The sequence below is a fragment of the Coenobita brevimanus genome, chromosome 65, assembly GCF_032717465.1.
Source record: "Coenobita brevimanus isolate Jiangsu-jjx chromosome 65, ASM3271746v2, whole genome shotgun sequence".
NCBI classification, from domain to species: domain Eukaryota; kingdom Metazoa; phylum Arthropoda; class Malacostraca; order Decapoda; family Coenobitidae; genus Coenobita; species Coenobita brevimanus.
In genome coordinates, this window is record NC_137018.1 from 13,718,433 (window position 1) to 13,790,521 (window position 72,089).

Here is a 72,089-nt window from a genome sequence, read left to right on the forward strand (position 1 = left end):
TCCCTACCTGCCCTCCATTACCCTCTCCTCTCACCTCCCACGCTGCGCTGCGCTACGGAAATTTCCCCCTTCTCTTTCCACAGATTTCATCCATTGAAATAAGCCCTATGCCCTATATTTTTACCCAATAATATATACCAAAAAAAAAAAAGGTAAGTGATAGTGTTATACTCCAGAAATTGCCTAATTATCACCTGACAACACCTCACGTGCATTCATTCGCTACATTACCACGGTAATTTCCCCTTTGATTTATGCCTTGTAATCGATGTCTGTAATAAAAATATATATCAGAAAGGAAGGGAGAATCCTAATTGACATTTACATTCACCTGGAACTACCTATTTCTTTATTTATTACCGAGATTTTCTACCTATAAAAAATTATCCTGTAAGTTAGCAGCAGTCAGCCTAAAGTGTCATTGTCAACCCTTCCCTTCTCAGATAATTTACCCCCTTCCTGACTCCCCTCCCTACCTGCCCTCCATTACCCTCTCCTCTCACCTCCCACGCTGCGCTGCGCTACGGAAATTTTCCCCTTCTTTTTCCACAGATTTCATCCATTGAAATAAGCCCTATGCTCAATATTTTTACCCAATAATATACACCAAAAAAAAAACAGGTAAGTGATAGTGTTATACTCCAGAAATTGCCTAATTATCACCTGACAAAACCTCACGTGCATTCATTCGCTACATTACCACGGTAATTTCCCCTTTGATTTATGCCTTGTAATCGATGTCTGTAATAAAAATATATATCAGAAAGGAAGGGAGAATCCTAATTGACATTTACATTCACCTGGAACTACCTATTTCTTTATTTATTGCCGAGATTTTCTACCTATAAAAAATTATCCTGTAAGTTAGCAGCAGTCAGCCTAAAGTGTCATTGTCAACCCTTCCCTTCTCAGATAAGCCGCGGCATTTAGTTCGTTGTCCTCCACTGCAGAGACAACATGTCGCACTCGCGGCCCGCCATTCCTGCCGCTTCTGCGCCCATTGCAAAGGGCCCCGTGACCTCTACCCCCAAGAAAAGTGTTGAGGCAAGCAGGAAAGGACTCAGTGACTCTGCAGTGGCACGAGAACTTGCTGAATTGTCGATGATAATAATGGACAGCGATTTTGATGATTCCGGTGAATCGTGTGATGAGCCGGGTGAAGTTATCGCGCCAGAAACAGCGACAACAAGTGCTCCTACCAGTGAATCTGTGTCTAGCTCCAAGGGAAAGGAGCCTTTAGTGCAGGAAGGAAAAGAATTTGGGAAGGGAGTGAAAAGGCGGCGTGTTAGCCCCAGAACAATGCCCCCACGTGACCCAGCCCGCCATGAGTCACGAGAGCATTCACCTCCCCGTTCCCCAAGCCCCGCTTTACTCATCTCGTCATCATCGTCGGCTGAGTTATCTCCGGAGTCTTCGTCGTCGGAGTCACCACCAGCATCAACAGTGAAGGCCGGCCGTAGAGGTAGAGGTAGATCTAAGAGAGTGAGAAGTAGTGTAGCTAGTAGGGTAAGGGCTGCTAGTGCTGTACGGCAACCTAGGGTCAGTGCGAGTGACCTTGACCGAGATAAGCCTCCCTCTCAGCCAACCTCCACCACCACCACCACCACCATCCCTCCACCGCCACGCCAGGGAATCCTGGACGCCTTCGCGTGGACGGAAGGGTCAGATTTTGTCCCCGAAAACCTGGTTTTCGATGAGAGCTCGTCAGGAGTTCAGCCTGCCTTCACTATGGACGAAAATGCTGAGTGTGTCGACTACCTTTTGGCCTTCCTAGATGACGAAGTCATGCAGCACATATGTGATGAGACCAACAGGTTCGAATCACAACGTGCTGCTAGTGGTACAGGTGCAGCCAAGATGCAACAGTGGACCATGCTGGGAGTGCAGGAGCTGTATGTGTTCTTTGCCCTCATGCTTCTTATGCCACACTCCAAGAAGCATGAGTTGGAAGAATACTGGTCCATGGACCCCTTACTACCCTCACCGACCTTCAACAAGTACATGGCCAGAGATCGCTTCCGGAACATCATGGGAAACCTGCACTTTGCCGATAATGATGTACCTTCCCAAACCGACCCACTCTGGAAGATCCGGGAGATTCTGAACAGAATGAAGGATAAGTTCATGTCATTCTTCCACCCATTTCAGAAGGTTGTCATTGATGAGTCCTTGGTTCTGTTCAGAGGACGTCTTCGGTTTGTCCAGTACATTCCAAGCAAACGCCATCGCTTTGGAATTAAGTTCTTTGTACTGTGTGACTGTAAGACGGGGTACATCCTTGACTTCGTCATATATTCAGCCAGCACTGTCGATCTCGATAAAACACACCCCTTGGCTTCTCAGGCTGTGTAGTGAAAGTGCTCCTAGAAAAGTATTTTGGTGGGAATCATGTGCTGTATACAGACAACTACTATACAGCACCGAAACTTGCCAAATACCTTTCTGAGCACGGCATTGGCTCCTGCGGCACTGTGAAAAGTAATCGTGCCAACTTCCCCAAATTCCCAGAGGCAGGAAACTCGCAGCGAGGAGACGTGCACCTACGCAAGTCTGAGAAGATGCTGGCAATACGGTGGCATGACAAGAGAGTCGTGCACATGCTCACCACCGTACATAAGGGGGAGATGAGAGACAGTGGGAAGGTCGACCGTAGGACAGGCGAACCTGTGATGAAACCTGATGCTGTGTTGGACTATAATATAAACATGCGGCTGGTGGACAAGTCCGACATGATGATTGGTGAGATCGACTGCCTCAGGAAGAATACTAGGTGGTACAGGAAAGTTTTTCTGCATCTCATAGATATGACGATGCTGAACGCCTTCATCCTGTACAAGATGAAGGTAAAGCCACCCAAGTCCTTCTCCCTGAGGTTGTTCGCCAGGACTTGTGTCCAGCAGCTGCTGGAAAAATATGGTAAGGTGCAAGCAGCAACTCCAAGGCGCCATCCAGTTACACTTCCCGACCGACTTGAGCAGAGGGCGTATATGGATCGGCGCAGACTTGAGCTAATGCCTGCCACAGGGAAAAGGAAGGCTGCGATTCGCAGGTGTCAGGTATGTGCGCATACCACACGCCGCACACCTGAGCATAAACGCACCTCTTGGCAGTGCGCTGAATGCCAGGTTCCCCTCTGTGTAACCTGCTTCTTCGATTATCACAGCCAGAAGCAGTTCTAACAGTGCAAGTGTGGAAGCAGAATTATTTGGAAATAATGTGTAAATAATGTGTAAATAATGTGTAAATAGCAGGTGAAAGCAATGGATGTTCAGTTCATATGATTGAACAGTGTATTATAGTTTCATCTTACTGAAAGTGACAGTGAATAACATATTGTAAGTAAAATAGAAGGGTAAATATTGAAAATAGAATAGAAAATGTAAATAGTAATGTAAGTAATTAGTAATATAAGAATATGAGTACAAATAATTTATGTTATAACAGTGAGAGTGAATCCGTGGCTCTCTAGGTATTTTACTGACTGAAAAATAGAATGACTTCAGTGACAAGAAAATAATACGACTGAAGGAAACTTATGGAGAAAGACTCCAGATATATATAAGTGTGATATAGTAATAGAAATATAAAGTGTGAGGGGTTTTATGAATAATAAATGACAGAGTGCCTAGAGCGAACTAGCGCAAGTGCGGCGATCAGACGCGCTCGTAATTTCCATTGCTTTCACACTTTTTTTTTTTTAGTATGGATCCCAAACTACTTGAAAATGGTAGAATAGTGTTTATAGTGTTTGTATCTGGCTGTGGTAATCATATAACGGGTTGTCGGGAAGTGTAAAGTGGAGACTTAGTTACCCTAATTCAGAGGTCTCCACAAGTCCTACGGAAACTGACGAAGGCTCAACAATCATTCCAGGAGAAAGCTGAAGGTATGTGCTATAAGCATATATAATTTTATTATTCTAGGACTAATAACTGATTTTTAGCAAATATTTTTTGAGAGTCTGTCGGAGCCCAAATAACTCCGCGGGACACGCAAGTAATTGGTAAACAAGCCCGCGGTGTAGGAGTTAAGTAAAGTCTGGTCCACCATAAGAATATTAAATAATAAAGGCCCATACTTCCCCATTACCTCCTTGCAAGTAAATAATAATATCTATGACGAGCCCGTGGACGTTGCTAACATCCTCGCCAGGAGTTTTTCTCATGTAAGTAGCTCAGCCAATTATGATCCGCGTTTTCAACACCATAAACGCACGGCTGAGCTACAGATTATTGACTTTGCCACAGAAGACGTAGACTCCCCGTACAACCAAGAGTTTACGCTAGATGAACTGCTCTTTGCCTTTAAATCCTGTAAAGACACCAGCCCTGGACCAGACACCATCACGTACGGTATGATCCAGCATCTTAATCAGGACAATCTGATTAAGATGTTAGCATTGTACAATGAGATTTGGGCGTCTCAAACGTTCCCAAACTCATGGCACTTTGCGCACGTCATACCGATACCCAAAGAGGCTGATCGTCTTATGAATCCCATTTCATTTCGTCCTATTGTGTTGACTTCTTGTCTATGTAAGGTCATGGAACGTATGGTAAACAATAGACTTCTTTTTGTTTTAGAGTCGAAGAATTTGTTAAATGATCAACAATGTGGCTTCCGTAAATACAGAAGTTCACTAGATCATTTAATGAATTTGGAGCATTGTATTTCAGAGGCATTTGCCAATAAAGAATTCATGATAGGGGTGTTCTTGGACATCCATAAAGCCTATGACATGACATGGCGACACGGTATACTAATGAAGCTCTATGCTTATGGTTTAAGAGGAAATTTGCCTATTTTTATTTCAAATTTCTTAAGGGACAGACTTTCTCTGCCAAATTGCCCTGTAACGTAACATCGGATATATTTATCCAGGAAAACGGGGTGCCACAGGGAAGTGTGCTTAGTCCTACTTTATTTAGTATTATGATCAATGATATTGTGTCATCAGCTCCCATCCCGAGGAATCTTAAATACTCGCTCTACGCTGACGATTGTGCAATATGGCACTATTCCCGTAATGCACAATTTTCGGCTGGGCGGATTCAAGCAGCCCTTGACTCCGTCCATCAATGGGACTTGCAGTGGGGATTTAAGTTTTCCGTCCATAAGTGTGCCACTGTAGTCTTCACTAATCGTAACGTACCTAATTTGTGCTTAACTTTGGATAATCAGGCGGTACCTATTCAAAACTCTGTAAAGTTTTTAGGAATACATTTTGATAGTAGAATGAATTTTATACTTCAAGTTAATACTTTGCTTGCTCGTTGTGACAAACCGTTAAATGTCCTCAAGTACCTAGCGGGTACTACCTGGGGTGCTGACAGAAAATCTTTATTAATGGTGTATAAGTTCCTTATTCGATCGAAGCTAGACTATGGCACACAGGTGTATGGCTCGGCATCCGATGCCACGCTGAAAGGATTGGATGTGCTACAGAATAAATGTTTGTGAATGTGTCTTGGAGCCGTACGGTGTACCCGTGTAGCTCATATGGAAGTGGAGGCAAATGTGCCTCCCCTCCGTATTCACTGTGACCACCTGGCTTGGTCCTATGGCCTTCGGACGTATAGGAAAAGTAATATCGGCAATGTGGCCTGTACCCCCCTGCATCAATACCACCACCTTCTGCGGGGGGTGCATCGGCCACTTGCCGTTCACCTCCACTTACCGACTCAGGAGCTTGGTGTGGACCCCAGTGACTGTGACAAGTTGGTGTTAAAAAATATAGCGCCTTGGGAGCCACCCGGCTTTACTGTTGATGTTACATGGCTCCCAGCACCAAAGGCCAAGGCGCTGGAGGCGGAGGTCCACCACTCGTTTCGTAACATCATAATTCGTCACTTGGGGTCCCATCACTTTTCGTAATCAACAAAACCAAAGCACATTGGTTTATTATATTCTGTAGTTTTCCCAATTAGCTGATTCATTGTGTGTAGATGATCAATAGTCGAGTACCAGCTTCGGAATCCTGCTTGTTCACGAGGTTGGTTTCCTCCAAATTTGTAGTTATTATGTTTGTAAGGACTTTAGTGAGGAGTTTGTAAATGACTGATAGCAAGCTGATGGGTCGATAGTAACTAAGGTCTTTTGAGTCACCTTCTTTGTAAAGTAATATAACTATTGCATTACACTATGTTTGGGGAATTTTCTTCCTTTTTATACATTGAGTAAATAAGTGAGCAAGCCTAGTTTGTACTTCCACTCCTGCATCCAACAGTAAATCTGCTACTATTCCATCGTCTCCCGGAGCTTTCCCTCTTTTCATATTTTTGAGGGAATTATTTACTTCGTCTGGTGTTACCTCGGGTATTTCACTTGTGTCAACTGAAAAGTTAGCCATTGGTACTACTGTCTTTGATGCATACAGTTCTTTGTAAAGTTCTTCAACTCTCTTCAATATCTTATCTCTGCATTTAATGACTTCACCGTTTTTGTCTTTTAGTGATGTAATTTGTTGCTTTCCAAGTGCCATTTTACTTCGGACCTGTTTCAGACTTTTTCCTTTATTGATGGTTTCTTGGATTTGATCTATGTTTCTCTTACTTTTCTCTTCACTTTGTGTTTTGTTGATAAGCTTATTTATTTCCGCTCTTTCTATTTCATCGTTCGTTGTTTTTACTTTCATTTCCTTTCTTTTTCTCATCAGCTCAAGTGTCTTTTTAGAATACTTCTTGGCTTTGGTTGTATTAGGTTTTCCTGCTACATCTACTGATTCTTTTAGCACTTTTGTTAGTCTGTCATTCAGCTCATCAATCTCACATTCAGCATTACTGAGAGCCTGAAATCTGTTCCTTATTTCCAACTGAAAGGCTTTTTTTTTTTTTTTTAAATCCCAGGAAGAAGGAACCAAAGGCCATGAGGCCGCAATAACAGTTCCCTCCTAGAGAAAAACAAAATACAATAGAAAGCCAAATTCAAGATCCGATCATTTCAAGATGCCTGGACACACTGCGTTTGAAAGACTAGAGATCATAGCAAGTAGGAAATACCGACAGAAGGAGACAGTTCCAGAGTTGAGCTGTTGCATAAGTGAAAGACTGTGATTAACGGTTAACTCTTGCATTAGAGAGTTGGACAGAAAAGGGATGAGAGTTTGCTGCTAGACGGGTGCTACGCGCCCGTCGTAGAGCTGGAGGAATGCATGCAGACAGTTCAGAGGAGCAGTGACCATTAAAGTAGCGATTGAAAAGAGATAAAGATGCAACAGAGCGGCGAAGAGACAGACGTTGAAGGGAGTCAGTAAGAGGAGGAGAATTAATGAGACGAAAAGCCTTTGACTCCACCCTATTGAGAAGAGCTGTATGTGGGGAGCCTCCCCGCACACGAGAGTGGTACTGAACACAGGGACGGATAAAACCCCTGTATAGAGTCACCAATTGTGCAGAGGTAAAGAAAGAACGAAGTCAGCTTAGCATATCCAATCTCTTGGAAGCAGATTTTACAAGAGATGTAATATGATCTTTCCAAGATAAGTCCCGAGTAAATGAAACCCCAAGCATGTTCAAGGATGATGCAGGATTAAGCTGAATATTATTAAACATTAATGGGTATACCTGTGGAAGATTTTGTCGGGTTGATAGGTGTAAGAACTGAGTCTTACATGCATTAAAAACAACCAGATTATTTTTACCCCCGTCAGAGATACGAGCCAAGTCAGACATTAGGTGTGCCATAGCCTCATCCCTTGTTTGTTGAAGTAACTGCTGAGATGGGCGTTGCGGGAACTGAATGGAAAGGTGAAGGGTGGAGTCATCAGCGTATGAATGGATTGGGTTAGATGTACAGCTCAGAAGGTCATTGATGAATAAAAGGAAGAGAGTTGATGATAGGACAAAGCCCTGAGGAACACCACTGTTGATAGATCTAGGAGAACAATGATGGCCGTCTACATCAGCGGCTATAGAACGACCAGAAAGGAAGCTAGCGATGAAGGCACAGATAGAAGGATAGAAACTGTAAGAGGGCAGTTTGGAAATTAAAGATTTATGCCAGACTCGATCGAAACCTTAGAGATGTCAAGTGCAATGGCAAAGCTTTTGCGAAAGTCCCGAAAGGAGGATGACCAGGAGTCTGAAAGGAAGGTGAGAAGATCGCCAGTGGAGCGTCCCTGACGGAACCCGTACTGACGATCAGAAAGAAGGTTGTGACAGGAAATATGCCTTAAAATTTTCTATTGAGAATTGACTCAAAAACTTCTGAAATACAGGACGTTAAGGCAATTGGACGATAGTTGGAGGGTTGGGAGTGGTCACCCTTCTTTGGGACTGGCTGAATCAGAGCAAACTTCCAGCAAGAAGGAAAGGTACAAGTTGACAGACAAAGGTGAAAGAGTTTGCCTAGGCAGGGTGTAAGCACAGAAGCAAAGTTCTTGAGAACAACAGGAGAGACCCCATCAGGCCCATATGCCTTGTTAGTATTGAGGCCAGTGATGGCAGAAAATACATCACCTGAAGAAATTTTAATGTCAGCCATGAGGAAGTCAGAGAGGGGAAGTGATGGAGGAACAGCACCGGAATTGTCTAAGGTGGAATTAGAGGAGAAAGTCTGTGCGAAGAGATCTGCTTTATCAGTATAAGAAATAGCTACAGAACCATCAGAGTAGAAAAGAGGGAAGGATGATGAGGTAAAGCTGTTAAAAAGTTTTTTGGCAAGGTGCCAGAAGGAGCAGTAAGAATTCGAGTTGGAGCGTTGAGAGTATTTAGTACGGATGAAATTATTTTTGGCAGAGCGAAGAACAGACTTAGCATGATTCCGGGCAGAAACATAAAGATGATGTGATTCAGGGGTGGGTTGGCTCTGGTACCTTTTGTGGGCCCTCTCCTTGTTGCGTACAGCATTAGAACAAGCGTGGTTAAACCAAGGTTTTCTTGCGTTAGTCAAAGGATATGAGAAAGGAATGCATGCTTCCATGCCCAAGAGAATAACCTCCGTAATGTGCAAGGCACACTCAGATGGCTCCCGGCCATGGAAGCAATAATAATTCCAGGGAAAATCAAAGACGTACTGCCTGAGGGCCTCCCAATCCGCGGCTCGGAAATGCCACAGACAACGTTTCCCTGGAGGGTCCACAGGCCGTACCAGAGTGATAGGACAGGTTAAGGTGATAAGGTTGTGATCAGAAGAGCCCAACAGAGAGAAAAGATTAACAGTGTAAGCAGAAGGACTAGTTGTAAGGAAGAGGTCAAGTATGTTGGAGCTCTCTTCAAGGTGGTCTGGGATACGAGTAGGGTGCTGTACAAGCTGCTCTAGGTCATTAAGGATAGAAAAGATGTAGGCTTGTTCACCAGGTGGATCAGTGAAAGGAGAGGAGAGCCAAAGGTGGTGGTGAACATTGAAATCTCCTAGAATGGAGATTTCAGACAAAGGAGAAATGGACAGAATGTGTTCCATCGTAGAAGATATTAGAAGAATTTTTGATAGTCAGTAGAATTAGGGGATGAGTAAACACCGCAGATATATTTATTCAGAGAATGACAGGAAAGCTGAAGCCAGAGTGCAGAGAATTCAGAAGAATCGAGTTCAGGAACACGAGAGCAAGATAAGTCGTTGTGTATATATACACAACACCCACCTTTGGCTTTGAAATGAGTACAGGGAAAGTAGGAGGATACAGAAAAGGGTTTGCTGTCAGTTGCCTCAAACAGCTGAGTCTCAGTTAGAAAAAGAAGGTGAGATTTAGAGGAGGAGAGGTGATGCTCAATAGAGCGAAAGTTAGAGGAAAGGCCACGAATGTTGCAGAAATGAAGAAGAAGAGAGTCAGTCAGTGGTTCCAGGCACCTCGAATCGTCATCGGGAGAGGGGCGGAAGGTGGGGGCATTTATGGTCCCCCCCCTTGGTGACTCCGAGGCTGGGTGATGAGATGCCATAATTTTTTGAATTTTGGAAAAGGAAGTGCAGTGTGTACTGTGCATGTAGTTTGGTGTAGATAGAGAAATTTGTACTGGAGAGCATGCTGGCCTACTCTCTGTGTAACTGAGACACTGAAAAAGTTCAACACAGGGGGATGGTCAGGAACTAGTCCTGAGGGTTGATGAAACGGGAGCTCCAGCACTCCCTGTCATCAGCTTTCCATCCATCTCGTGAGTACTGCCCTGCTCGACTGGTGCTACAATCTTTTCGTTTACTTTTATTTGACATATCTTTTTATCTTTAATTACCTTTTTTCTTTCACTTTTGAAATTAAATCTTACTGTGCAACCCACCATTCTATGGTCACTTCCGATATTTCCTTTGTTCATAACTGTGACTTTTGTGATCGTGTTATTCTTGTTTGCTGTAATGAAGTCGATTACATTCTTTGTTTCTCCATTTGGCCTTCTCCAGGTCCACTTTCTTCCTGTTCTTTTGTGAAAGAATGTGTTCATTATTTTCATGTTAAACATTTCTGCAAAGATTACCAGCATTTCTCCTCTTCCGTTCCTTCCTCCTACTCCAATTTTTCCCATACATGCTTCTCCATTTTTCGATTTTCCAACTTTTGCATTGAAGTCTCCCATGAGTATAGTATAGGTGGTCTTTTCCTCTTCCATAATCTGGGAGATGTCATCACAGAATGTTTCAATTTCTTTATCTGCGCTCTGAGAAGTTGGTGCATAATATATATATATATATATATATATATATATATATATATATATATATATAGATAGATAGATAGATAGATAGAAGGACAAACAAACAAACAAATAACGCGGCTGGTTTACACACACACACACACACACACACACACACACACATATCTATATATATATATATATATATATATATATATATATATATATATATATATATATATATATATATATATGGACAGTCGCCAACAGAAGTTCGTTCCTCTCGCGTGCGTGATACTAGCCTGTTCATCTGGGAACACTATATATATATATATATATATATATATATATATATATATATATATATATATATATATATATATACTGTATATGTTTATACATATATATATACATTATATATAGGTATATATATATATATATATATATATATATATATATATTCTTGTTGCCAAGTGTACACCTTGGCGCCAGGGCTAAGTATACTATTCTGTGAAACAGGAGTACATCTTGACTCTTGGGCTACGTATACTTTGTGTCAAGCATACGCGGTCGATTTAGGTTCATGCACTACTGGTAAAAATGTAAGCCTAATGTCAATGCTTAGAAAAATATTCTAAAAACACTCTGCAGCGTATCTTCTTTTCGGAAAATAGTTTTATATACACTTTATGTAAAAACTTGAGCTGAACTTATTTCTAAAGTACATACCGCTTGGATGGCGGATTCTGTGTGTTAGTAGTGCATTTTCCTACACGATGACATATTCACTGGAAAAGAAGAAAAAAAAAAAAACAGAAAACCCTGGTTGAAGAACTTTAATAAAAATTGTTGTCACAACTAAACCCATAGCCCACGTACTGTATTTTGTTTGCCTTTAAAAACAAAAGCCTAATTATTAATCTAAAACCAATAAACGTTTCCGGTGAATGAAGTTTGTGAGAAACAGGTCATAACTCGGTTAAAACAGTACGGCCCCAGTCACACTGCAGGTACGACTTATCGCAAATCACCCACGACCTGCAAGTCGTGGGTGGTTTTGGACCGGTCTTCATATGTCTCGATCTAGTCGCAGGCCACCATGGTGACCAAAAAATCGTTTCAAGGTTTTTCCGCGACCACCGATATTGTGGCACAGAAGCTGCCTGTTGGGCGGCTGGACTATGGCTGGCCAGCTTATGGACTGTGACTAGTCAGCAACACATGATTTTTAAGCAGTGATTGCCATCCAGACGGAGGCCAGTCACTGCCCACTCTGTGAAGTGGCCTTTCGCACTCCATCAAGGCGATGACTGGACTGCGGCGGCCACTGTCCACAAGCCTCCTGTCTGGGGTGGCGGTTGAAGTCCAGCTGCTGTCCAGCCGGCGATTGGTCGGGCAACAGGTGGTGGGCTGCACCAAAACCAGCCGCCGGCCAATCCGCGGGCGGTGTCGGTCTAGTGTCGGCCTAGAGGTCGCGGTCTAAACTGTGACAGGATGCAGACCGGCCGCCATTTGTCGGCAGCCTGCTGACGACCGGCCGGCCACCCGTCGGTGTCTTGACTTGTATGTAACTGGCCATGGTCGCCGTTCGGCTGCCCACTGGACGGACGCTGGACAGACACTGGACGACCACCAGTAGCCGATCGGTGGGACGACTGCTTGGAGACCTCCATGGTCGGTGACTGGTTTTGCGATTTTCAGGTTTGCGACAAGTCATACCTGCAAAGTGACTGGGGCATACCTATGGAAATGATTTTATCATCGCAAGAAATAACGAAAAAACGAGCTTGACAATAAACGGTAAATGGTACACTCTTTATGCATCCAGCATGATGCACAAACCAATACAAGTACAAAAATAAATGAAATTATAGCAAAATAGACGCCTGACTTTCTGAATGAACATTCTGTTTTCGTCTACAAAGCCACCTTACTCCAGGTTTATACAGTATGTTACAGGGAATTTGTGTACCAGTGATTTCATGAAATCCCTAAGGATTTCGTGAAATGAATTTAAATTTGGATGGGTTGATTAAGGTCAGATTAATTTTGGCAGTGGTTAGCTTAGGCTGGGATAATCTAGGTAAGTTTAGGATATTTTAGGCTAGTGTAGGATAATTTAGGCTAGGTAAGTTAGGTGAGCTTAGGATAATTTCCATGAATGATAAGTTATGTTGAGCATTCATCTAAATTAACCCAACCTAAACTAACCTAACTGCCCTAGCCTAACCTCATCTAAACTTAGATTATCCCACCCTAACCTAATTATACCCTAACCTAATCGTAGCCTAAATTAACCTAACCTTAATTAACCCATCCTAATTTAACTTCATTTCACGAACTCCCTAGGGATTTCATGAAATCACTGGTTACACAAATTCCCCGTAACATATACACTTTATGTAAAAACTTAAGCCTAGCTTATTTCCCAACTAATCCTTTCTGCTAGGATGGCGGATTCTGTGTTAGTAAAAAAATTTCCACCAGTGATGATATACTCACCAGGATGAAAAAAAAAGAAGCATGTTTTAAGAACTTAAACCCGAATACTTATGACAGCTAAAACTTGGTTCATGTACTGTGCTTGAATAGTATTTAAAAATAAACTAATTACTAAACTAAAACCAATAAACGGTTCAGGTGAATGACATTTTTCGAGAAGCAGGTCACAACTCGGTTACAACATTACCTGTAAAATGATTTCTTCTTTGCAAAAAATATTAAAAACGAGAATGACAATAAGCGGAGAATGGTATACCTCTTGTGTCCGGCATTGGGTACAAAGGGACGCAAGTACAAAATCTAGGTAATTATAGCAAAACACAAGATTGACTGTCTGAATGAACATTTTGCTTCGTCTTCGATGTCACCCGATTCCAGGTTTGCTGTATATACATTAAGATGTGTCAACAAACTAAATAAATAAAAACCAATAAGAAATATGTCACAAACAAGTATATACTGTTTTCAAAGAGTTATTCTCTAACTTTGGTGTCAAGAGTTCACCTTTCCGCAAGGAAAACGAATAGTCTGTTTCGTATGCCACCCTGACACAAGAAGTAAGTATTCTTCGTGACAAGCATATACCTTGGCATATGGATGAAGCTTTCTCGGAAATTATATAAGCTTATGTCAAGCCTTCAAGGCGAAAAAGTCTCTGAGCTACACCTTGGCTGCAACATATGTTCGCGAAAAAGTCTTTGAGCTACACCTTGGCTGCAACGTATGTTCATCTCGAAAAATACCAATGCTCTCTGTAAAACAGATGTTGCTGAGTTTGAGGCCAAAATATATCTTGCGAGAAGCATGAAGCATTCTGGATGTCAGATGTAGATCTTTGCGCCAAATAATATATTATCAGAAAACTATATATATATATATATATATATATATATATATATATATATATATATATATATATATATATATATAATGCGTCTTATATTGGACAGACAAAGAGACAATTACGAGTAAGAATTGCAGAACATCGGGGACGGTCATATAGAACCGGTCTACCTATGGCTAAGCCACCTTTTTCTGCCATCCGAAATTGCTGTGAAGCCTTATGCCATCCCATAAGCGAATCTGATTTTTCTGTTGTCCACGCTTGTCGTGACGAGGTAACACGCCTCCTGGCTGAATCACTCCTCACTCACCACCTACAGCCCACACTGGGCACACAAGACTGCTCCACGCCCCTTCTCTGTTTTAAGGTTTGACTTATGTATTGTCTTATTACATGTATTTCTGTTTAAATTTTCCTTGTACTTAGTAGCATCCCACCAACGTTAGCTATGTATAATTCATTTCCTCATCTTATAATAATTCTTCACTTGTATTTTATTAGACATGGTGTTTTACTTTGGTTTTTTACTTAAGTTTTCGTTTTTTTATCATAGACATGGTGTTTACTTTGATTTTATTGTATTTTCTATAGGTTTGAAAATGACAAACGAGTTGTCGAAACGTCACCAATTTATTAAAGATGTTCCTGATAACGCTGGTGTTTATCTTCATATTGAGACTACGCTTCCCCCATGGTGAATCTATTGCATATATATATATATATATATATATATATATATATATATATATATATATATATATATATACTTTAAGAATTTGCAGCAGAATTATAGTCATTACTAGGCTTTGATCCAAGGAATTTATTTATTTTTTTAAAAGCCAGGGCTAAGAATACTTCGAATTAAGAGGAAGACCTGACCCTAGGGTAAAGTATATTCTGTGTCAAGGATACACCTTCGAGTTAGGGTCACGTTCTCTCGGTAAAAACTTTGGCCTAACTTGAAAGTGTAGGGTCGAATAAGATCTACTAATTGGCTGCAGCGTATCTCCTTTTCGGCAAATACGTTTATTAACACTTTATGTAAAAACATTTGCCGGAGTTATTCCCAGAGAACATCTTACCGCTAGGCTGGCTGATTCTGTGTGTTAGTAGTGCACTTTCCAATTTGATGACATTCACTGGAAAGGAGAGGGGAAAAAAAGCATGGTTGGAAAACTAAAACAAGAACAGTTGCCTGAACTACAGCTTGGCCCAAGTACTGTGCTATAACTGTCATAAGGAAAAATAAAAGCTTAATTACTAATCCAAAAACAATTAACGCTTCTGGAGAAAAACATTTGTCTAGAAGATGGCTATAACTCGGTCACAACATTACCTACGAAAAAGATTTTTTCTTCGCAAAAATATTAAATACAAGGTTTGCAATATACAGTTTATGGCATACCTGTTGTGCATCCAGCATGGAATTGCAAAGAGACCTAGGTATATATAAATATATATATATATATATATATATATATATATATATATATATATATATATATATATATATATATATATATATATATATATATATATATATATATATATATATATATATATAGTGAGGGCGCTTACCATCCACTCACTCGATGTAGTGCTGCTGTCGGGTGTCTGCCCTTTCCTCTCCTCCATCCTTCTTTCCTTCCATCCTCTTCTGTCTTCATTTACTTTATTCTTTCCGTGTCCTTCTGCCTACGGGTAACTTAACACTTCCTCTTCTGTCTTTCTTTCCTTCATTCTTTCCTCTTTCTTCTGCCTGTGGGTGACTCTACACTGAGTGACAAGCCAAATAGTTTCCTGTACACCAGGAAACCATTGACTACGCTGGGTGGTAACCATATAACCAAATTCTGGGGCCTGGTGGTTTAGTGAGTAATTATTGCGCTCCAATCGGATTGAGCCGGTGAAGGTTTATATCCAAGGGGTGGTTGGGGTTGATTGCTCATGTAATGCCACTCAGGGATGAATGAGGCTGGTCACTCTCATCTTAAATGTCGGGACCAACTACTTAGCCCCGGGCTCCTACACTCCTCATGTGGCAATGTAGGATTGGATTATATATATATATATATATATATATATATATATATATATATATATATAAAACACAAAACTGACATTCTGGATGAACATTCGGCTTTTGTCTTCAGAGCCACCTGACTCCAGGTTGATACACAGAATATGTGTTACAGGGACTTTGAATAACCAGTGACCTTATGCAGTCAAGAGGGAATTTGTAAAATGAGTTTAAATTAGTATGGGTTAATTAACCCCTACGTGCCGGCTGACATGCATAGCCATCATGATTCAGGGCGTGGAGCACTGCCGGCTGATGGGATATGTCGCAAGCACGTTCCCACCATCCTTTGAACTTGCAACCATATTCTATGACAACCATAGGGTAGGTAGGTACCCAAGGTACTCCACAGACGCATGGCTCAGTGTGTACACGGCACTGGTAGAGTTATACAGTGATGTCTTCCTTATCCTCCTCGTCCGATTACGTCCCTCCATGTGCAGGGCCGATTGCATCATGAACGCCCGCGAAAGTTCTGGCCTTACTTCCGGGGAAAGAGCTCAGTGGCAGAGCTGGTGTGCGGGAAGCTGTAAATAGTAAACAGATATGCACAAGTGTGTTAAGTGAAGCGTAAGATATATATAAGTTATATCTAGTAAGTTTTTAAAAATAAGTGGTTTATAATAAGTTTTACAGGTGCATTGTCGTAAGTGTTACTGTTTATAGTTATTTGTGAAACAATTATTTGGATATACAGTAGCTGAGTAACAGTATCTAGTACAATGAAAGAAAACCAAAAGTGCATGGGGGAGAAAGAAATTACGTGCTTGGCTGTAACTAAATTTTCTCATGCGCTATTCAGAAAATAATAGTGAATATGTGAGCATTAGCATATTTGTGATGTGAAGTACAAAAACTGTAAGTTGTGTGTAACATTAATAATATTTTCACGATGACCCTGATTAGTACAAATTAATACAATTTCTGTACAAGTAATTACCTGATACTCAGCTACACTGTGTGAAACGGCCAGAACATTTACTTCTTGAAATGCAGCATAGTGCCCCCTGGAGCACCCAGCCACCCCCACCAGGAATACAGCATAGTGCCCCCAGGAACTCCTGGACACCCCCACAAGGAACCCACGGAGGAGCAGCAGCAGCACGTCGGGATTCAGGACGACAACGGCATAAGTCAGCCCGGGCAGCGTGCCCCTATGACCTGGAGCCCGCCAGCCGTCACCATAGCAGGAATCCTGCACTACCTTCTGGGTGAGCCTTCACCAACCAGCTAAGGGGTGGAGCTGTCTGTCCAGCTCCTGCCAGCACCCCAAAGGAGACGGCCTGTAGCTGCTGTGAAGGTGTCTTCCTCTTTGAGACGGCCTGTAGCCGCTCGCCCGTTGCTAAGGAATCAGCCAGTAGCCGACCTGAGGGTAATAAGGAGACGGCCTGTAGCTGCTCCAAACCCCTCCTGCAGGAGATGCCCAGTAGCCGCTCCCACCTTCGCCAGACGACCTGTAGCCACTCGCACCTCGCTAAGGAGACAGCCTGTAGCCGCTCTGAGGGTAATGAGGAGACAGCCTATAGCCGCTCCCACCTTCGTCAGACTGCCTGTAGCCTCTCCGAAGGTGTTCCCCTTGAGACGGTCCGTAGCCGCTCTACACCTTTCCTGCAGGAGATGGTCAGTAGCCGCTCCCACCTTCGTCAAACGGCCTGTAGCCACTCCGAAGGTGTAGCTGGGACTGCTGGCAGACATGCACCCTCTCAGGCCAGTAGCCATGGCCAGTAGCCGGGTCCTACAGCAGAAGGTGGCCAAGAGCCACCCCATCACCCAAGTTTGATGCCTGTTCCCCTACCCCCAGCACAGAGGGCATAGAGAAGTATTGGAGAGGCCCCATAGTCTACCTGGGCCTCCGCTCCCTACGACTGGCTCTGGAGGAGACCCACCTGATGGACCCTGCTGCAGGCCAGTGCCACAGCCCCCTCCTGTCGGTGCCACCAAGCCCTGGGGACCGCAGTCCTCAGGAACCCCAGACCCTCCCCAGAACGCCCGGGTGGGAACTCCTTACACCTTGACGGCAGAAGACCTTCCCCTCCATCACGAGCCTGAACGATAGATTCAGGCAATTGTTCGGCCCTAGCCCTGAGGGCCATATTCCGGTCCCGAATCCAGAGAGTTTGGGCTCCTTCACCGCCAACAGCCCCGGACGAGAGCAGACGCCCCTGCGCATGATCTCATGTCCCCTGAGCACGAGGACTCCTGGTTGTGCCCAGCCCTGTCAGTAGCGGAGTTGTGTGGCCCCTCAGCCGCACCCTTGGAGCCGGGAGAATTGTAGTGACTATACTGTGCAATAATAGTGGTCCAATAGTGCTGGGGCAGAATAGGGAGCTTACAGTGATAGACCAAAAGTCGGAAAAAGACATAGATGCACTGATGGGCTATACGGTAATAGGACTAACACCAGGGCCATGGAGTAAGTAATGATAATTGACCAAAAGTGACCCTAAGGCAGAAATTAACAAAGTGAACACGCTATCATCAAACCCTGCCTCATAGTACTATAATTACAATCAGACCCCAGTGCCTTACACCCCCCCCCTTGTGAGAAATAGCCCTAGCCCCTCCACGTGCGTAAAGACCCTGGACTATACCAAATTAGAACATCCTGCCTCAAACATTGTGTTAATATATTTTCCGAACAGTATCCTGCGAGATACTCTTCACCCTACCTAGTTGTAAGAGTTTATGATCACCCAGAATATCGTGTCTGTAACATCTGCTGTTTCCCTTGTCTGACTGAGTAATACATGTGTAAGGTTATTGCCTGAGATTTTGTGTCCTGCCTCCCTCCTGTTTGTCTAAGCCTCGGTCTTGAAAGAGGACCCCGCTACACGTTAGGTGCTTTAAGTGTGGGAAGCCAAACTTAAAAGACCTAGCATTACACTGGTGGACAGCGGTGATTCATGACCCGGGCATACGAGAGAGGTAGTCAGGAAATACCGGAAAAATGGCAACCAAACCGCATGTGCAATTGCCCAAGTTCAACCCCGAACAGTATGATGTCACACATATCTGGCGATCATCAAACCTCTACTAGATATCAGGTTTGAAAATGACCAACAAAAGATCGTAGTCACACTCCCACTTTTGGACAAAGTGGTGGCCAATATAGCACCAAAAATCGTTCCGGAGCTCACCTGGCAGAATTTCACAAAGCTCGTGATCCAGGCCATCACCGTACCACTAGGGAAAGTGGTGGCACTATCCCAACTGGATAGTTTGACTCTCGACGGGAATCTAGATGATACCCTAATACAGGCAAGATGCCTGGTAACCGCTGCATACCCAGAGGTAGATGACGAAACCCAGGAACAACATACCTTTAACACTCTCCTGAGAGTGCTCCCCAGTGTTGTAAAGGAACACTTTAAGATCCATGACCAGACTAGAGACATGGATCGAGATATCCAGCTTATACGGCACCTCCTGACCTCCCGCCCTACACCCCAATAGATCAACGTGGTGAAAATGTTTCCCACCAAGATTCTGGCTCCCCCAGCCAAGCCACGTTCGCCCATGCCTCATACCAGCCCCACCCCTGCCCCTAGCCCACCCAGGGCACACCCCACACACTGGCGCCCCGCCCACAGGGAGAACCCCAACCTGATCCTAGTGAATCCCTGGGAATTCTCAGCGTGCAACTCAAGGTGCCCTCTGCACGATATCCGGGACCAGCTGAAGGCTGCATGTAGGAAAACTACCACCCCATGCTGAAGCAAAGTCTCCTCTCTGGAGGACAAAGCGACAGACGACGAACCTGCATCGGTGGAGGAGCCCGATCCTGGGGAACGGAGCTAGAGCAAGAAGAAGGAGGAGGCCCTAGACAGCTGGATTTTTAGTCCCGCCCCTGCACCATCCCACAGTGGCGAGGGTCATTTCCCCCCAAATATAGCCCCCCAGTTTACCACAAGATGAAGTTGAACGGGGTGAAAGCCAGACTTCTGGTCGATATGGGAGCGGCCAGATCCTGCCTTTATAGCCACTATTTCTCCCACCACAGATCGACCTTTGGCCCACTCCGCGCCACAGCTACTCACTTTGTGGTTGCGGGGGATGGCCCCCTGCTATCCATGGGGAGACGCGGGCCTTAAGAGTCGACACCATGTGTCAACCCAGCACCAGTTCATAATTTTCGACTTCTGCCGGAATTACGACGGGTACCTGGGGCTGGACCTGGGGTACCTGGGGCTGGACCTGTTGCAGAAGTTGGGCGCCACTATACTGTAGATTGCCGCAACCGACAGCTCCAGTTCCATGCACCACCTGACCCACCCCCCTGGGCCGTTTGCACCTGCACGCCCTGGCCCCAGCTGGAAGACTCTTCCCCCCTTCCCACCCCCCTATTCCCCCCACCACCCCCCTCCCTCTTTTCATGCCACCGTTTCCACTGCCGTCACTAACCCCCACACCATGAAGCTTGGGTGCCCCTAAATTGGCCCTGTTCCCCCTCCGTCCTAATCTCCCTTGTCGTGCCGCCGGGAACCCTCTCGGCCTACCTTTTGCGTCCAACTTTCCTCCCTCCACATCGTACGGCGGTCCGGATCACCAACCTCGCCCCTTTACCCCTCACCCTCCCGAAAGAGCTCATAATAGGAGAGATGGAAGAAGCCAAACCCTGCGCCCCTTCCCCCTCCCACTCCCCTGCCCCTCTGCCCCCCATTCCTGACCATCCCTCCACCCATCAGTCAGGTACCCTACGCTGCCTTCTGAATTTCCAGGATCTGTTTTTGGCAGGACTGGCAGACATCGGTCACTGACAACGCCCAACTCATCAGATGGCGCGAAACCCTGGAGGACTTCAACTACGAAATCTCCTATCAACCTGGCAAAGTCCATACCAATGCCGACACTCTCTTGCGGCTCCCCATCCACGCCACCCAACCGGAACTCGACATCCTCCAGCAGTGGCACCGCAAGGAGCGTCCCCCATGGATTCCTCACCACCTTTTCAAAAAATTTATTGGCAAGGCGACCACCTTCTGACCCCCTCCGGTCATATCATCCTAGCCCCTGACAACGCCCTTGATGCCCTGCGACACCTTCACACCCACAACGACATCCACCTGGGTACAAAAAAGTTGCTACAAATTTTTAACAATACCTACTGGGCACCAAACCCTTCCGCCCTCGCCAAGGAAATCATCCAAAGCTGATGCGCCTGCACCCTTGGTAAAGACATCACACGTACCGCAGGACCCTCCGGCCATATCACCGGCCACAAACCCTGGCAGCTGTTAGCTATGGACGTAGTAGCGCCTCTGCCCCCAAAATCGGGCTACAAATACGTCATCACGTTCATAGACATGTATTCCAAGTTCATTGCGGCCTGCCCAGCAAAGGAACACCATGCTGTTGCAGTAGCTGATGCCCTCCTTAGGCACGGTTTCCCCTACTTTGGCATTCCCTAAGCGATCCACTCAGATAACATGCCAGAATTCACCAGTAAAATCTGGGAAGAACTAGTCAATATTTTTGGGTACAACATCTCTCATTCCTCCCCTACTGGCCACAGGGAAATGCAGTGTGCGGGCGCAGCCATCGTACCCTTATGAACCAGCTCCACACACGAATAGAAGCAACTAAGGACGACGACTGGCCTGCCCACGTAAAGACTGTACAATGGGGCATCAACTCCTGTCCCCGGGAGGACAGAATTTCGGCATATGAGCGAATATTTGGAGAGACACCCCTCCTGCTGCCCCTTCGGCAGCATCTGCAACCGCCCACTTCTGCTCCCATGATGGACCTCCTACATTATTTCAAGCACTGCCTGACCCACCTCCAAAACAACTTAGACCCCGGCCCCGACACAGCATCTAACCCCTACAAGCCAGGCGATACTGTCATGATCGCTCAGCTTCCCATCCCTCACAAACTCGCACCCCATTTCACAGGACCCCACACTGTCACCTGCGTCTCCAACCCCTATCAAATCACTATTGACTACCACAGCGCCCCTCACACCCTCTGAAACTGCCACATATGCCCATTCCATGCCCCTACCCCTGCTGCCCCACCCCCACTCCCGATCCCGCCCCCCACCCTGGCGCCACTCCCCCCTTCTAACTACGAATGCTATATCTCCTCTTCCCCATCCTCCTCCTCTTCCCCATCCTCCTCCTCCTCCCCTACCATTTTTGCCTCCCCAGTCACCATGCCGCATCACACCTCACCTGACAGCTAACCTGCACCACCAACACCTGGCCACTCCTCCACCCCCTCCCTACCTTCCACCCGCTCTCCCGCGCCAAGCATCACACGGCCCACCCTCACCACCACACCTCCACCTCTGCCCTTACCCACTGCCCACCCCCACCCCCTCTGACCCACCGCACCCCCACGCCCTCACTCCTCACTCCCCACGCCCAACCTCAACCCCCCCCCCACTTACACGCACCCCGCGCACCTCACGCCCACACCAACCCTGCATGCCCACATCACCACCTACGCCAACCCTCAAAACAACCACCACCCGCTCCGGCCGCCTCTCCCGCCCACCCGCCCGATACGCCCACTCCTCTACCCCACCGGCCTCACTGCAAACACACTCCCACCCCTGCCCTAAACCATCTCACCCTCATGCTACATCAAGCCCAAATCGCAGCCACCTATACTCCCCAGAGACACTATGCCACATTACTACGGCACAAAACCCGACCCTAGCCCTCTGTCTCCAGCATTCAGCACCACACCACACAACGGGCAACATCTCCCAACATGAGGGTCTGACAAGCTGTATGGGTGCCATCACTTGGGCGCAACCAACGAGTCCGAGGACCACACCACCTCCTCCAACTCCTCTACTCCTCCACCACTGCATCCACCCTCTTCCTCACCTGTTATGCAGAGCAGGAGGAGAACACTGCCACCACAGCCTGGCACACCTTCTTTCGTCATCTACACCCGATCTACGCCACCCACGATATGCCACTCATGCTCTACACCTCTCCTGCAGGAGATGGCCAGTAGCGGCTCCCACCTTCATCAAACGGTCTGTAGCCACTGCGAAGGTGTAGCTGGGACTGCTGGCAGACACATACCCTCTCAGGCGACGGCCAGTAGCCGTGCCCCTAGGAAGCCATGGCCAGTAGCCGGATCCTACGGCAGGAGGTGGCTGAGAGCCACCCTGTCACCCAAGTTTGACACCTGTTTCCCGACCCCCAGCACAGAGGGCATAGAGGAGTATTGGAGAGGCCTCATAGTCTACCCGGGCTTCCGCTCCCTATGACTGGCTCTGGAGGAGACCCACCTGACGGACCCTGATGCAGGCTGGTGCCGCAGCCCCCTCCTGTCAGCGCCACCCAGCCCTGGGGACCACAGTCCTCGGGAACCCCAGACCCTCCCCAGAATGCCCGGGCAGGAACTCCCTACACCTTGACGGAGAAAGACCTTCCCCTCCATCAGGAGCCTGAACGACAGATTCAGGCAATTGTTCGGCCCTAGCCCTGAGGGCTGCACTCCAGTCCTAAGTCCCGAGAGTTCGGGCCCCTTCGCTGCCAACAGCCCCGGACGAGACCAGACGTCCCTGTGCGTGATCCTGTGTCCCCTGAGCACGAGGACTCCTGGTGGTGCCCAGCCCTGTCAGTAGCGGAGCCGTGTGGCCCCTCAGCCGCACCCTTGGAGCCGGGAGAATTGTAGTGACTATACTGTGCAATAATAGTGGTCCAATAGTGCTGGGGCGGAATAGTGAACTTGCAGTGATAGACCAAAAGTCAGAAAAAGAGATAGACACAGTGACGGGCTATACAGTAATAAGACTAACACCAGGGCCATGGAGTAAGTAACGATAATTGACCAAAAGTGACCCTAAGGCAGAAAATAACAAAGTGAACACGCTATCATCAAACCCTGCCTCATAGAACTATAATTACAATTAGACCCCAGTGCCTTACACCCCCCCCTTGTGAGAAATAGCCCTAGCCCCTCCACGTGTGTAAAGACCCTGGACTATTCCAAAATAGAACATCCTGCCTCAAACATTGTGTTAATATATATTCTGAACAGTATCCTACGAGATACTCTTCACCCTACCTAGTTGTAAGAGTTTATGATCACCCAGAATATCGTGTCTGTAACATCTGCTGTTTCCCTTGTCTGACTGAATAATACATGTGTAAGGTTTTTGCCTGAGATTTTGTGTCCTGCCTCCCACCTATTTGTCTAAGCCTCGGTCTTGAAAGAGGACCCCGTTACACGTTAGGTGCTTTAAGTGTGGGAAGCCAAACTTAAAAGACCTAGCATTACACTGGTGGACAGCGGTGGTTCATGACCCGGGCATACGAGAGAGGTAGTCAGGAAATACCGGAAAAATGGCAACCAAACCGCATGTGCAATTGCCCAAGTTCAACCCCGAACAGTATGATGTCACACATATCTGGCGATCATCAAACCTCTACTAGATATCAGGTTTGAAAATGACCAACAAAAGATCGTAGTCACACTCCCACTTTTGGACAAAGTGGTGGCCAATATAGCACCAAAAATCGTTCCGGAGCTCACCTGGCAGAATTTCACAAAACTCATGATCCAGGCCATCACCGTACCACTAGGGAAAGTGGTGGCACTATCCCAACTGGATAGTTTGACTCTCGACGGGAATCTAGATGATACCCTAAGACAGGCAAGATGCCTGGTAACCGCTGCATACCCAGAGGCAGATGACAGAAACCCAGAAACAACATACCTTTAACACTCTCCTGAGAGTGCTCCCCAGTGTTGTAAAGGAACACTTTACGATCCATGACCAGACTGGAGACATGGATCGAGATATCCAACTTATACGGCACCTCCTGACCTCCCGCCCTACACCCCAGTAGATCAACGTGGTGAAAATGTTTCCCACCAAGATTCTGGCTCCCCCAGCCAAGCCACGTTCACCCATGCCTCATACCAGCCCCACCCCTGCCCCTAGCCCACCAAGGGCACACCCCACACACTGGCGCCCCGCCCACAGGGAGAACCCCAACCTGATCCTAGTGAATCCCTGGGAATTCTCAGCGTGCAACTCAAGGTGCCCTCTGCACGATATCCGGGACCAGCTGAAGGCTGCATGTAGGAAAACTACCACCCCAGGCTGAAGCAAAGTCTCCTCTCTGGAGGACAAAGCGACAGACGACGAACCTGCATCGGTGGAGGAGCCCGATCCTGGGGAACGGAGCTAGAGCAAGAAGGAGGAGGCCCTAGACAGCTGGATTTTTAGTCCCGCCCCTGCACCATCCCACAGTGGCGAGGGTCATTTCCCCCCAAATATAGCCCCCAGTTTACCACAAGATGAAGTTGAACGGGGTGAAAGCCAGACTTCTGGTCGATATGGGAGCGGCCAGATCCTGCCTTTATAGCCACTATTTCTCCCACCACAGATCGACCTTTGGCCCACTCCGCGCCACAGCTACTCACTTTGTGGTTGCGGGGGATGGCCCCCTGCTATCCATGGGGAGACGCGGGCCTTAAGAGTCGACACCATGTGTCAACCCAGCACCAGTTCATAATTTTCGACTTCTGCCGGAATTACGACGGGTACCTGGGGCTGGACCTGGGGTACCTGGGGCTGGACCTGTTGCAGAAGTTGGGCGCCACTATACTGTAGATTGCCGCAACCGACAGCTCCAGTTCCATGCACCAGCTGACCCACCCCCCCAGGCCGTTTGCACCTGCACGCCCCGGCCCCAGCCGGAAGACTCTTCCCCCCCCTTCCCACCCCCCTATTCCCCCCACCACCCCCCTCCCTCTTTTCATGCCACCGTTTCCACTGCCGTCACTAACCCCCACACCATGAAGCTTGGGTGCCCCTAAATTGGCCCTGTTCCCCCTCCGTCCTATTCTCCCTTGTCGTGCCGCCGGGAACCCTCTCGGCCTACCTTTGCGTCCAACTTTCCTCCCTCCACATCGTACGGCGGTCCGGATCACCAACCTCGCCCCTTTACCCCTCACCCTCCCGAAAGGGCTCATAATAGGAGAGATGGAAGAAGCCAAACCCTGCGCCCCTTCCCCCACCCCCACCCCAGCCCCACAGCCCCCCATTCCTGACCATCCCTCCACCCATCAGTCAGGTACCCTACGCTGCCTTCTGAATTTCCAGGATCTGTTTTTGGCAGGACTGGCAGACATCGGTCACTGACAACGCCCAACTCATCAGATGGCGCGAAACCCTGGAGGACTTCAACTACGAAATCTCCTATCAACCTGGCAAAGTCCATACCAATGCCGACACTCTCTTGCGGCTCCCCATCCACGCCACCCAACCGGAACTCGACATCCTCCAGCAGTGGCACCGCAAGGAGCGTCCCCCATGGATTCCTCACCACCTTTTCAAAAAATTTATTGGCAAGGCGACCACCTTCTGACCCCCTCCGGTCATATCATCCTAGCCCCTGACAACGCCCTTGATGCCCTGCGACACCTTCACACCCACAACGACATCCACCTGGGTACAAAAAAGTTGCTACAAATTTTTAACAATACCTACTGGGCACCAAACCCTTCCGCCCTCGCCAAGGAAATCATCCAAAGCTGATGCGCCTGCACCCTTGGTAAAGACATCACACGTACCGCAGGACCCTCCGGCCATATCACCGGCCACAAACCCTGGCAGCTGTTAGCTATGGACGTAGTAGCGCCTCTGCCCCCAAAATCGGGCTACAAATACGTCATCACGTTCATAGACATGTATTCCAAGTTCATTGCGGCCTGCCCAGCAAAGGGAACACCATGCTGTTGCAGTAGCTGATGCCCTCCTTAGGCACGTTTTCCCCTACTTTGGCATTCCCTAAGCGATCCACTCAGATAACATGCCAGAATTCACCAGTAAAATCTGGGAAGAACTAGTCAATATTTTTGGGTACAACATCTCTCATTCCTCCCCTACTGGCCACAGGGAAATGCAGTGTGCGGGCGCAGCCATCGTACCCTTATGAACCAGCTCCACACACGAATAGAAGCAACTAAGGACGACGACTGGCCTGCCCACGTAAAGACTGTACAATGGGGCATCAACTCCTGTCCCCGGGAGGACAGAATTTCGGCATATGAGCGAATATTTGGAGAGACACCCCTCCTGCTGCCCCTTCGGCAGCATCTGCAACCGCCCACTTCTGCTCCCATGATGGACCTCCTACATTATTTCAAGCACTGCCTGACCCACCTCCAAAACAACTTAGACCCCGGCCCCGACACAGCATCTAACCCCTACAAGCCAGGCGATACTGTCATGATCGCTCAGCTTCCCATCCCTCACAAACTCGCACCCCATTTCACAGGACCCCACACTGTCACCTGCGTCTCCAACCCCTATCAAATCACTATTGACTACCACAGCGCCCCTCACACCCTCTGAAACTGCCACATATGCCCATTCCATGCCCCTACCCCTGCTGCCCCACCCCCACTCCCGATCCCGCCCCCACCCTGGCGCCACTCCCCCCTTCTAACTATGAATGCTATATCTCCTCTTCCCCATCCTCCTCCTCTTCCCCATCCTCCTCCTCCTCCTCCCCTACCATTTTTGCCTCCCCAGTCACCATGCCGCATCACACCTCACCTGACAGCTAACCTGCACCACCAACACCTGGCCACTCCTCCACCCCCTCCCTACCTTCCACCCGCTCTCCCGCGCCAAGCATCACACGGCCCACCCTCACCACCACACCTCCACCTCTGCCCTTACCCACTGCTCGCCCCCACCCCCTCTGACCCACCGCACCCCCACACCCTCACTCCTCACTCCTCACTCCCAACACCCAACCTCAACCACCCCCCACCCAGTTACACGCACCCCGTGCGCTTCACGCCCACACCATCCCTGCATGCCCACATCACCACCTACGCCAACCCTCAAAACAACCACCACCCGCTCCGGCCGCCTCTCCCGCCCACCCGCCCGATACGCCCACTCCTCTACCCCACCGGCCTCACTGCAAACACACTCCCACCCCTGCCCTAAACCATCTCACCCTCATGCTACATCAAGCCCAAATCGCAGCCACCTATACTCCCCAGAGACACTATGCCACATTACTACGGCACAAAACCCGACCCTAGCCCTCTGTCTCCAGCATTCAGCACCACACCACACAACGGGCAACATCTCCCAACATGAGGGTCTGACAAGCTGTATGGGTGCCATCACTTGGGCGCAACCAACGAGTCCGAGGACCACACCACCTCCTCCAACTCCTCCACTCCTCCACCACTGCATCCACCCTCTTCCTCACCTGTTATACAGAGCAGGAGGAGAACACTGCCACCACAGCCTGGCACACCTTCTTTCGTCATCTACACCCGATCTACGCCACCCACGATATGCCACTCATGCTCTACACCTCTCCTGCAGGAGATGGCCAGTAGCGGCTCCCACCTTCATCAAACGGTCTGTAGCCACTGCGAAGGTGTAGCTGGGACTGCTGGCAGACACATACCCTCTCAGGCGACGGCCAGTAGCCGTGCCCCTAGGAAGCCATGGCCAGTAGCCGGATCCTACGGCAGGAGGTGGCTGAGAGCCACCCTGTCACCCAAGTTTGACACCTGTTTCCCGACCCCCAGCACAGAGGGCATAGAGGAGTATTGGAGAGGCCTCATAGTCTACCCGGGCTTCCGCTCCCTATGACTGGCTCTGGAGGAGACCCACCTGACGGACCCTGATGCAGGCTGGTGCCGCAGCCCCCTCCTGTCAGCGCCACCCAGCCCTGGGGACCACAGTCCTCGGGAACCCCAGACCCTCCCCAGAATGCCCGGGCAGGAACTCCCTACACCTTGACGGAGAAAGACCTTCCCCTCCATCAGGAGCCTGAACGACAGATTCAGGCAATTGTTCGGCCCTAGCCCTGAGGGCTGCACTCCAGTCCTAAGTCCCGAGAGTTCGGGCCCCTTCGCTGCCAACAGCCCCGGACGAGACCAGACGTCCCTGTGCGTGATCCTGTGTCCCCTGAGCACGAGGACTCCTGGTGGTGCCCAGCCCTGTCAGTAGCGGAGCCGTGTGGCCCCTCAGCCGCACCCTTGGAGCCGGGAGAATTGTAGTGACTATACTGTGCAATAATAGTGGTCCAATAGTGCTGGGGCGGAATAGTGAACTTGCAGTGATAGACCAAAAGTCAGAAAAAGAGATAGACACAGTGACGGGCTATACAGTAATAAGACTAACACCAGGGCCATGGAGTAAGTAACGATAATTGACCAAAAGTGACCCTAAGGCAGAAAATAACAAAGTGAACACGCTATCATCAAACCCTGCCTCATAGAACTATAATTACAATTAGACCCCAGTGCCTTACACCCCCCCTTGTGAGAAATAGCCCTAGCCCCTCCACGTGTGTAAAGACCCTGGACTATTCCAAAATAGAACATCCTGCCTCAAACATTGTGTTAATATATATTCTGAACAGTATCCTACGAGATACTCTTCACCCTACCTAGTTGTAAGAGTTTATGATCACCCAGAATATCGTGTCTGTAACATCTGCTGTTTCCCTTGTCTGACTGAATAATACATGTGTAAGGTTATTGCCTGAGATTTTGTGTCCTGCCTCCCACCTATTTGTCTAAGCCTCGGTCTTGAAAGAGGACCCCGTTACACGTTAGGTGCTTTAAGTGTGGGAAGCCAAACTTAAAAGACCTAGCATTACACTGGTGGACAGCGGTGGTTCATGACCCGGGCATACGAGAGAGGTAGTCAGGAAATACCGGAAAAATGGCAACCAAACCGCATGTGCAATTGCCCAAGTTCAACCCCGAACAGTATGATGTCACACATATCTGGCGATCATCAAACCTCTACTAGATATCAGGTTTGAAAATGACCAACAAAAGATCGTAGTCACACTCCCACTTTTGGACAAAGTGGTGGCCAATATAGCACCAAAAATCGTTCCGGAGCTCACCTGGCAGAATTTCACAAAACTCATGATCCAGGCCATCACCGTACCACTAGGGAAAGTGGTGGCACTATCCCAACTGGATAGTTTGACTCTCGACGGGAATCTAGATGATACCCTAAGACAGGCAAGATGCCTGGTAACCGCTGCATACCCAGAGGCAGATGACGAAACCCAGAAACAACATACCTTTAACACTCTCCTGAGAGTGCTCCCCAGTGTTGTAAAGGAACACTTTACGATCCATGACCAGACTGGAGACATGGATCGAGATATCCAGCTTATACGGCACCTCCTGACCTCCCGCCCTACACCCCAGTAGATCAACGTGGTGAAAATGTTTCCCACCAAGATTCTGGCTCCCCCAGCCAAGCCACGTTCACCCATGCCTCATACCAGCCCCACCCCTGCCCCTAGCCCACCAAGGGCACACCCCACACACTGGCGCCCCGCCCACAGGGAGAACCCCAACCTGATCCTAGTGAATCCCTGGGAATTCTCAGCGTGCAACTCAAGGTGCCCTCTGCACGATATCCGGGACCAGCTGAAGGCTGCATGTAGGAAAACTACCACCCCAGGCTGAAGCAAAGTCTCCTCTCTGGAGGACGAAGCAACAGATGACAAACCTGCATTGGTGGAGGAGCCCGATCCTGGGGAACGGAGCTGGAGCAAGAAGAAGAAGGAGGCCCTAGACAGCTGGATTTTTAGGCCGGGCCCTGCACCATCCCATGGTGGCGAGGGTCATTTCCCCCAAATATCGCCCCCCAGTTTACCACAAGATGAAGCTGAACGGGGTGAAAGCCAGACTTCTGGTCGATATGGGAGCGGCCAGATCCTGCCTTTACAGCCACTATTTCTCCCACCACAGATCGACCTTTGGCCCACTCCGCCCCACAGCTACTCACTTTGTGGACACGGGGGATGGCCCCCTGCCATCCATGGGGAGACATGGGCCTTAAGAGTCGACACCCATCAACCGGTGTCAACCCAGCACCAGTTCATAATTTTCAACTCCTGCCGGAATTACGACGGGTACCTGGGGCTGGACCTGGGGTACCTGGGGCTGGACCTGTTGCAGAAGTTGGGCGCTACTATACTGTAGATTGCCGCAACCGACAGCTCCAGTTCCATGCACCAGCTGACCCACCCCCCTGGGCCGTTTGCACCTGCACGCCCTGGCCCCAGCTGGAAGACTCTTCCCCCCCCTTCCCACCCCCCTATTCCCCCCCACCACCCCCCTCCCTCTTTTCATGCCACCGTTTCCACTGCCGTCACTAACCCCCACACCATGAAGCTTGGGTGCCCCTAAATTGGCCCTGTTCCCCCTCCGTCCTATTCTCCCTTGTCGTGCCGCCGGGAACCCTCTCGGCCTACCTTTTGCGTCCAACTTTCCTCCCTCCACATCGTACGGCGGTCCGGATCACCAACCTCGCCCCTTTACCCCTCACCCTCCCGAAAGGGCTCATAATAGGAGAGATGGAAGAAGCCGAACCCTGCACCCCTTCCCCCTCCCACTCCCCTGCCCCTCTGCCCCCCATTCCTGACCATCCCTCCACCCATCAGTCAGGTACCCTACGCCTCCTTCTCCTGGATTTCCAGGATCTGTTTACGGCAGGACTGGCAGACATTGGTCACCGACAACGCCCAACTCATCAGATGGCGCGAAACCCTGGAGGACTTCAACTACGAAATCTCCTATCAACCTGGCAAAGTCCATACCAATGCCGACACTCTCTTGCGGCTCCCCATCCACGCCACCCAACCGGAACTCGACATCCTCCAGCAGTGGCACCGCAAGGAGCGTCCCCCATGGATTCCTCACCACCTTTTCAAAAAATTTATTGGCAAGGCGACCACCTTCTGACCCCCTCCGGTCATATCATCCTAGCCCCTGACAACGCCCTTGATGCCCTGCGACACCTTCACACCCACAACGACATCCACCTGGGTACAAAAAAGTTGCTACAAATTTTTAACAATACCTACTGGGCACCAAACCCTTCCGCCCTCGCCAAGGAAATCATCCAAAGCTGATGCGCCTGCACCCTTGGTAAAGACATCACACGTACCGCAGGACCCTCCGGCCATATCACCGGCCACAAACCCTGGCAGCTGTTAGCTATGGACGTAGTAGCGCCTCTGCCCCCAAAATCGGGCTACAAATACGTCATCACGTTCATAGACATGTATTCCAAGTTCATTGCGGCCTGCCCAGCAAAGGAACACCATGCTGTTGCAGTAGCTGATGCCCTCCTTAGGCACGTTTTCCCCTACTTTGGCATTCCCTAAGCGATCCACTCAGATAACATGCCAGAATTCACCAGTAAAATCTGGGAAGAACTAGTCAATATTTTTGGGTACAACATCTCTCATTCCTCCCCCTACTGGCCACAGGGAAATGCAGTGTGCGGGCGCAGCCATCGTACCCTTATGAACCAGCTCCACACACGAATAGAAGCAACTAAGGACGACGACTGGCCTGCCCACGTAAAGACTGTACAATGGGGCATCAACTCCTGTCCCCGGGAGGACAGAATTTCGGCATATGAGCGAATATTTGGAGAGACACCCCTCCTGCTGCCCCTTCGGCAGCATCTGCAACCGCCCACTTCTGCTCCCATGATGGACCTCCTACATTATTTCAAGCACTGCCTGACCCACCTCCAACACAACTTAGACCCCGGCCCCGACACAGCATCTAACCCCTACAAGCCAGGCGATACTGTCATGATCGCTCAGCTTCCCATCCCTCACAAACTCGCACCCCATTTCACAGGACCCCACACTGTCACCTGCGTCTCCAACCCCTATCAAGTCACTATTGACTACCACAGCGCCCCTCACACCCTCTGAAACTGCCACATATGCCCATTCCATGCCCCTACCCCTGCTGCCCCACCCCCACTCCCGATCCCGCCCCCCACCCTGGCGCCACTCCCCCCTTCTAACTACGAATGCTATATCTCCTCTTCCCCATCCTCCTCCTCTTCCCCATCCTCCTCCTCCTCCCCTACCATTTTTGCCTCCCCAGTCACCATGCCGCATCACACCTCACCTGACAGCTAACCTGCACCACCAACACCTGGCCACTCCTCCACCCCCTCCCTACCTTCCACCCGCTCTCCCGCGCCAAGCATCACACGGCCCACCCTCACCACCACACCTCCACCTCTGCCCTTACCCACTGCTCGCCCCCACCCCCTCTGACCCACCGCACCCCCACACCCTCACTCCTCACTCCTCACTCCCAACACCCAACCTCAACCACCCCCCACCCAGTTACACGCACCCCGTGCGCTTCACGCCCACACCAACCCTGCATGCCCACATCACCACCTACGCCAACCCTCAAAACAACCACCACCCGCTCCGGCCGCCTCTCCCGCCCACCCGCCCGATACGCCCACTCCTCTACCCCACCGGCCTCACTGCAAACACACTCCCACCCCTGCCCTAAACCATCTCACCCTCATGCTACATCAAGCCCAAATCGCAGCCACCTATACTCCCCAGAGACACTATGCCACATTACTACGGCACAAAACCCGACCCTAGCCCTCTGTCTCCAGCATTCAGCACCACACCACACAACGGGCAACATCTCCCAACATGAGGGTCTGACAAGCTGTATGGGTGCCATCACTTGGGCGCAACCAACGAGTCCGAGGACCACACCACCTCCTCCAACTCCTCCACTCCTCCACCACTGCGTCCACCCTCTTCCTCACCTGTTATGCAGAGCAGGAAGAGAACACTGCCACCACAGCCTGGCACACCTTCTTTCGTCATCTACACCCGATCTACGCCACCCACGATATGCCACTCATGCTCTACACCTCTCCTGCAGGAGATGGCCAGTAGCGGCTCCCACCTTCATCAAACGGTCTGTAGCCACTGCGAAGGTGTAGCTGGGACTGCTGGCAGACACATACCCTCTCAGGCGACGGCCAGTAGCCGCGCCCCTAGGAAGCCATGGCCAGTAGCCGGATCCTACGGCAGGAGGTGGCTGAGAGCCACCCTGTCACCCAAGTTTGACACCTGTTTCCCGACCCCCAGCACAGAGGGCATAGAGGAGTATTGGAGAGGCCTCATAGTCTACCCGGGCTTCCGCTCCCTATGACTGGCTCTGGAGGAGACCCACCTGACGGACCCTGATGCAGGCTGGTGCCGCAGCCCCCTCCTGTCAGCGCCACCCAGCCCTGGGGACCACAGTCCTCGGGAACCCCAGACCCTCCCCAGAATGCCCGGGCAGGAACTCCCTACACCTTGACGGAGAAAGACCTTCCCCTCCATCAGGAGCCTGAACGACAGATTCAGGCAATTGTTCGGCCCTAGCCCTGAGGGCTGCACTCCAGTCCTAAGTCCCGAGAGTTCGGGCCCCTTCGCCGCCAACAGCCCCGGACGAGACCAGACGTCCCTGTGCGTGATCCTGTGTCCCCTGAGCACGAGGACTCCTGGTGGTGCCCAGCCCTGTCAGTAGCGGAGCCGTGTGGCCCCTCAGCCGCACCCTTGGAGCCGGGAGAATTGTAGTGACTATACTGTGCAATAATAGTGGTCCAATAGTGCTGGGGCGGAATAGTGAACTTGCAGTGATAGACCAAAAGTCAGAAAAAGAGATAGACACAGTGACGGGCTATACAGTAATAAGACTAACACCAGGGCCATGGAGTAAGTAACGATAATTGACCAAAAGTGACCCTAAGGCAGAAAATAACAAAGTGAACACGCTATCATCAAACCCTGCCTCATAGAACTATAATTACAATTAGACCCCAGTGCCTTACACCCCCTTGTGAGAAATAGCCCTAGCCCCTCCACGTGTGTAAAGACCCTGGACTATTCCAAAATAGAACATCCTGCCTCAAACATTGTGTTAATATATATTCTGAACAGTATCCTACGAGATACTCTTCACCCTACCTAGTTGTAAGAGTTTATGATCACCCAGAATATCGTGTCTGTAACATCTGCTGTTTCCCTTGTCTGACTGAATAATACATGTGTAAGGTTATTGCCTGAGATTTTGTGTCCTGCCTCCCACCTATTTGTCTAAGCCTCGGTCTTGAAAGAGGACCCCGTTACACGTTAGGTGCTTTAAGTGTGGGAAGCCAAACTTAAAAGACCTAGCATTACACTGGTGGACAGCGGTGGTTCATGACCCGGGCATACGAGAGAGGTAGTCAGGAAATACCGGAAAAATGGCAACCAAACCGCATGTGCAATTGCCCAAGTTCAACCCCGAACAGTATGATGTCACACATATCTGGCGATCATCAAACCTCTACTAGATATCAGGTTTGAAAATGACCAACAAAAGATCGTAGTCACACTCCCACTTTTGGACAAAGTGGTGGCCAATATAGCACCAAAAATCGTTCCGGAGCTCACCTGGCAGAATTTCACAAAACTCATGATCCAGGCCATCACCGTACCACTAGGGAAAGTGGTGGCACTATCCCAACTGGATAGTTTGACTCTCGACGGGAATCTAGATGATACCCTAAGACAGGCAAGATGCCTGGTAACCGCTGCATACCCAGAGGCAGATGACGAAACCCAGAAACAACATACCTTTAACACTCTCCTGAGAGTGCTCCCCAGTGTTGTAAAGGAACACTTTACGATCCATGACCAGACTGGAGACATGGATCGAGATATCCAGCTTATACGGCACCTCCTGACCTCCCGCCCTACACCCCAGTAGATCAACGTGGTGAAAATGTTTCCCACCAAGATTCTGGCTCCCCCAGCCAAGCCACGTTCACCCATGCCTCATACCAGCCCCACCCCTGCCCCTAGCCCACCAAGGGCACACCCCACACACTGGCGCCCCGCCCACAGGGAGAACCCCAACCTGATCCTAGTGAATCCCTGGGAATTCTCAGCGTGCAACTCAAGGTGCCCTCTGCACGATATCCGGGACCAGCTGAAGGCTGCATGTAGGAAAACTACCACCCCAGGCTGAAGCAAAGTCTCCTCTCTGGAGGACAAAGCGACAGACGACGAACCTGCATCGGTGGAGGAGCCCGATCCTGGGGAACGGAGCTAGAGCAAGAAGGAGGAGGCCCTAGACAGCTGGATTTTTAGTCCCGCCCCTGCACCATCCCACAGTGGCGAGGGTCATTTCCCCCCAAATATAGCCCCCCAGTTTACCACAAGATGAAGTTGAACGGGGTGAAAGCCAGACTTCTGGTCGATATGGGAGCGGCCAGATCCTGCCTTTATAGCCACTATTTCTCCCACCACAGATCGACCTTTGGCCCACTCCGCGCCACAGCTACTCACTTTGTGGTTGCGGGGGATGGCCCCCTGCTATCCATGGGGAGACGCGGGCCTTAAGAGTCGACACCATGTGTCAACCCAGCACCAGTTCATAATTTTCGACTTCTGCCGGAATTACGACGGGTACCTGGGGCTGGACCTGGGGTACCTGGGGCTGGACCTGTTGCAGAAGTTGGGCGCTACTATACTGTAGATTGCCGCAACCGACAGCTCCAGTTCCATGCACCAGCTGACCCACCCCCCCAGGCCGTTTGCACCTGCACGCCCCGGCCCCAGCCGGAAGACTCTTCCCCCCCCTTCCCACCCCCCTATTCCCCCCACCACCCCCCTCCCTCTTTTCATGCCACCGTTTCCACTGCCGTCACTAACCCCCACACCATGAAGCTTGGGTGCCCCTAAATTGGCCCTGTTCCCCCTCCGTCCTATTCTCCCTTGTCGTGCCGCCGGGAACCCTCTCGGCCTACCTTTTGCGTCCAACTTTCCTCCCTCCACATCGTACGGCGGTCCGGATCACCAACCTCGCCCCTTTACCCCTCACCCTCCCGAAAGGGCTCATAATAGGAGAGATGGAAGAAGCCAAACCCTGCGCCCCTTCCCCCTCCCACTCCCCTGCCCCTCTGCCCCCCATTCCTGACCATCCCTCCACCCATCAGTCAGGTACCCTACGCTGCCTTCTGAATTTCCAGGATCTGTTTTTGGCAGGACTGGCAGACATCGGTCACTGACAACGCCCAACTCATCAGATGGCGCGAAACCCTGGAGGACTTCAACTACGAAATCTCCTATCAACCTGGCAAAGTCCATACCAATGCCGACACTCTCTTGCGGCTCCCCATCCACGCCACCCAACCGGAACTCGACATCCTCCAGCAGTGGCACCGCAAGGAGCGTCCCCCATGGATTCCTCACCACCTTTTCAAAAAATTTATTGGCAAGGCGACCACCTTCTGACCCCCTCCGGTCATATCATCCTAGCCCCTGACAACGCCCTTGATGCCCTGCGACACCTTCACACCCACAACGACATCCACCTGGGTACAAAAAAGTTGCTACAAATTTTTAACAATACCTACTGGGCACCAAACCCTTCCGCCCTCGCCAAGGAAATCATCCAAAGCTGATGCGCCTGCACCCTTGGTAAAGACATCACACGTACCGCAGGACCCTCCGGCCATATCACCGGCCACAAACCCTGGCAGCTGTTAGCTATGGACGTAGTAGCGCCTCTGCCCCCAAAATCGGGCTACAAATACGTCATCACGTTCATAGACATGTATTCCAAGTTCATTGCGGCCTGCCCAGCAAAGGAACACCATGCTGTTGCAGTAGCTGATGCCCTCCTTAGGCACGTTTTCCCCTACTTTGGCATTCCCTAAGCGATCCACTCAGATAACATGCCAGAATTCACCAGTAAAATCTGGGAAGAACTAGTCAATATTTTTGGGTACAACATCTCTCATTCCTCCCCCTACTGGCCACAGGGAAATGCAGTGTGCGGGCGCAGCCATCGTACCCTTATGAACCAGCTCCACACACGAATAGAAGCAACTAAGGACGACGACTGGCCTGCCCACGTAAAGACTGTACAATGGGGCATCAACTCCTGTCCCCGGGAGGACAGAATTTCGGCATATGAGCGAATATTTGGAGAGACACCCCTCCTGCTGCCCCTTCGGCAGCATCTGCAACCGCCCACTTCTGCTCCCATGATGGACCTCCTACATTATTTCAAGCACTGCCTGACCCACCTCCAACACAACTTAGACCCCGGCCCCGACACAGCATCTAACCCCTACAAGCCAGGCGATACTGTCATGATCGCTCAGCTTCCCATCCCTCACAAACTCGCACCCCATTTCACAGGACCCCACACTGTCACCTGCGTCTCCAACCCCTATCAAGTCACTATTGACTACCACAGCGCCCCTCACACCCTCTGAAACTGCCACATATGCCCATTCCATGCCCCTACCCCTGCTGCCCCACCCCCACTCCCGATCCCGCCCCCACCCTGGCGCCACTCCCCCCTTCTAACTACGAATGCTATATCTCCTCTTTCCCATCCTCCTCCTCTTCCCCATCCTCCTCCTCCTCCCCTACCATTTTTGCCTCCCCAGTCACCATGCCGCATCACACCTCACCTGACAGCTAACCTGCACCACCAACACCTGGCCACTCCTCCACCCCCTCCCTACCTTCCACCCGCTCTCCCGCGCCAAGCATCACACGGCCCACCCTCACCACCACACCTCCACCTCTGCCCTTACCCACTGCTCGCCCCCACCCCCTCTGACCCACCGCACCCCCACACCCTCACTCCTCACTCCCAACACCCAACCTCAACCACCCCCCACCCAGTTACACGCACCCCGTGCGCTTCACGCCCACACCAACCCTGCATGCCCACATCACCACCTACGCCAACCCTCAAAACAACCACCACCCGCTCCGGCCGCCTCTCCCGCCCACCCGCCCGATACGCCCACTCCTCTACCCCACCGGCCTCACTGCAAACACACTCCCACCCCTGCCCTAAACCATCTCACCCTCATGCTACATCAAGCCCAAATCGCAGCCACCTATACTCCCCAGAGACACTATGCCACATTACTACGGCACAAAACCCGACCCTAGCCCTCTGTCTCCAGCATTCAGCACCACACCACACAACGGGCAACATCTCCCAACATGAGGGTCTGACAAGCTGTATGGGTGCCATCACTTGGGCGCAACCAACGAGTCCGAGGACCACACCACCTCCTCCAACTCCTCCACTCCTCCACCACTGCGTCCACCCTCTTCCTCACCTGTTATGCAGAGCAGGAAGAGAACACTGCCACCACAGCCTGGCACACCTTCTTTCGTCATCTACACCCGATCTACGCCACCCACGATATGCCACTCATGCTCTACACCTCTCCTGCAGGAGATGGCCAGTAGCGGCTCCCACCTTCATCAAACGGTCTGTAGCCACTGCGAAGGTGTAGCTGGGACTGCTGGCAGACACATACCCTCTCAGGCGACGGCCAGTAGCCGCGCCCCTAGGAAGCCATGGCCAGTAGCCGGATCCTACGGCAGGAGGTGGCTGAGAGCCACCCTGTCACCCAAGTTTGACACCTGTTTCCCGACCCCCAGCACAGAGGGCATAGAGGAGTATTGGAGAGGCCTCATAGTCTACCCGGGCTTCCGCTCCCTATGACTGGCTCTGGAGGAGACCCACCTGACGGACCCTGATGCAGGCTGGTGCCGCAGCCCCCTCCTGTCAGCGCCACCCAGCCCTGGGGACCACAGTCCTCGGGAACCCCAGACCCTCCCCAGAATGCCCGGGCAGGAACTCCCTACACCTTGACGGAGAAAGACCTTCCCCTCCATCAGGAGCCTGAACGACAGATTCAGGCAATTGTTCGGCCCTAGCCCTGAGGGCTGCACTCCAGTCCTAAGTCCCGAGAGTTCGGGCCCCTTCGCCGCCAACAGCCCCGGACGAGACCAGACGTCCCTGTGCGTGATCCTGTGTCCCCTGAGCACGAGGACTCCTGGTGGTGCCCAGCCCTGTCAGTAGCGGAGCCGTGTGGCCCCTCAGCCGCACCCTTGGAGCCGGGAGAATTGTAGTGACTATACTGTGCAATAATAGTGGTCCAATAGTGCTGGGGCGGAATAGTGAACTTGCAGTGATAGACCAAAAGTCAGAAAAAGAGATAGACACAGTGACGGGCTATATAGTAATAAGACTAACACCAGGGCCATGGAGTAAGTAACGATAATTGACCAAAAGTGACCCTAAGGCAGAAAATAACAAAGTGAACACGCTATCATCAAACCCTGCCTCATAGAACTATAATTACAATTAGACCCCAGTGCCTTACACCCCCCTACTGAGAAATAGCCCTAGCCCCTCCACGTGTGTAAAGACCCTGGACTATTCCAAAATAGAACATCCTGCCTCAAACATTGTGTTAATATATATTCTGAACAGTATCCTACGAGATACTCTTCACCCTACCTAGTTGTAAGAGTTTATGATCACCCAGAATATCGTGTCTGTAACATCTGCTGTTTCCCTTGTCTGACTGAATAATACATGTGTAAGGTTATTGCCTGAGATTTTGTGTCCTGCCTCCCACCTATTTGTCTAAGCCTCGGTCTTGAAAGAGGACCCCGTTACACGTTAGGTGCTTTAAGTGTGGGAAGCCAAACTTAAAAGACCTAGCATTACACTGGTGGACAGCGGTGGTTCATGACCCGGGCATACGAGAGAGGTAGTCAGGAAATACCGGAAAAATGGCAACCAAACCGCATGTGCAATTGCCCAAGTTCAACCCCGAACAGTATGATGTCACACATATCTGGCGATCATCAAACCTCTACTAGATATCAGGTTTGAAAATGACCAACAAAAGATCGTAGTCACACTCCCACTTTTGGACAAAGTGGTGGCCAATATAGCACCAAAAATCGTTCCGGAGCTCACCTGGCAGAATTTCACAAAACTCATGATCCAGGCCATCACCGTACCACTAGGGAAAGTGGTGGCACTATCCCAACTGGATAGTTTGACTCTCGACGGGAATCTAGATGATACCCTAAGACAGGCAAGATGCCTGGTAACCGCTGCATACCCAGAGGCAGATGACGAAACCCAGAAACAACATACCTTTAACACTCTCCTGAGAGTGCTCCCCAGTGTTGTAAAGGAACACTTTACGATCCATGACCAGACTGGAGACATGGATCGAGATATCCAGCTTATACGGCACCTCCTGACCTCCCGCCCTACACCCCAGTAGATCAACGTGGTGAAAATGTTTCCCACCAAGATTCTGGCTCCCCCAGCCAAGCCACGTTCACCCATGCCTCATACCAGCCCCACCCCTGCCCCTAGCCCACCAAGGGCACACCCCACACACTGGCGCCCCGCCCACAGGGAGAACCCCAACCTGATCCTAGTGAATCCCTGGGAATTCTCAGCGTGCAACTCAAGGTGCCCTCTGCACGATATCCGGGACCAGCTGAAGGCTGCATGTAGGAAAACTACCACCCCAGGCTGAAGCAAAGTCTCCTCTCTGGAGGACAAAGCGACAGACGACGAACCTGCATCGGTGGAGGAGCCCGATCCTGGGGAACGGAGCTAGAGCAAGAAGGAGGAGGCCCTAGACAGCTGGATTTTTAGTCCCGCCCCTGCACCATCCCACAGTGGCGAGGGTCATTTCCCCCCAAATATAGCCCCCCAGTTTACCACAAGATGAAGTTGAACGGGGTGAAAGCCAGACTTCTGGTCGATATGGGAGCGGCCAGATCCTGCCTTTATAGCCACTATTTCTCCCACCACAGATCGACCTTTGGCCCACTCCGCGCCACAGCTACTCACTTTGTGGTTGCGGGGGATGGCCCCCTGCTATCCATGGGGAGACGCGGGCCTTAAGAGTCGACACCCATCAACCGGTGTCAACCCAGCACCAGTTCATAATTTTCGACTTCTGCCGGAATTACGACGGGTACCTGGGGCTGGACCTGGGGTACCTGGGGCTGGACCTGTTGCAGAAGTTGGGCGCTACTATACTGTAGATTGCCGCAACCGACAGCTCCAGTTCCATGCACCAGCTGACCCACCCCCCCAGGCCGTTTGCACCTGCACGCCCCGGCCCCAGCCGGAAGACTCTTCCCCCCCCTTCCCACCCCCCTATTCCCCCCACCACCCCCCTCCCTCTTTTCATGCCACCGTTTCCACTGCCGTCACTAACCCCCACACCATGAAGCTTGGGTGCCCCTAAATTGGCCCTGTTCCCCCTCCGTCCTATTCTCCCTTGTCGTGCCGCCGGGAACCCTCTCGGCCTACCTTTTGCGTCCAACTTTCCTCCCTCCACATCGTACGGCGGTCCGGATCACCAACCTCGCCCCTTTACCCCTCACCCTCCCGAAAGGGCTCATAATAGGAGAGATGGAAGAAGCCAAACCCTGCGCCCCTTCCCCCTCCCACTCCCCTGCCCCTCTGCCTCCCCATTCCTGACCATCCCTCCACCCATCAGTCAGGTACCCTACGCCTCCTTCTCCTGGATTTCCAGGATCTGTTTACGGCAGGACTGGCAGACATTGGTCACCGACAACGCCCAACTCATCAGATGGCGCGAAACCCTGGAGGAATTCAACTACGAAATCTCCTATCAACCTGGCAAAGTCCATACCAATGCCGACACTCTCTTGCGGCTCCCCATCCACGCCACCCAACCGGAACTCGACATCCTCCAGCAGTGGCACCACAAGGAGCGTCCCCCATGGATTCCTCACCACCTTTTCAAAAAATTTATTGGCAAGGCGACCACCTTCTGACCCCCTCCGGTCATATCATCCTAGCCCCTGACAACGCCCTTGATGCCCTGCGACACCTTCACACCCACAACGACATCCATCTGGGTACAAAAGTTGCTACAAATTTTTAACAATACCTACTGGGCACCAAACCCTTCCGCCCTCGCCAAGGAAATCATCCAAAGCTGATGCGCCTGCACCCTTGGTAAAGACATCACACGTACCGCAGGACCCTCCGGCCATATCACCGGCCACAAACCCTGGCAGCTGTTAGCTATGGACGTAGTAGCGCCTCTGCCCCCAAAATCGGGCTACAAATACGTCATCACGTTCATAGACATGTATTCCAAGTTCATTGCGGCCTGCCCAGCAAAGGAACACCATGCTGTTGCAGTAGCTGATGCCCTCCTTAGGCACGTTTTCCCCTACTTTGGCATTCCCTAAGCGATCCACTCAGATAACATGCCAGAATTCACCAGTAAAATCTGGGAAGAACTAGTCAATATTTTTGGGTACAACATCTCTCATTCCTCCCCCTACTGGCCACAGGGAAATGCAGTGTGCAGGTGCAGCCATCGTACCCTTATGAACCAGCTCCACACACGAATAGAAGCAACTAAGGACGACGACTGGCCTGCCCACGTAAAGACTGTACAATGGGGCATCAACTCCTGTCCCCGGGAGGACAGAATTTCGGCATATGAGCGAATATTTGGAGAGACACCCCTCCTGCTGCCCCTTCGGCAGCATCTGCAACCGCCCACTTCTGCTCCCATGATGGACCTCCTACATTATTTCAAGCACTGCCTGACCCACCTCCAACACAACTTAGACCCCGGCCCCGACACAGCATCTAACCCCTACAAGCCAGGCGATACTGTCATGATCGCTCAGCTTCCCATCCCTCACAAACTCGCACCCCATTTCACAGGACCCCACACTGTCACCTGCGTCTCCAACCCCTATCAAGTCACTATTGACTACCACAGCGCCCCTCACACCCTCTGAAACTGCCACATATGCCCATTCCATGCCCCTACCCCTGCTGCCCCACCCCCACTCCCGATCCCGCCCCCCACCCTGGCGCCACTCCCCCCTTCTAACTACGAATGCTATATCTCCTCTTTCCCATCCTCCTCCTCTTCCCCATCCTCCTCCTCCTCCCCTACCATTTTTGCCTCCCCAGTCACCATGCCGCATCACACCTCACCTGACAGCTAACCTGCACCACCAACACCTGGCCACTCCTCCACCCCCTCCCTACCTTCCACCCGCTCTCCCGCGCCAAGCATCACACGGCCCACCCTCACCACCACACCTCCACCTCTGCCCTTACCCACTGCTCGCCCCCACCCCCTCTGACCCACCGCACCCCCACACCCTCACTCCTCACTCCCAACACCCAACCTCAACCACCCCCCACCCAGTTACACGCACCCCGTGCGCTTCACGCCCACACCAACCCTGCATGCCCACATCACCACCTACGCCAACCCTCAAAACAACCACCACCCGCTCCGGCCGCCTCTCCCGCCCACCCGCCCGATACGCCCACTCCTCTACCCCACCGGCCTCACTGCAAACACACTCCCACCCCTGCCCTAAACCATCTCACCCTCATGCTACATCAAGCCCAAATCGCAGCCACCTATACTCCCCAGAGACACTATGCCACATTACTACGGCACAAAACCCGACCCTAGCCCTCTGTCTCCAGCATTCAGCACCACACCACACAACGGGCAACATCTCCCAACATGAGGGTCTGACAAGCTGTATGGGTGCCATCACTTGGGCGCAACCAACGAGTCCGAGGACCACACCACCTCCTCCAACTCCTCCACTCCTCCACCACTGCGTCCACCCTCTTCCTCACCTGTTATGCAGAGCAGGAAGAGAACACTGCCACCACAGCCTGGCACACCTTCTTTCGTCATCTACACCCGATCTACGCCACCCACGATATGCCACTCATGCTCTACACCTCTCCTGCAGGAGATGGCCAGTAGCGGCTCCCACCTTCATCAAACGGTCTGTAGCCACTGCGAAGGTGTAGCTGGGACTGCTGGCAGACACATACCCTCTCAGGCGACGGCCAGTAGCCGCGCCCCTAGGAAGCCATGGCCAGTAGCCGGATCCTACGGCAGGAGGTGGCTGAGAGCCACCCTGTCACCCAAGTTTGACACCTGTTTCCCGACCCCCAGCACAGAGGGCATAGAGGAGTATTGGAGAGGCCTCATAGTCTACCCGGGCTTCCGCTCCCTATGACTGGCTCTGGAGGAGACCCACCTGACGGACCCTGATGCAGGCTGGTGCCGCAGCCCCCTCCTGTCAGCGCCACCCAGCCCTGGGGACCACAGTCCTCGGGAACCCCAGACCCTCCCCAGAATGCCCGGGCAGGAACTCCCTACACCTTGACGGAGAAAGACCTTCCCCTCCATCAGGAGCCTGAACGACAGATTCAGGCAATTGTTCGGCCCTAGCCCTGAGGGCTGCACTCCAGTCCTAAGTCCCGAGAGTTCGGGCCCCTTCGCCGCCAACAGCCCCGGACGAGACCAGACGTCCCTGTGCGTGATCCTGTGTCCCCTGAGCACGAGGACTCCTGGTGGTGCCCAGCCCTGTCAGTAGCGGAGCCGTGTGGCCCCTCAGCCGCACCCTTGGAGCCGGGAGAATTGTAGTGACTATACTGTGCAATAATAGTGGTCCAATAGTGCTGGGGCGGAATAGTGAACTTGCAGTGATAGACCAAAAGTCAGAAAAAGAGATAGACACAGTGACGGGCTATATAGTAATAAGACTAACACCAGGGCCATGGAGTAAGTAACGATAATTGACCAAAAGTGACCCTAAGGCAGAAAATAACAAAGTGAACACGCTATCATCAAACCCTGCCTCATAGAACTATAATTACAATTAGACCCCAGTGCCTTACACCCCCCCCTTGTGAGAAATAGCCCTAGCCCCTCCACGTGTGTAAAGACCCTGGACTATTCCAAAATAGAACATCCTGCCTCAAACATTGTGTTAATATATATTCTGAACAGTATCCTACGAGATACTCTTCACCCTACCTAGTTGTAAGAGTTTATGATCACCCAGAATATCGTGTCTGTAACATCTGCTGTTTCCCTTGTCTGACTGAATAATACATGTGTAAGGTTATTGCCTGAGATTTTGTGTCCTGCCTCCCACCTATTTGTCTAAGCCTCGGTCTTGAAAGAGGACCCCGTTACACGTTAGGTGCTTTAAGTGTGGGAAGCTAAACTTAAAAGACCTAGCATTACACTGGTGGACAGCGGTGGTTCATGACCCGGGCATACGAGAGAGGTAGTCAGGAAATACCGGAAAAATGGCAACCAAACCGCATGTGCAATTGCCCAAGTTCAACCCCGAACAGTATGATGTCACACATATCTGGCGATCATCAAACCTCTACTAGATATCAGGTTTGAAAATGACCAACAAAAGATCGTAGTCACACTCCCACTTTTGGACAAAGTGGTGGCCAATATAGCACCAAAAATCGTTCCGGAGCTCACCTGGCAGAATTTCACAAAACTCATGATCCAGGCCATCACCGTACCACTAGGGAAAGTGGTGGCACTATCCCAACTGGATAGTTTGACTCTCGACGGGAATCTAGATGATACCCTAAGACAGGCAAGATGCCTGGTAACCGCTGCATACCCAGAGGCAGATGACGAAACCCAGAAACAACATACCTTTAACACTCTCCTGAGAGTGCTCCCCAGTGTTGTAAAGGAACACTTTACGATCCATGACCAGACTGGAGACATGGATCGAGATATCCAGCTTATACGGCACCTCCTGACCTCCCGCCCTACACCCCAGTAGATCAACGTGGTGAAAATGTTTCCCACCAAGATTCTGGCTCCCCCAGCCAAGCCACGTTCACCCATGCCTCATACCAGCCCCACCCCTGCCCCTAGCCCACCAAGGGCACACCCCACACACTGGCGCCCCGCCCACAGGGAGAACCCCAACCTGATCCTAGTGAATCCCTGGGAATTCTCAGCGTGCAACTCAAGGTGCCCTCTGCACGATATCCGGGACCAGCTGAAGGCTGCATGTAGGAAAACTACCACCCCAGGCTGAAGCAAAGTCTCCTCTCTGGAGGACAAAGCGACAGACGACGAACCTGCATCGGTGGAGGAGCCCGATCCTGGGGAACGGAGCTAGAGCAAGAAGGAGGAGGCCCTAGACAGCTGGATTTTTAGTCCCGCCCCTGCACCATCCCACAGTGGCGAGGGTCATTTCCCCCCAAATATAGCCCCCCAGTTTACCACAAGATGAAGTTGAACGGGGTGAAAGCCAGACTTCTGGTCGATATGGGAGCGGCCAGATCCTGCCTTTATAGCCACTATTTCTCCCACCACAGATCGACCTTTGGCCCACTCCGCGCCACAGCTACTCACTTTGTGGTTGCGGGGGATGGCCCCCTGCTATCCATGGGGAGACGCGGGCCTTAAGAGTCGACACCATGTGTCAACCCAGCACCAGTTCATAATTTTCGACTTCTGCCGGAATTACGACGGGTACCTGGGGCTGGACCTGGGGTACCTGGGGCTGGACCTGTTGCAGAAGTTGGGCGCTACTATACTGTAGATTGCCGCAACCGACAGCTCCAGTTCCATGCACCAGCTGACCCACCCCCCCAGGCCGTTTGCACCTGCACGCCCCGGCCCCAGCCGGAAGACTCTTCCCCCCCCTTCCCACCCCCCTATTCCCCCCACCACCCCCCTCCCTCTTTTCATGCCACCGTTTCCACTGCCGTCACTAACCCCCACACCATGAAGCTTGGGTGCCCCTAAATTGGCCCTGTTCCCCCTCCGTCCTATTCTCCCTTGTCGTGCCGCCGGGAACCCTCTCGGCCTACCTTTTGCGTCCAACTTTCCTCCCTCCACATCGTACGGCGGTCCGGATCACCAACCTCGCCCCTTTACCCCTCACCCTCCCGAAAGGGCTCATAATAGGAGAGATGGAAGAAGCCAAACCCTGCGCCCCTTCCCCCTCCCACTCCCCTGCCCCTCTGCCCCCCATTCCTGACCATCCCTCCACCCATCAGTCAGGTACCCTACGCTGCCTTCTGAATTTCCAGGATCTGTTTTTGGCAGGACTGGCAGACATCGGTCACTGACAACGCCCAACTCATCAGATGGCGCGAAACCCTGGAGGACTTCAACTACGAAATCTCCTATCAACCTGGCAAAGTCCATACCAATGCCGATACTCTCTTGCAGCTCCCCATCAACGCCACCCAACCGGAACTCGACATCCTCCAGCAGTGGCACCGCAAGGAGCATCCCCCATGGATTCCTCACCACCTTTTCAAAAAATTTATTGGCAAGGCGACCACCTTCTGACCCCCTCCGGTCATATCATCCTAGCCCCTGACAACGCCCTTGATGCCCTGCGACACCTTCACACCCACAACGACATCCACCTGGGTACAAAAAAGTTGCTACAAATTTTTAACAATACCTACTGGGCACCAAACCCTTCCGCCCTCGCCAAGGAAATCATCCAAAGCTGATGCGCCTGCACCCTTGGTAAAGACATCACACGTACCGCAGGACCCTCCGGCCATATCACCGGCCACAAACCCTGGCAGCTGTTAGCTATGGACGTAGTAGCGCCTCTGCCCCCAAAATCGGGCTACAAATACGTCATCACGTTCATAGACATGTATTCCAAGTTCATTGCGGCCTGCCCAGCAAAGGAACACCATGCTGTTGCAGTAGCTGATGCCCTCCTTAGGCACGTTTTCCCCTACTTTGGCATTCCCTAAGCGATCCACTCAGATAACATGCCAGAATTCACCAGTAAAATCTGGGAAGAACTAGTCAATATTTTTGGGTACAACATCTCTCATTCCTCCCCCTACTGGCCACAGGGAAATGCAGTGTGCGGGCGCAGCCATCGTACCCTTATGAACCAGCTCCACACACGAATAGAAGCAACTAAGGACGACGACTGGCCTGCCCACGTAAAGACTGTACAATGGGGCATCAACTCCTGTCCCCGGGAGGACAGAATTTCGGCATATGAGCGAATATTTGGAGAGACACCCCTCCTGCTGCCCCTTCGGCAGCATCTGCAACCGCCCACTTCTGCTCCCATGATGGACCTCCTACATTATTTCAAGCACTGCCTGACCCACCTCCAACACAACTTAGACCCCGGCCCCGACACAGCATCTAACCCCTACAAGCCAGGCGATACTGTCATGATCGCTCAGCTTCCCATCCCTCACAAACTCGCACCCCATTTCACAGGACCCCACACTGTCACCTGCGTCTCCAACCCCTATCAAGTCACTATTGACTACCACAGCGCCCCTCACACCCTCTGAAACTGCCACATATGCCCATTCCATGCCCCTACCCCTGCCGCCCCACCCCCACTCCCGATCCCGCCCCCCACCCTGGCGCCACTCCCCCCTTCTAACTACGAATGCTATATCTCCTCTTTCCCATCCTCCTCCTCTTCCCCATCCTCCTCCTCCTCCCCTACCATTTTTGCCTCCCCAGTCACCATGCCGCATCACACCTCACCTGACAGCTAACCTGCACCACCAACACCTGGCCACTCCTCCACCCCCTCCCTACCTTCCACCCGCTCTCCCGCGCCAAGCATCACACGGCCCACCCTCACCACGACACCTCCACCTCTGCCCTTACCCACTGCTCGCCCCCACCCCCTCTGACCCACCGCACCCCCACACCCTCACTCCTCACTCCCAACACCCAACCTCAACCACCCCCCACCCAGTTACACGCACCCCGTGCGCTTCACGCCCACACCAACCCTGCATGCCCACATCACCACCTACGCCAACCCTCAAAACAACCACCACCCGCTCCGGCCGCCTCTCCCGCCCACCCGCCCGATACGCCCACTCCTCTACCCCACCGGCCTCACTGCAAACACACTCCCACCCCTGCCCTAAACCATCTCACCCTCATGCTACATCAAGCCCAAATCGCAGCCACCTATACTCCCCAGAGACACTATGCCACATTACTACGGCACAAAACCCGACCCTAGCCCTCTGTCTCCAGTATTCAGCACCACACCACACAACGGGCAACATCTCCCAACATGAGGGTCTGACAAGCTGTATGGGTGCCATCACTTGGGCGCAACCAACGAGTCCGAGGACCACACCACCTCCTCCAACTCCTCCACTCCTCCACCACTGCGTCCACCCTCTTCCTCACCTGTTATGCAGAGCAGGAAGAGAACACTGCCACCACAGCCTGGCACACCTTCTTTCGTCATCTACACCCGATCTACGCCACCCACGATATGCCACTCATGCTCTACACCTCTCCTGCAGGAGATGGCCAGTAGCCGCTCCCACCTTCATCAAACGGTCTGTAGCCACTGCGAAGGTGTAGCTGGGACTGCTGGCAGACACATACCCTCTCAGGCGACGGCCAGTAGCCGCGCCCCTAGGAAGCCATGGCCAGTAGCCGGATCCTACGGTAGGAGGTGGCTGAGAGCCACCCTGTCACCCAAGTTTGACACCTGTTTCCCGACCCCCAGCACAGAGGGCATAGAGGAGTATTGGAGAGGCCTCATAGTCTACCCGGGCTTCCGCTCCCTATGACTGGCTCTGGAGGAGACCCACCTGACGGACCCTGATGCAGGCTGGTGCCGCAGCCCTCTCCTGTCAGTGCCACCCAGCCCTGGGGACCACAGTCCTCGGGAACCCCAGACCCTCCCCAGAATGCCCGGGCAGGAACTCCCTACACCTTGACGGAGAAAGACCTTCCCCTCCATCAGGAGCCTGAACGACAGATTCAGGCAATTGTTCGGCCCTAGCCCTGAGGGCTGCACTCCAGTCCTAAGTCCCGAGAGTTCGGGCCCCTTCGCCGCCAACAGCCCCGGACGAGACCAGACGTCCCTGTGCGTGATCCTGTGTCCCCTGAACACGAGGACTCCTGGTGGTGCCCAGCCCTGTCAGTAGCGGAGCCGTGTGGCCCCTCAGCCGCACCCTTGGAGCCGGGAGAATTGTAGTGACTATACTGTGCAATAATAGTGGTCCAATAGTGCTGGGGCGGAATAGTGAACTTGCAGTGATAGACCAAAAGTCAGAAAAAGAGATTGACACAGTGACGGGCTATACAGTAATAAGACTAACACCAGGGCCATGGAGTAAGTAACGATAATTGACCAAAAGTGACCCTAAGGCAGAAAATAACAAAGTGAACACGCTATCATCAAACCCTGCCTCATAGAACTATAATTACAATTAGACCCCAGTGCCTTACACCCCCCCCTTGTGAGAAATAGCCCTAGCCCCTCCACGTGTGTAAAGACCCTGGACTATTCCAAAATAGAACATCCTGCCTCAAACATTGTGTTAATATATATTCTGAACAGTATCCTACGAGATACTCTTCACCCTACCTAGTTGTAAGAGTTTATGATCACCCAGAATATCGTGTCTGTAACATCTGCTGTTTCCCTTGTCTGACTGAATAATACATGTGTAAGGTTATTGCCTGAGATTTTGTGTCCTGCCTCCCACCTATTTGTCTAAGCCTCGGTCTTGAAAGAGGACCCCGTTACACGTTAGGTGCTTTAAGTGTGGGAAGCCAAACTTAAAAGACCTAGCATTACACTGGTGGACAGCGGTGGTTCATGACCCGGGCATACGAGAGAGGTAGTCAGGAAATACCGGAAAAATGGCAACCAAACCGCATGTGCAATTGCCCAAGTTCAACCCCGAACAGTATGATGTCACACATATCTGGCGATCATCAAACCTCTACTAGATATCAGGTTTGAAAATGACCAACAAAAGATCGTAGTCACACTCCCACTTTTGGACAAAGTGGTGGCCAATATAGCACCAAAAATCGTTCCGGAGCTCACCTGGCAGAATTTCACAAAACTCATGATCCAGGCCATCACCGTACCACTAGGGAAAGTGGTGGCACTATCCCAACTGGATAGTTTGACTCTCGACGGGAATCTAGATGATACCCTAATACAGGCAAGATGCCTGGTAACCGCTGCATACCCAGAGGCAGATGACGAAACCCAGAAACAACATACCTTTAACACTCTCCTGAGAGTGCTCCCCAGTGTTGTAAAGGAACACTTTACGATCCATGACCAGACTGGAGACATGGATCGAGATATCCAGCTTATACGGCACCTCCTGACCTCCCGCCCTACACCCCAGTAGATCAACGTGGTGAAAATGTTTCCCACCAAGATTCTGGCTCCCCCAGCCAAGCCACGTTCACCCATGCCTCATACCAGCCCCACCCCTGCCCCTAGCCCACCAAGGGCACACCCCACACACTGGCGCCCCGCCCACAGGGAGAACCCCAACCTGATCCTAGTGAATCCCTGGGAATTCTCAGCATGCAGCTCAAGGTGCCCTCTGAACGATATCCGGGACCAGCTGAAGGCTGCATGTAGGAAAACTACCACCCCAGGCTGAAGCAAAGTCTCCTCTCTGGAGGACAAAGCGACAGACGATGAACCTGCATCGGTGGAGGAGCCCGATCCTGGGGAACGGAGCTAAAGCAAGAAGAAGCAGGAGGCCCTAGACAGCTGGATTTTTAGGCCCACCCCTGCACCATCCCACGGTGGCGAGGGTCATTTCCCCCCAAATATCGCCCCCCAGTTTACTAGAAGATGAAGTTGAACGGGGTGAAAGCCAGACTTCTGGTCGATATGGGAGCGGCCAGATCCTGCCTTTATAGCCACTATTTCTCCCACCACAGATCGACCTTTGGCCCACTCCGCGCCACAGCTACTCACTTTGTGGATGCAGGGGATGGCCCCCTGCTATCCATGGGGAGACACGGGCCTTAAGAGTCGACACCCATCAACCAGCGTCAACCCAGCACCAGTTCATAATTTTCGACTCTTGCCAGAATTACGATGGGTACCTGGGGTACCTGGGGCTGGACCTGTTGCAGAAGTTGGGCGCCACTATACTGTAGATTGCCGCAACCGACAGCTCCAGTTCCATGCACCAGCTGACCCACCCCCCCAGGCCGTTTGCACCTGCACGCTCCGGCCCCAGCCGGAAGACTCTTCCTCCCCCCTTCCCACCCCCATATTACCCCCACAACCCCCCTCCCTCTTTTCATGCCACCATTTCCACTGCCGTCACTACCCCCCACACCATGAAGCTTGGGTGCCCCTAAATTGGCCCTGTGGCCCCTCCGTCCTCTCCTCCCCTCTCGTGCTGCCGGGAACCCTCTCGGCCTACCTTTTGCGTCCAACTTTCCTCCCTCCACATCGTACGGCGGTCCGGATCACCAACCTCGCCCCTTTACCCCTCACCCTCCTGAAAGGGCTCATAATAGGAGAGATGGAAGAAACCAAACCCTGCGCCCATTCCCCCTCCCACTCCCCTGCCCCTCTGCCTCCCATTCCTGACCATCCCTCCACCCATCAGTCAGGTACCCTACGCTGCCTTCTCCTGAATTTCCAGGATCTGTTTTTGGCAGGACTGGCAGACATCGGTCACTGACAACGCCCAACTCATCAGATGGTGCGAAACCCTGGAGGAATTCAACTACGAAATCTCCTATTGACCCGGTAAACTCCATACCAATGCCGACACTCTCTTGCGGCTCCCCATCCACGCCGCCCAACCGGAACTCGACATCCTTCAGCAGTGGCACCGCAAGGAGCGTTCCCCATGGATTCCTCACCACCTTTTCAAGAAACTTTATTGGCAAGGCGACCACCTTCTGACCTCCTCCGGTCATATCATCCTAGCCCCTGACCGCCCTCAATGCCCTGTGACACCTTCACACCCACAACGACATCCACCTGGGTACAAAAAAGTTGCTACAAATTTTTAACAATACCTACTGGGCACCAAACCCTTCCGCCCTCACCAAGGAAATCATCCAAAGCTGATGCGCCTGCACCCTTGGTAAAGACATCACATGTACCGCAGGACCCTCCGGCCATATCACCGGCCACAAACCCTGGCAGCTGTTAGCTATGGACGTAGTAGGGCCTCTGTCCCCAAAATCGGGCTACAAATACGTCATCACGTTCATAGACATGTATTCCAAGTTCGTTGTGGCCTGCCCAGGAAAGGAACACCATGCTGTTGCAGTAGCTGATGCCCTCCTTAGGCACGTTTTCCCCTACTTTGGCATTCCCTAAGTGATCCACTCAGATAACGTGCCAGAATTCACCAGTAAAATCTGGGAAAAACTAGTCAATATTTTTGGGTACAACATCTCTCTTTCCTCCCCCTACTGGCCACAGGGAAATGCAGTGTGCAGGTGCAGCCATCGTACCCTTATGAACCAGCTCCGCACACGAATAGAAGCAACTAAGGACGACGACTGGCCTTCCCACGTAAAGACTGTACAATGGGGCATCAACTCCTGTCCCCGGGAGGACAGAATTCCGGCATATGAGCGAATATTTGGATAGACACCCCTCCTGCTGCCCCTTCGGCAGCATCTGCAACCGCCCACTTCTGCTCCCATGACGGACCTCCTACATTATTTCAAGCACTGCCTGACCCACCTCCAACACAACTTAGACCCCGGCCCCGACACAGCATCTAACCCCTACAAGCCAGGCGATACTGTCATGATCGCTCAGCTTCCCATCCCTCACAAACTCGCACCCCATTTCACAGGACCCCACACTGTCACCTGCGTCCCCAACCCCTATCAAGTCACTATTGACTACCACAGCGCCCCTCACACCCTCTGAAACTGCCACATATGCCCATTCCATGCCCCTACCCCTGCCGCCCCACCCCCACTCCCGATCCCGCCCCCCACCCTGGCGCGACTCCCCCCTTCTAACTACGAATGCTATCTCTCCTCTTCCCCATCCTCCTCCTCCTCCCCTACCATTTCTGCCTCCCCAGTCACCATGCCGCATCACATCTCACCTGACAGCTCACCTGCACCACCACACCTGGCCGCTCCTCCACCCCCTCCCTACCTGCCACCCGCTCTCCCGCGCCAAGCACCACACGGCCCACCCTCACCACCACACCTCCACCTCTGCCCTTACCCACTGCTCGCCCCCACCCCCTCTGACCCACCACACCCCCACACCCTCACTCCTCACTCCCAACACCCAACCTCAACCACCCCCCACCCACTTACACGCACCCTGTGCGCCTCACGCCCACACCAACCCTGCACGCCCACATCACCACCTACGCCAACCCTCAAAACAACCACCACCCGCTCCGGCCGCCTCTCCTGCCCACCCGCCCGATATGCCCACTCCTCTACCCCACTAGCCTCACTGCAAACACACTCCCACCCCTGCCCTAAACCATCTCACCCTCATGCTGCATCAAGCCCAAATCGCAGCCACCTATACTCCCCAGAGACACTACGCCGTATTACCACGGCACAAAACCCGACCCTAGCCCTCTGTCTCCAGCATTCAGCACCACACCACACAACGGGCACATCTCCCAACATGAGGGTCTGACGAGCTGTATGGGTGCCATCACTCGGGCGCAACCAACGAGTCCGAGGACCACACCACCTCCTCCAACTCCTCCACTCCTCCACCGCTGCGTCCACCCTCTTCCTCACCTGTGATGCAGAGCAGGAAGAGAACACTGCCACCACAGCCTGGCACACCTTCCTTCGTCATCTACACCCGATCTACGCCACCCACGATATGCCACCCATGCTCTACACCTCTCCTGCAGGAGTTGGCCAGTAGCCGCTCCCACCTTCATCAAACGGTCTGTAGCCACTCCGAAGGTGTAGCTGGGACTGCTGGCAGACACACACCCTCTCAGGCCACGGCCAGTAGCTGGGCCTTGGCGGCCAGTAGCCGCGCCCCTAGGAAGCCATGGCCAGTAGCCAGATCCTACGGCAGGAGGTGGCCGAGAGTCACCCTGTCACCCAAGTTTGACACCTGTTTCCCGACCCCCAGCACAGAGGGCATAGAGGGGTATTGGAGAGGCCTCATACTCTACCCGGGCTTCCGCTCCCTATGACTGGCTCTGGAGGAGACCCACCTGACGGACCCTGATGCAGGCTGGTGCCGCAGCCCCCTCCTGTCAGCGCCACCCAGCCCTGGGGACCACAGTCCTCGGGAACCCCAGACCCTCCCCAGAATGCCCGGGCAGGAACTCCCTACACCTTGACGGAGAAAGACCTTCCCCTCCATCAGGAGCCTGAACGACAGATTCAGGCAATTGTTCGGCCCTAGCCCTGAGGGCTGCACTCCAGTCCTAAGTCCCGAGAGTTCGGGCCCCTTCGCCGCCAACAGCCCCGGACGAGACCAGACGTCCCTGTGCGTGATCCTGTGTCACCTGAGCACGAGGACTCCTGGTGGTGCCCAGCCCTGTCAGTAGCGGAGCCGTGTGGCCCCTCAGCCACACCCTTGGAGCCGGGAGAATTGTAGTGACTATACTGTGCAATAATAGTGGTCCAGTAGTGCTCGGGCGGAATAGTGAACTTGCAGTGACAGACAAAAGTCAGAAAAAGAGATAGACACAGTGACGGGCTATACAGTAATAAGACTAACACCAGGGCCATGGAGTAAGTAACGATAATTGACCAAAAGTGACCCTAAGGCAGAAAATAACAAAGTGAACACGCTATCATCAAACCCTGCCTCATAGTACTATAATTACAATTAGACCCCAGTGCCTTACCCCCCCCCTTGTGAGAAATAGCCCTAGCCCCTCCACGTGTGTAAAGACCCTGGACTATACCAAAATAGAACATCCTGCCTCAAACATTGTGTTAATATATATTCCGAACAGTATCCTACGAGATACTCTTCACCCTACCTAGTTGTAAGAGTTTATGATCACCCAGAATATCGTGTCTGTAACATCTGCTGTTTTCCTTGTCTGACTGAATAATACATGTGTAAGGTTATTGCCTGAGCTTTTGTGTCCTGCCTCTCTTCTATTTGTCTAAGCCCCGGTCTCGAAAGAGGACCCCGCTACACGTTAGGTGCTTTAAGTGTGGGAAGCCAAACTTAAAACACCTAGCATTACACTTCTCACAGTGCAGTTACCCGTAATCGTGATGTCAAGTGCAACTATAAGTGCCGTAGTAGAGGGAAATTATTATTATTGATGCAAGAAATGAGTACAGAAAATAGAGAGCTATTCTTTATATTGACGGGGCATAGTGGCGCTAGTAAACAGGTGGAAAACCCTATGGGGAGCCACATGGAAAGGGTAATGACTCATCCTTAGAGGAAAAGTTGAAAGTATGGGTGGAATTTTCCGAGAGGCTGGGCAGTGTTTCAAACACCACTCCAGTCAGTGCTACCAACGCTAGCCAGCGAGTTCAAGGTCACTGGCAGTGGCACGCATCCGGATTAGCCCGCCAAAACACGGAAAATCATTTATCTTTAACTTATCCTTACTCATCCACGGGACCGTCTGGAGACCTCAGGATACTTTCATTTGAAAGACGAAGAGTTGATGAGTCTTATGTACTGTATACTTAACTTTTTTTCTAGCTATAATAGTTTGGCAGATATTAACGTTTGAAGTAAGGGTATTTTTTCTCAAAATCTCGGAAATTCCCCGTAAGGAGGAGAGGGCGATGGCGGGAAGCCCCTGGGCCCTGGCGGATAAGGATTAAGGCTAGATTAATTTAGTCTGTGGTTAGGTTAGGCTGGGATAATCTAGGGTAAGTTTGGGTTAGGTTAGGTTAAGTTAATTTAGATGATTGCTAAGTTGTGTTAAGCATTCATCTGAATTAACGTAACCATTCTACCCTAACCTAATCTAGTCTTACCTTAGATTATCCCAGCCTGCTTTAACGGGAGCCTAACATAACCAAACCCTAATTTATCCTAACCTTAATTACCCCAACCTAATTTAAGGTTACTTAACGAATTCCCAAGGGATTTCATGAAATCACTGGCTACAAAAATACCGTGTAACACATACACTGCACGTATAAACTTGTCCCGAACTTGTTTCCCAATTACTATTACTACTAGGATGGTCGATTCTATGTGTTAGCAGTTCTCTTTCCACCTGGCTAAGATAGTAACTAGAAACACAAACACACACACACACACACACACACACACACACACACACAAAAGAATGTTTGAAGAACTGAAATAGGAATTGCTGTCAAAGCTAAAACATGGCCCAAGTATTATTCTTTACATGTCTTTAAAAATAAGCGACTAATTACGAAACTATAACCAATACGCGCTTTGGTGAATGACTTTCGCCGAGAAACAGGTCATTACTCTCTTACATCACCCAAGGAAATGATTTTTTCTTCGCAAAAAATATTAACGAGCTTGACAATGAACAGTGTATGGCATACCTGTTGTACATCCAGCAAGGTGTAGAAAGCGACAAAAGTAAAAAAATCAAAGAAATTATAGCAAAACACAAAAGTGGGTTTCTGAATGTACATTCAGCTTTTGTCTACGAAGTCACCCGATTCCAGGTTACCTACATATACATTAAGGCATTTTGAAAAGATAAATTCATAAAAAAATATGAGACAAAAAACAGTATATACTCTTTTGAAAGTGTTATTACTTGACCTTGGTGTCAGGAATAAACTTTTCTGTCATGAAAACAAATAGTCGGTGGAATGAGTACACCCTGACGTCAGTGATGGTATTCTTTGCGACATCTAGCATCAGGTAGACCCTTTTTCGGAGAAAATATAAAGCTGGATGTCAAGCCTTGAAGGCAAAAAAGTAGCTGGGTTGCGCCTCGGCAGCAACGTATGCTCCTCTCGAGATATACGTGAGCTTTATGTAAAATTCATGTTGCCGGGTTAGTGGACAGAGTACATCTTGCCATTAGCATGATGGATTCTGAAGGCAAAAATTTATTGTAGGCTACATCTTTGCGTGAAATATATATATATATATATATATATATTATATCATATATATATATATATATATATATATATATATATATATATATATATATATATCATCTCATCAGCTGTTTGAATGTCCACTGCAGGACCGGCCTATCCCGACCGAAGTGGGGACGGTACAGCCAATGTATCTCTACGAAGTGGCTTAGGAGTGCTTGTAAGTGTAATTGTAGTGTTGGAGTGACTTTGGATGTGTGTGTAATCTGTGAAACAAGTGTAATCGGACCACGCAAGGCGACTGGGTGCATGCATACTATATAGTATGCGACACTGGTTCAACCACAGCACCCCTTATGCCCGCCAAGCAGTACGTGGCCAGAAGAACGCTCCCAAAGTTTATTACCCTGGCGGGGTGCGAACCCTCGTTCTTCATTGTGCGAAAACGCACACTTTACCATTGTACCACAGAGGCTCCATATATATACATAATTTTGAGGAGAATAGTAATCATTACGCTTTGATCCAAGAATAATGTTGTCTTTTCAAATAATGTACGTCTAAATTGCAAAATTAACCGGAATTATTGGATGGATGCTTAGACTTGGCTAAAGCATTAGGACAGAAACTGATTAAAATTTCTCCCAACACAATATTAAAAATTAGGTTAACCATTAAGCTTGAATATTACAGCTGTGGTGCAACCTACATGACAAAAGCAGCACGAGTATGAAATGAAAAAATAAAAATAAAATAAGAACTGAAGGAGAACTAAAAAGTATTTAAAGGAAAAATCCATTTTGGTTCACGTAATCACGCGATTTCTTTTTGGTTACATGTACATTATTTTCTCACAAAGTAGACAGGAAAAATTAATAACATATGGGACAGAAAAATGACTCAGAACTCTTTTGAAAAGTTCATTCTTTGACCCTGCTCTAAGAAGCAAACGTAGGCGCCAGGGGAAACATTCTTGGTGTCAAGTATATACCCTGGCGCATGGATAAGCAAGCATGGAATCAATATTACAGTACACATCGACTCTAGGGTTACGTATACTTTATGTGAAGGATACGCCCTCGAGTTAGGTTCACGCTCTCTTGGTCCAAACTTAGTCCTAATATCAGAGAATAGTGTCGAATATAGTCTACAAATTGGCTGCAGTGTATCTTCTTTTCCAGAATTACGAGTAGAGCCGAACATATTTTCAAAGTACATCTTACCGCTACGATGGATGATTCTCTGTGTTAGTAGTTCTCTTTCTACCGTGATGACATATTTAGAGGAAGGAAAAAAATAATTGCACACACACACACACACACACACACACACACACACACACACACACACACACACACACACACACACACACACACACACACACACACACACACACTGCATGGTTGAAGAACTTAAAACGAATAGTTGTCACAAATGACTCTTTAGCCCATGTACTGTGCTTTGTTTGCCTTAAAACATAAAAGCCTGATTGCTAAACTAAAACCAATAAACGCTTCCAGTAAAATTGACGTTTGCCGAGAAACAGGTCATAACTCGGTTGCAACATTGCCTTCGGAAATGATAATGCTTTCTTGGCTAAAATATTAAAAATGAGCTTGACAAAAAAAGGTGAATGTTACATTCGTTGTGCATCCAGCTTGGTGCACAAAACGTCACCAGTACGAAAATAAAAGAAATTATAACACAATACATTAATGACTTTCTGAATGAACATTCCACTTTCGTCAGCGTAGCCACCCGATTCCAGGTTGGCTGTACAGTTACAGGTATTTTATGTAACCAGTGATTTCGTGAAATCCCTAGGGAATTCGTGAAATGATTTAAAATTAGGATGGGCTAATTAATGTTAGGTTAATTTGGGTTGTGGTTTGTTTATGCTGGGATAATGTAGGTAAGATTAGGTTAGTTAAGTCTACGTAAATTAGGTTAGGGTAGGGTAGGTTAATTTAGATGAATGCTAAGTGTATGTTATAGGGCCGTCTAAACTAATCTACTCTAACCTAACCTAACTGTCCTAGCCTAACCTCACTTAAACTTAACTTGATTATTCCAACCTAACATTGCCGCAGGGTAGGCCTAATCTAACCGCAGCCAAAATTAACCTAACCTTAATAAACCCATCCTAATTTAAACTCATTTTACGAATTCCCAAGTGATTTAATGAAATTTCTGGTTACACAAAAACCCCTGCAACATAAGTATACACTTTATGTAAAAACTTGTAACCTGCTTATTTCCAAACTACTTCTTACCGCTACAGTGGCGGATTCTGTGTGTCGGTGATGTACTTTCCACGATGATGACATATTATTCACTACAAAGAAAAAAAAATAGAAGATTGCTTGTTTGAAGAACTTAAAGCCGTAAAAGTGTCACAACTCCACCTTGACCCAAGTGTTGTGCAGACTGACTGTCTGAATGAATATTCCACTTTCGTGTACGAAGCCACCCGATTCCAGGTTGGCTATATATACCTTAAGGCGTTTTGAAAAACTAAAGAAATAAAAAACAGTAAGAAATGTTAGTCAAATGTACACTTTTTAAATGGTTGTTGCCTGAGATTAGTGTCGGGAGTAAACCTTTCTGCCAGGAAAACACGGTGTCATAAGTACACTCTGGTGCCAGGGATAGGTATTCTTGGTGGTAAGTGTACACCTTTGCATCAGGACGACGATTTATCGAAATTATGTAAGCTTATGTCAAGCCCAGAAGGGGAAAAAGTCTCTGGGCAATAGATGCTCATCTCGAGAAATAAGTAAGCTTTATGTAAAACAGATGTTTCGGAGTTGAAAGCCGGAGTATATCTTGCCAGTAGCATGAAGCATTCTCGATGTCAAATGTACATCATTGCGCCAAATGATATATTATCTGATCTTATCTCTCTCTCTCTCTCTCTCTCTCTCTCTCTCTCTCTCTCTCTCTCTATATATATATATATATATATATATATATATATAAAGAATTTTGAGCCGAATTGTATTCAACACTACGCTTTGACCCAAGGATAATGTTATCCAACTTTTAAATAATGTAAGTCTAAGTTGCATAATGACCTGAATTACTGGAAAAATGCCTATAGGCCTACAGGGCTACTATATTAGGAAAGAATCTGACAAATTTTCCCCGGACAGGATATTTCAAATTACTGTACGTCAATCGTAGAGGGTGAATATTATAGTTGTGGTGCATGCTACATAACGTAAAAAGCACCACAAGTATCAAAATTAAAAAAAAAAGAAAACTCAATATTATTTGAAGGAAAATCCGTTTTCGTTCATGAAATCACGCAATTTGTTTTTGGCTGTATATAGATTAATCCTTTTTTCACAGGGTAAAGACAGGAAAAGTCAGTAACATATGAGACAGAAAAATGACTTAGTACTCTCGTAAAGATTATTCACTGACCTTGCGCTAAAGAGGAATCCGAGGCGCCCGGGTAACATTCTCATTGTCAAGTGTACACCATGGCGAATGGGCTAAGTATACTTGGAATAAGGATTACAGCTTGACTCTAGGGTTACGTTAACATTGTGTCAAGGATACACATTTGAGTTAGGTTCACGCTCTCTTGGTAAAAATGTAGGCCTAATATTAAAGTTTAGTGTCGAATACAATCAACAAATTGCCTGCAGTTATCTCCTTTTCGGGAAATACGAGTATATGCACTTTATGTAAAAACCAGAGCCGAACTATTTCCAAAGTACATCTTAACGTTATGATGATTGATTCTGTATGTTAGATAATCACACTTGTTCTAGTGCTGTCCACAACAAGAAGAAGGCCTACAAGAGGTACCGGCGACAACCCAACCCTGAATCTCATCTCTTATGTTTCTGCCCGAATCAGGCCAAGTCTATTCTTTGCTCTGCAAAAAATTATTTCATTCGTACTAAATGCTCTGAACTCTCCATCTCAAAATTTTGCCCGCTACTTCTGGCACCTTGCCTAAAACCATTCTAACAACTTTGCCTCATTATCCTTCCTTCCTCCTTTCCATTCTGATTTTTCTGAAGCTGTTTCTTCTACTAATAAAGAAGAACTCTTTGCTCAGACTTTCTCCTCCAACTCCAACTTAGACGATTCCGGTGCTGTTCCTCCATCACTTTCCCACTTTGACTTCCTCATGGCTAACATTTAAATTTCTTCAACTGATGTATTTTCTGCCATCGCCGGGCTCGATGTCAACAAGGCATGTGGGCCTAATGGGGTCCTTCCTGTTGTCCTCAAGAACTGTGCTTCTGTGCTTACATCCTGCCTAGACAAACTCTTTCGCTTTCATGTCAACTTGTACCCTTCCTTCTTGCTGGAAGTTTGCTCTCATTCAGCCTGTCCCAAAGAAGGGTGACCATTCCCAGCCCTGTACCTATCGCTCAACTGTATTTCAAAAGTTTTTGAGTTTATGCTTAAGAAAAAAAAAAGCACCTTTCTTATCACAACCTTCTATCTGATCAGTATGGATTCCGCCAGGAACGCTCCACTGGCGATATTCTCACCTACTTTACAGACTCCTGGTCATCCCCCTTTCGGGACTTTGGCGAAAGCTTCACCATCACACTTGATATCTCAAAAGCTTTCAATTGAGTTTTACATAAATCTTCAGTTTCCAATTGCCCTCCTACGGTTTATATCTTCTATCTGTGCATTCACTTCTATCTTCCTTTCTGGTCGTTCTAAAGCTGGTGTTGTACACGACAACTGTTCTTCTCCTAGAGCTATCAATAGTGGTATTTCTCAGGGCTGTCTGAACATCAGCTCTCATCCTTTTATTCATCAATGACCTTCTGAACTGTACATCTAACCTTCTAAGCTATACATCTAACCCTATCGACTCATACGCTGTTGACTCCTTCCTTCACCTTTCCCATTAGCTTCCCGCAGTATCCATCTCAGCAGTTACTTCAACAAACAAGGGATGGGGCTATGACACACCTAATGTCTGAGTTAGTTCCTATCTTAGATTGGGGTAAAACTAATCTTGTTATTAATGCATCGGAAACTCGGTTCTTCTTTAACCCGACAAAGTCTTCCACAGGAAATCCTCTAATTCTTAAAAATTTTCAGTTCAATCCTGCATCACCTTTAAACATACTTGGATTCATTCTCTCGGGCTTTATCTTCGAAAGATCATATTACCTCTCATGTAAAATCTGCTTCCAAGAGATTAGGTGTGCTAAGTAAACTATTTGCCTTCTTTACCTATGAACAGTTATTGACTTTATACTCGGGTTTTATTCGCCCCTGCGTGGAATGCAATTCTCATGTGTGGGGAGGCTTTCCACATACTGCTCTTCTCAGCAAGGTGGAGTGAAAGGTTTTTCGTCTCATTTATTCTCCTCCTCTTACTGGCTGCCTTCACCCTTTGTTTCTTCGCTTCACTGTTGCATCTTTAACTCACTTCTATCTCAGCTTCAGTGGTCACTGTTCTGCTTGCTTCCCTCCTTCACTACTGTGGGCTTGTAGCTCCCGTCTAGTAGCAGACTCTCATCCCATTTCTGTCCAGCTCTCTAATGCAAGAGTTAACCGTTATGCCCAGTCCTTCATGCATGCAAGAGGTCAACTCTGACACTGTCTTCCTCTGTCTGTATTTCCTACTGCCTTTGATCTTCAGTCTTTCAAATGCAGTGTGTCTAGGCTTCTCGAAATGAAGGGATCTTGAATTTGGTTCTCTATTATCTAGTTTTTGTTCTTTTCTTGGAAGAACCAGTTTGCGGGCTTCTGGCCTTTGGTTCTTTATTCCTTGCACAACAAAAGAAATGTGGAGAACCTGTGTCGTCTGTCACCTCATCCATTCCTTTACCAATGGTCTGGAAGGTGTGAAAACAAAGAGCAAGTTGTCACCTTCTCCCCAGGTACTTAAATTTCAGGGATCATCAGAATCCAATCACAGGATTACGTATAACAGTGGGTGAAGGAGAACGCAGATAGATTATTTCCTAATAATTCAGTGATTGTAAGGTAGTGCCAGGAGAGAGTGTAGTCACACAGCATAGGATGTTGGTTGGAAAGATGAGTTTGAAAATGAAGACAAGGAGGAAAGTGAGAGACTAAGGATTAGGTGGTGGAAGCTGAAGGAGCAAGACTTCAGTAGTAAATTTAGGGATGAGGTGAGCCAGGCTTTCAGAGGCAGGGAAGACGAGGACGGATGGGCAGTTATCTCAGAAGTGGCGAGGGAGAAAGCCAAGAAGGTACTTGGGGTGACATCGGGACAGAGGAGGGAAGACAAGGAGACTTGATGGTGGAATGAGGAAGTACAGGATAGCATAAATAGGAAGAAGCAGGCAAAGAAGAATATGGATAGACACAGGGACGAAGAAAGAATTCGGGAGTATAAGGAGACGAGGAACGTAGCCAAGAAAGAGGTTGCTAAGGCAAAAGAAAAGGCATACCAGAAGCTGTACGAGAAGTTGAATAGCAGAGATGGGGAAAAAGACCTGTACCGATTAACCAGGCAGAGAGACAGAGCTGGGCGGGATGTGAAGCATGTTAGAGTGATACAGGATGCAGATGGCAATGTACTGACAAGTGAGGAGAGTGTACTAAGAAGGTGGAAGGAGTATTTCGAAGAGGTGATTTATATAGAATATATGAGAGAGGGAAGGTTGAAAGAGTTGGAGGTAGTAAGTCAAGAAGTGCAAGAGATCAGCAAAGAGGAAGTGAAGAATGCCATGAAGAGGATGAAGGATGGCAAGGCAGTGGGCCCAGATGGTATACCAGTGGAAGCATGGAGGAGCTTAGGAGAGATGGCTGGGACGTGGTTTACCAGATTGTTTACCAAAATCCTGGATGGTGAGAGGATGCTGGAGGAGTGGAGAAAAAGTATTCTAGTTCCGATTTTTAAGAACAAGGGTGATGTGCAGTGCTGCAGCAACTACAGAGGTATAAAGCTGATCAGCCATGCAATGAAGATATGGAAAGAGTGGTGGAAGCTAGGCCGAGAAGAGAAGTGAGGTTCTGCGAGGAGCAATTTGGTTTCATGCCAGGGAGAAGCAGTATAGACGCCATATATGCTTTGAGAATGGTGATGAAGAAGTACAGAGAAGGCCAGAAGGAGTTGCATTGTGTGTTTATAGACCTGAAGAAGGCTTATGATAGGGTACCGAGAGACGAGCTGTGGTACTGTATGAGAAAGTCAGGAGTGGCAGAGAAGTAAGTGAGGGTTCTGAAGGACATGTACGACGATAGTGTAACAGCAGTGAGATGTGCAGTAGGAATGACTGAGGGTTTCAAGGTGGAGGTGGAATTGCATCAAGGATCGAATTTGAGCCCCTTCTTGTTTGCAATGGTGATGGACAGATTGACAGACGAGATTAGACAGGAGCCTTCGTCGGTAATGATGTTTGCGGACGACATTGTGATATGTAGTGAGAGCCGGGAGGAAGCTGAGGCCGAGCTTGAGAGATGGAGATATGCACTGGAGAGAAGGGGAATGAAAGTAAACAGAGGGAAGACTTAGTACATGTGTGTAAATGATAGAGATGACATGGGGAACCGTGAGGCAGCAAGGTGTAGAAGTGGCAAAGGTAGATGAATTCAAATACTTGGGGTCAACTGTACAAAGTAACGGAGAGTGTGGTAGAGAGGTAAAAAGGAGAGTGCAGGCGGGATGGAGTGGGTGGAGAAAGGTGACAGGAGTGATCTGTGACAGAAGGGTCTCTGCAGAAATGAAAGGGAAAGTTTATAAGACTGTAGTGAGGCCAGCCATGTTGTACGGAATGGAGACAGTATCACTGACAAAAAGACAGGAGGCACAGATGGAGGTAGCAGAATTGAAGATGTTGCGTTTTTCACTAGGAGTGACGAGGTTGGACAAAATTAGAAATGATCATATTAGAGGGATGGAGTAGGTAAGTCAGTCTGGGGACAAAGCTAGAGAGGCGAGACTGAGATGGCTTGGACATGTGCGGAGGAGGGATGAGGAGTATGTCGGGAGGAGGATGCTGGAAATGGAGTTCCCAAGCAGGAGAAAGAGAGGAAGGCCAAAGAGAAGGTTTATGGATGTAGTGAAGGAGGACATGCGGGTGGTAGGTGTAAGAGAAGAAGATGCAGAAGACAGAATAAGATGGAGACGGGTGATCCGATGTAGTGACGCCTAAGGGGAGAGCCAAAAGGAGAAGAAGAAGATCAGAATCCAATCTCTTTGAGGTTGTTTCAGCCCTGGCGGAGTTCTTTTATTAAGTTTCTCAGTCAGATGCATTCAAACCCCATCTTTACCTCCAACTGGTCACCCTCCTACATTTACACCTATTTGTATGTAATAAGCCTCCCTGGCATGGGGCAACTGAAAAAGATATTCAAATTACAAGGTACAATTTGATTTTAACCTAGATAATATTGTGATACCTACCGATGGTTTGACATGTTGTGACATCCAGTGTACTGCTCATCGTTATCTTATTGATCAGTTTCGCAATGGAATTATTTTTGCTGTGATTGATGCTGGTCATTAAACAGTACCTGTAAAGAAACCTAGGATTATCAAAATTTTGCCAGCTTGAAATGATTATTTGGATAAATATTTTAAAGCATGTGTTTTATGGCATGACATTTGGAAGGGTTGTGGTCGTCCAACTACTGGTATTGTATGCAATTTAAGATGCAAAACAAGGTCTCGGTACCATAAAGCTTATAAACTGGTTCTTCGTCATGAGAGTGAGTTAAGATCGGATAAACTAGCTGAACACATCATTGATAGTAATGTAGAAAATTTTTGGGCCCAAACTAAAAAATGTCGGCCAACTAATATGTACCTATTATCCTAATATGGTTGATGGTGTACTTGGCAGAAAAGAGATTGTGGAACTACTCTCGAATAAGTTTCAAACTTTGTATAATTGAGTGGGTTATGATTCATCTGATATGAATGATATATTACACTGTAACAAACTTAAATCATTTTTTTGTTGTTGTTCATATTGATTTTTACAATATTTCTGATCGATGTCAATGCGTAGATACCAATAATGCTGTTTGTTTTTGTGTAAATCTAGAGTTACAGGAATTATGCAACAACATATGTATCGTAAAAAGACAGGAACTGCAACTTGTTACCATTGTGAGAATAATGAGAATGTCAAAGAATTTATATATTTCCGGGTGTATACAGTATTATGAATATAACTAGAAAATGAGCAAACAGTAAGATCACAAGGAATGCAGGGCACATAGTATCTAGAAATGCGCTTTTGATCTCGACTTTCTTTTGTACCAGTGATGACATTCGCTCAACAATCCCCAAACGTAATCGCCCATCATTGCCTCGTTCCATCTGCCCTGATATCATCAGCAGAATGTCCTGGTGGAACCGTTCACCATGCTGCATGATGGCACCCAAGTTGCTTTTGAAGAAATCAAGGTCGGAAAGCAGATACTGTACTGTAATTTGGTTGACATTCTGCATCCAGGCTGGTAGAATGCGCTGATCAGGTCATCGACAAGCTATACAGAATCTGGTCTCCTCTGGTTACCAAGAAAACCTTCCACAATCCCTCTGAAAGCATTCCAAGCACACTTTTCATCATCGCTGATTTTACCCTGGAGTTCACGACTTGCAAGCATTCTTTAAACTTGCAACCCAGTGAATATGCCAACTGTCACCTTTGCCACGCTCAACTTGGGAAACATTGATTGGATATGCAGAAACGCATCGCCATCCTTGTCGATGGCTTTTATGAAATGTTTCACAAGACAAAGTTTTATGTGTTGCGGTGGTAGCAATACCTTCTCTCCGGAGATCAGTGGAGCTCTCAGAATGTTGCACGAGCCTGGTGTGAGACTCTCTCTGAGAGGCCAGTCTTTCCTCACGAAATGTTCTGCATTGCTTCGGCTGTCCCGAAAACGTAAAAAACATGAGTACTTTGTATAACCGCCTTGCATCCCAAGTAAGAACAAAATCATTTTGAAATCGCTACAAACTTCCCAGTTGTGATCTGAGTACTTGATTTTTGTCAGACAAATCTTCACATTCTCATAGCCTTCTTTCATTTCCACAAAATGTGCAACTGGAATTGATGGGAGTTTGTCGCCGTTATGCAAAAGTACAGCTGTTAGGCTCTTCACGGAACTGTCTATGAAGAGTCGCCATTCTGAGGCCTTGTAATCCACTCCCATGGCTTGGAACAAACCGTTAACATTAAAATAATAATGCAATGAGGTTTCTTCACAAAATTTGAAGAATGATGCAAACTTGCCATGGCGATTCCAATAACTCAGCTGCAATTGGGATCCAACAAGTTCCATTCACTAAGATGTGATGCCAGCAGCTCAGCATGGGACTTGCTGAGTCCTAAATCTCGGACCTAGCCATCCAGTTCTTGCTGACTGGGAAAGTGTGGGGTGTCATTGGAACATTCTCCAATCTACTATTCATCATCACTTTCCCCTCCGACATTGACGATGTCCTCATGGTCAGAGACAACTTCCATGTCTGCAGGAGGGACAGGAATCGCCAGCTCATCATTGTGAGGCACTGAAGAGATCGAAGAAGGCAAATTTGGATATACAATGTTCTTTCTGCCCTTAACGCTGTTCGCACCACATATTTCAATCATGCAAAAATAACAATCGTCGTGGTGATTCGAAGGCTCTCGCCGCACTCTCGGAACTGTGAAAGGCATCTTCTTTCTCACTCCTCGTATCCAAACTTCAAGCGCAGAGCGACAGCTTCCCCCAGTGTAGTGCAGAGCCCAATCCTTATCTTAATCGTCCACTGCCACGCCAAAATATGCTTGGTATGTATGAGAAAATTTGGTATCAAGGTGGATTTTGTGTTTGATCATCTTTGGTCCAATATATTCTCCACATACATAACAAAATATATCGGCTGACAGCTTGCAAGAATGTCTACTGGTCATTCACATCAATAGAAACACCTTTAGGAACAGCTCAAAAACACGACGACCAGCCAAACTAGCAACATGAGACTAGCTCATCGAATGAACTGACTCGATCCACGTTGCATGACGCAATAATGGCCATATCAGTGACATCTGCATGGACGCAGATGGTGTGTGTGTGTGTGTGTGTGTGTGTGTGTGTGTGTGTGTGTGTGTGTGTGTGTGTGTGTGTGTGACGTGATAAGCGGTATCTCAACCATCACATCGGCGTGCGGTAACAAAACTGGAAAAAACAAATGACAATTGCTGACAAAAAGCTAGAGATGGACATACAGAACATACATCATTGAAATCAACATGGAAAACTGAGTCTAACAAGACAAAAAATAAATGAATAAAAAAATTCTCTGTTACACAGCGTTATCTGAAGTACATTGTGAATTGAGAATGACTGCGAGGCCTGGATTCATGGTAATCATAAGAGTTATGTGTCTGATGTTGTTTCAGCTATTTCTTGTTTAAAGCTGTCAAAGTCAGACTGTGGAACCAGTGTTATGTCAGATCATATAATTAATTCTAGTCATAAATTTAATATACCGTTATCACTGTTGTTTACTATGATGCTGAGACATGGTGTGTCACCTGATGGTATGTTGGCTGGCACCATGGCACCTATACCTATAGGACGATGGACCAGCTTATCCATCTCTGATAAATTCGGAGCAATTACGTTGAATAGCTTGTTTGGTAAAGTACTAGACATGGCTATTTTAAAGAAGGAAGATGATGGCTGATATACTCATGATTTACAACTCAGTTTTAAAAAGAAATCTTCAACAAGTTTATGTACTTCCATGGTTAAAGAAACAGCTTCATATTATGTTTATAATGGTAGCAATGTTTACACATATTTGCTAGATACCACTGAAGCATTTGATAGAGTAAACTATTGTAAGTTATTTCGTACTGCTGAATAGAAGTGTATGCCCATTTTATTGCAGACTGTTTCTAATCATGTATCTTAACCAGCATTTAAGAGTACAGTGGAATGATGTGCACTCTGAATACTTTAATGTAAATAATGGTGTGAAACAAGGGGTAGTAATATCCCCAGTCCTATTTTGTGTATACATGAATGGTTTACCCAAGGGACTAAGTGACAGTGGTACTGGCTGTTACCTGAGTAATGTCTATGCAGGAGCTTTTGCCTATGTAGATGACATTACTTCCAACAAGTGTAGTTGGTCTTCATAGTATGTCTAAAATCTGTGTTGATTATGCTTCAGTGGATCAGGTCACTTATCATCCTAAGAAGAGCCAACTTATTTTTCAGTCAGGTAATACATCTGTATCAGATCCACGTACCTATATCAATAATGATAAAGTTAATGTTGTATAGGTCATATAGAAGCATTAAAATAGTTATAGACATATATATGTAACACTAGTACAATATATGTAATACTAGTACATTATGTAATGGACAGGTAGTTATGTCTAAGTTCTTCAGCAAGAGTTAAAGTACACTTCCCCTAGCCCAGACAACCAAGAATCTGATATATGGTAAACGCCTGTGATCAGGTGTCGGAAACGTGGTCGACACACACACGAGCATAGGCACGCACACATACATCCACATGTTAGTTCGCCGGAAGTTTCAGCAGCAATAATTAGTCAGGAAATCAGAGGTAGGAGTCAGAAGGAAAGAAAAGGAGGCAGAGCAGAGAAGGCGGTTGGAAGCTTAGAGAGAGTAACGTAGGAGCACGGCAGCTAGCTCAAACTCCCACTGACAATAATGTACACTGGTCATGACACGCTGTTCAACTTTTTTATTTAAGTAACTGTTTCTCAATAAACTCTGTTAATTCCAATCTGCCTATACATCACCTCCACTTACGATTCAAGAGCGGACGGTGTGACAGAGAAGGCGTAATCTGACATCTCCTACAAAGCCTCAACATTACTCTCTCTCCCGGTGCCACTCCCATCGATGATACAACCAAATAATTTTCTCTGTCTACTTAACAACACCTCTGCTATGTCTGTCGACTGTCATACACCTTGGTCATAAAGTTACATCAATTATATTTGAATGAAATGCTGGTAAATGTATTGAGGATTTCAATCTTCAGTGTAATTTATTGATGGCTGATTTTAGATATGCTAATTCCAATATAAGGCATTATCTGTTATACAAATACAGCACTGGTTTTTATGGCACTCAGATGTTGCCGTTATTTAATAATCGTATTGATGATGTTTGTAAGGCATGGCGTGTTGCCATTAGGAGGTTGTGGAGAATACCACTGACCACACACACTCCAATACTCTGTCTCGCTTATCTGGGTGTATGGAACCAGTGTTGTGGTTTAAAAAAAGATGCATTGCTGTTATCGAAATGGCTATGAACAGTTGTAAGATCACTGTAAAGATTACTGCCACATGAGCCTATATGGTACCTACTGTATAATGGGCACAAATGTGAAATTACTCAGTGAAAAGTATGGTTTAAAGTGTTCTGATATTTTTAAAGCCTGGAATGAAGAATGTGATAAAAATGATTATGTTTTTCGGGTAACTTGTCAAATTAAAGAAGTAATAGAGATGAAAGACAGGCCGTGTGACAAGTCTCCGTCATTGTGAGGAGTGTAATACGTGTACAATAAGAGAGTACCTGTGTACCTATTAGCGTGAGTCTGCATTTAAGTTTTCTATTGTATTGTTATTCTTTTTAAATGTACATTTTATATGTGAATAAACGAATTTACAACAACAACAACAACAACATAATTACAACTTACTCTTTTGGCATGATCCCTTAGCCGCACGTATAATTTATTCTTCATCTGTAACACATGCCACAAAGCATCTCTGCCAGCAATTATTATATGCCTTCGCCAGGTCTCAGACAGGCACATACATATTTCTCATATTCTTACCTTTTGTTTCGCTTTTCCTCAGAGTGAAG

The 72,089-nt window shown here is 49.0% G+C and overlaps 4 protein-coding genes across 4 annotated transcripts; all 4 read left to right on the forward strand.

Moving 5' to 3' along the window:
- Positions 1–20,041: 20,041 nt before the first annotated feature.
- On the forward strand, positions 20,042–21,396 carry LOC145404934 (uncharacterized). The gene is made up of 3 exons (XM_080276438.1): positions 20,042–20,166; positions 20,707–20,951; positions 21,182–21,396. The coding sequence occupies exons 1-3, from the start codon at positions 20,042–20,044 to the stop codon at positions 21,394–21,396; spliced, it is 585 nt and encodes a 194-aa protein (XP_080132564.1).
- A 9,405-nt stretch (positions 21,397–30,801) lies between these two features.
- LOC145404935 (uncharacterized) lies at positions 30,802–32,142 on the forward strand. The gene is made up of 3 exons (XM_080276440.1): positions 30,802–30,906; positions 31,469–31,697; positions 31,928–32,142. The coding sequence occupies exons 1-3, from the start codon at positions 30,802–30,804 to the stop codon at positions 32,140–32,142; spliced, it is 549 nt and encodes a 182-aa protein (XP_080132566.1).
- A 4,012-nt stretch (positions 32,143–36,154) lies between these two features.
- On the forward strand, positions 36,155–37,511 carry LOC145404936 (uncharacterized). Its single transcript, XM_080276441.1, has 3 exons — positions 36,155–36,279; positions 36,822–37,066; positions 37,297–37,511. Exons 1-3 carry the CDS (start codon positions 36,155–36,157, stop codon positions 37,509–37,511), a joined length of 585 nt encoding a protein of 194 aa, XP_080132567.1.
- Positions 37,512–46,890: 9,379 nt separating this feature from the next.
- LOC145404937 (uncharacterized) lies at positions 46,891–48,247 on the forward strand. Its single transcript, XM_080276442.1, has 3 exons — positions 46,891–47,015; positions 47,558–47,802; positions 48,033–48,247. Exons 1-3 carry the CDS (start codon positions 46,891–46,893, stop codon positions 48,245–48,247), a joined length of 585 nt encoding a protein of 194 aa, XP_080132568.1.
- Positions 48,248–72,089: the final 23,842 nt, after the last annotated feature.

Bases quoted from the DNA above. Each gene is read 5' to 3' on its own strand.
- LOC145404934 (XM_080276438.1), top strand. From the start codon at position 20,042: ATGGCCCCCTGCTATCCATGGGGAGACGCGGGCCTTAAGAGTCGACAC. The intron at 20,167-20,706 runs GTACCTGGGGCT...CTGAATTTCCAG, and splicing joins TACCTGGGGCTGGACCTGGG to GATCTGTTTTTGGCAGGACT. The intron at 20,952-21,181 runs GCAAGGCGACCA...CACGTACCGCAG, and splicing joins CCTTTTCAAAAAATTTATTG to GACCCTCCGGCCATATCACC.
- LOC145404935 (XM_080276440.1), top strand. From the start codon at position 30,802: ATGGGCCTTAAGAGTCGACACCCATCAACCGGTGTCAACCCAGCACCA. The intron at 30,907-31,468 runs GTACCTGGGGCT...TGTTTACGGCAG, and splicing joins TACCTGGGGCTGGACCTGGG to GACTGGCAGACATTGGTCAC. The intron at 31,698-31,927 runs GCAAGGCGACCA...CACGTACCGCAG, and splicing joins CCTTTTCAAAAAATTTATTG to GACCCTCCGGCCATATCACC.
- LOC145404936 (XM_080276441.1), top strand. From the start codon at position 36,155: ATGGCCCCCTGCTATCCATGGGGAGACGCGGGCCTTAAGAGTCGACAC. The intron at 36,280-36,821 runs GTACCTGGGGCT...CTGAATTTCCAG, and splicing joins TACCTGGGGCTGGACCTGGG to GATCTGTTTTTGGCAGGACT. The intron at 37,067-37,296 runs GCAAGGCGACCA...CACGTACCGCAG, and splicing joins CCTTTTCAAAAAATTTATTG to GACCCTCCGGCCATATCACC.
- LOC145404937 (XM_080276442.1), top strand. From the start codon at position 46,891: ATGGCCCCCTGCTATCCATGGGGAGACGCGGGCCTTAAGAGTCGACAC. The intron at 47,016-47,557 runs GTACCTGGGGCT...CTGAATTTCCAG, and splicing joins TACCTGGGGCTGGACCTGGG to GATCTGTTTTTGGCAGGACT. The intron at 47,803-48,032 runs GCAAGGCGACCA...CACGTACCGCAG, and splicing joins CCTTTTCAAAAAATTTATTG to GACCCTCCGGCCATATCACC.